The sequence below is a fragment of the Arctopsyche grandis genome, chromosome 7 (assembly GCF_051622035.1).
Source record: "Arctopsyche grandis isolate Sample6627 chromosome 7, ASM5162203v2, whole genome shotgun sequence".
In the NCBI taxonomy this organism is placed as follows: domain Eukaryota; kingdom Metazoa; phylum Arthropoda; class Insecta; order Trichoptera; family Hydropsychidae; genus Arctopsyche; species Arctopsyche grandis.
This window is the reverse complement of record NC_135361.1, coordinates 30,995,502-31,067,590: the sequence shown is the minus strand read 5'-3', so window position 1 is coordinate 31,067,590 and position 72,089 is coordinate 30,995,502. Positions and strand designations below refer to the sequence as shown.

At 32.2% G+C, this 72,089-nt stretch overlaps 4 protein-coding genes and 1 long non-coding RNA gene across 6 annotated transcripts in view; all 5 read left to right on the top strand.

Moving 5' to 3' along the window:
- The first annotated feature begins 6,147 nt into the window (after window positions 1–6,147).
- On the top strand, window positions 6,148–10,185 carry LOC143914804 (uncharacterized). The gene is made up of 3 exons (XM_077435152.1): window positions 6,148–6,351; window positions 7,418–7,515; window positions 7,637–10,185. The coding sequence occupies exons 1-3, from the start codon at window positions 6,278–6,280 to the stop codon at window positions 10,081–10,083; spliced, it is 2,619 nt and encodes an 872-aa protein (XP_077291278.1). The 5' UTR covers window positions 6,148–6,277; the 3' UTR covers window positions 10,084–10,185.
- Window positions 10,186–17,893: 7,708 nt separating this feature from the next.
- On the top strand, window positions 17,894–23,258 carry LOC143914363 (sensory neuron membrane protein 2-like). Its single transcript, XM_077434555.1, has 9 exons — window positions 17,894–18,053; window positions 19,626–19,783; window positions 19,963–20,104; window positions 20,193–20,441; window positions 20,523–20,740; window positions 21,788–21,984; window positions 22,077–22,195; window positions 22,270–22,398; window positions 22,538–23,258. The coding sequence occupies exons 1-9, from the start codon at window positions 17,940–17,942 to the stop codon at window positions 22,706–22,708; spliced, it is 1,497 nt and encodes a 498-aa protein (XP_077290681.1). The 5' UTR covers window positions 17,894–17,939; the 3' UTR covers window positions 22,709–23,258.
- Window positions 23,259–27,805: 4,547 nt separating this feature from the next.
- On the top strand, window positions 27,806–29,373 carry LOC143914901 (uncharacterized). Its single transcript, XR_013260864.1, has 3 exons — window positions 27,806–27,844; window positions 28,387–28,543; window positions 29,245–29,373. It is a non-coding gene; the product is annotated as an uncharacterized LOC143914901 (long non-coding RNA).
- A 3,331-nt stretch (window positions 29,374–32,704) lies between these two features.
- Window positions 32,705–55,477, top strand: LOC143914813 (uncharacterized). 2 transcript variants are annotated; one of them, XM_077435167.1, is made up of 6 exons: window positions 32,705–32,796; window positions 51,791–51,875; window positions 51,970–52,066; window positions 52,140–52,225; window positions 52,315–52,471; window positions 54,979–55,477. In XM_077435167.1, exons 2-6 carry the CDS (start codon window positions 51,801–51,803, stop codon window positions 55,137–55,139), a joined length of 576 nt encoding a protein of 191 aa, XP_077291293.1. In that variant the 5' UTR covers window positions 32,705–32,796; window positions 51,791–51,800; the 3' UTR covers window positions 55,140–55,477. The 2 variants fall into 2 exon arrangements, with proteins under 2 accessions (XP_077291293.1, XP_077291294.1); XM_077435168.1 differs by lacking the exon at window positions 32,705–32,796 and having other exon boundaries at window positions 51,771–51,875; window positions 54,979–55,476.
- A 15,316-nt stretch (window positions 55,478–70,793) lies between these two features.
- The window catches only part of LOC143914676 (uncharacterized), an 8,499-nt gene continuing 7,203 nt past the window's right edge, over window positions 70,794–72,089 (top strand). The window contains exon 1 of the mRNA XM_077434970.1: window positions 70,794–70,845. The gene's annotated coding sequence lies outside the window, so the exon portion shown is untranslated. The remainder of the gene's footprint in view (window positions 70,846–72,089) is intronic.

Below are 72,089 nucleotides of genomic sequence, written 5' to 3'. Positions count from 1 at the left end.
TATATTATATATAAATCTAATTATTTTAATTCAATGGTTGCCATTTTTAATACATATATAAAATTAAGGCCTGTATTTATTTGGTTAGTATATAATTTTAATTTTCTTCTTCATTTTTTTTGGGTAGCTTGTGAATGTGTGTAAAATAAAATTAAATATATTTTTATATATTTTTCATGTATGTATGTTTATATAATATAGTTATTTGATTATTATCTGACCACATGTGTCATACATATTAGTGATTACATGTAAAGACACTGTGGTATTTGTGTATTAAAATAAAAATTTAAATATGCAAATGATCATTTATATTATCTTTTACTGCCTGCTTGACTATAGCCTGTCAAAAATACTTAAAACAATACACGATTTACTGACCGTTCACTATGTATTATAGTTCACTATTATGACTTATATAATTTTCTTAAAAGTTACTGCATTTATTAAAAAAAACTGTTCATTTAAATTCTTGCCTAAAAAATGCAAATAAACTCTTGTATGTTGATTAAAACTCATTTTGACTATGATATTAAGAAATTTTTAGTAACCAAATTTTTAATTTGCTGACACATGTATGTAAATATATATGTAGATACTCGATAATCTGTCCAAATGCAAGGAAATAAGGTGTACAATAGTTATTTAGGTACATTTTTTTATCTAATATGTATGAGCTTGTGAAGATAGCGGATTTAGGTCTTAGGATCAAACACTACATAGATAGCACAACATTCCACAGTTTGGCAATTTAATGCAGATGTTAACATTATAATGCAAATACAATATAAATCGTGTATTTGTTTGTCGGTGTGGGTTTTACCCACAGTGACCCAGAGTGCGTTCGTGCTATCCCGGTATTACGAATTACAATATACATACATATATTCACTAGAGTTTTGCCCGTTGATATCTTCACTTGAGTTGATATCTTTCAATCATACAGTTTTGGTATCAATCAAAAATATAGACGTGGTATAGTTTTGAAGTAGTCGATATATTTTATATGAATTCAAAACGTCGAACAAAAAAAAATCCAGCGTAATCGGAAAAAGAACAACATTAGTGCGCAACCATGTGATGTATGAATTCACTGCTCCCAAGCACGACAGACAAACAGCGTTATATATTTTATATACATATATTATTATTATTACAGACATATAAAAAGCTATTTATATTTTATCCTTCACGAACGGACGGTTTCATCTTTTATATATTTTTACTTTATCTATGTACGTAGTAACAATAGATGAAGTTTTGTGATCATGCGAAAATTCGAACTCGAGATTTTGACTGATTCGAACTCAGAATCGATCACTGATCACGTTTTCATGATCTAGAAAAAATGTGTGTGTGTGTGTGTGTGTGTGTGTGTGTGTGTCTGTGTGGGTGTGTATTTTGGGGATATTTTTAACACCGTTAGTCCTATCGAACTGAAACTTAGTATCGGTTACTGAAATTCTTATCGACACGACGTAAATTTTTTTCAAATTTTTAAGTTGACCGGAAATGGTACCTCGCCTTAAAGGTGTCCTCTTTTTTTAAGTTTTTGAATTCAATTATCTCCCAAACCACTAATTGAATCGGAATAAATTTTTTTTAAATATAATACAAATAATAATTTTTATAACTTCATATTTTTAAAATATTTCTATCTGAACCGGAAGCAGTACTTTTACTCTAGAGAATCGAAGTTTTTTATGTTTTTTTCAGAAACCTTTTGGTTTATTGAACTGAAATTTCATATCTAGAAGTTTAAGTTTAATACCAAGTTAATTATAAAATTTAGTTAGCATCCGTCAACCGGAAGTAGCAGTTTACTCTTGTTCGATTTTTCTTCCACTATTTTTTTCGACCCCTTAAACATGTGTGTTCGTCACAAAAAAATTCAAGTATAATTCTTGTTGCAATTTGATGAAAATAAAAAAAAATCATTAAATTTTATAAACCGGAAGTGGGATTTTTTTCACTTAGAAAGGTTGAAAATGTTGTGCCCACTACTCTGTCCACACCCCTGAACGTATTAAGCTGAAAATTTATATTTCTATCCTTTATGTACTAACTTAGAGCTGGTAGGGTTTTGGTCAGAATTCGTAAACCGGAAGTAGTATTTTTTTTAAAAACAATATTTCATTATTTTTTCATTATTTTATTTTGACCTTTAAAATTGTTTTAAGCTTCTTGATATTTAATGTGTATAATTAAAATAGTGATTTTAAGTTAAAATAAAAAAAAAATTACTTAATTTAATGAACCGGAAGTGGGATTTTTTTCCTCGTGGAAAGGTCAAAAATGTTGTGCCCACTACTCTGTCCGCACCCCTGAACGTATTAAGCTGAAAATTTATATTTCTATCCTTTGTTTACTAACTTAGAGCTGGTAGGGTTCTGGTCAGAATTCGTAAACCGGAAGTAGTATTTTTTTTTAAAACAATATTTCATTATTTTTTCATTATTTTATTTTGACCTTTTAAATTGTTTTAAGCTTCTTGATATTTATTGTGTATAATAAAAATAGTGATTTTAAGTTAAAATAAAAAAAAAAATACTTAATTTAATGAACCGGAAGTGGGATTTTTTTCCTCGTGGAAAGGTCAAAAATGTTGTGCCCACTACTCTGTCCGCACCCCTGAACATATTAAGCTGAAAATTTATATTTCTATTCTTTGTGTACTAACTTAGAGCTGGTAGGGTATTGGTCAGAATTCGTAAACCGGAAGTAGTATTTTTTTTAAAAACAATATTTCATTATTTTTTCATTATTTTATTTTGACCTTTTAAATTGTTTTAAGCTTCTTGATATTTAATGTGTATAATAAAAATAGTGATTTTTAGTAAAACTAAAAAAAAATTACTTAATTTAATGAACCGGAAGTGGGATTTTTTTCCTCGTAGAAAAGTCAAAAATGTTGTGCCCACTACTCTGTCCGCACCCCTGAACGTATAAAGCTGAAAATTTATATTTCTATCCTTTGTGTCCTAACTTAGAGCTGGTAGGGTTTTGGTCAGAATTCGTAAGCCGGAAGTAGTATTTTTTTTTAAAACAATATTTCATTATTTTTTCATTATTTTATTTTGACCTTTTAAATTGTTTTAAGCTTCTTGATATTTAATGTGTATAATAAAAATAGTGATTTTAAGTAAAACTAAAAAAAAAATTACTTAATTTAATGAACCGGAAGTGGGATTTTTTCCTCGTGGAAAGGTCAAAAATGTTGTGCCCACTACTCTGTCCGCACCCCTGAACGTATTAAGCTGAAAATTTATATTTCTATCCTTTATGTACTAACTTAGAGCTGGTAGGGTTTTGGTCAGAATTTGTAAACCGGAAGTAGTATTTTTTTTAAAAACAATATTTCATTATTTTATTTTGACCTTTAAAATTATTTTTATTTTCTTGATATTTAATGAGTATAATACTGATAGTGATTTTTAGTAATGAAAAAAATTTGAACAAAATCTGACAACCGGAAGTAGATCTTTTGTTTTGTGCAAGTTTCCATACATTTGCGCTCAATTTGTATCGCTATCATAGTCATCAGTTCAATATCGAATTTTGTTTTGTAACCTTCTTATATTCATCAAATACATAGATAAAGTCATGGGTTGGTCACACCCGAATTTTTTTATTTAATATAGCATGAACACTCGCCTTTACAGATCTATTTATTTATTTATATATATTTTAGCTATCAATCAATACAATCAATATACATAAGCATTTTATGCTATGCGAATTCATACAAACATCCACAGTGACATCTATGTAGAAATTTGTGCAGAATTTTATAATCAAATTGGTGAATCTCAAGACGCTGAATAACTTAAGATTAGCAAGAGAGATAGGAAGGCGACTTCAATTTTACAAGAACCATTTCAATGAAAAACTAAAAAAATTGGCAAACTCTGATAAAAAACGATCGACCTGGAGTCACAAACCAAGGTCCGGCCAGCAGCAACCAGTGGGACTCGAACGCGTGACCACTACATTTGAATGTATATATGCTAACCACTCGTCTACGTTACTGGTTGGTGTATGAGTGAAGAATATTGTGATAAAATCAATATATTTCGATATATAAATAGTTTAAAACCTCGGGACATGCTTTAATTAATCGATAATCGTGCGTGGCGAACAGGTTGGTCATTCGCCGACTTTCGGCCAAACTTCGCATGTTAAATGATAACGGCGCGAAAACATAACCTTTATTTCGACATGTTTTACAGCGATCGTACACGAAGCGATGCAAAAATCGAAACTGGAGTATTCGACACAATGGCCAGTGGCCTGATGATATTTTGCCATCTTCCATCAAGGTCTGGCCAGCAGCGGGACTCAAGTGGGACTCGAACCCGTGACCTGTATGTGCTAATCATTAGTCTACGCGGTTGGTTATACATATGTATACTCAGGTCTCTTCTTTTGCGGAATTGAAGTTATGCGGTTTATATAATATTTAATGCAAATTCTAAAAAAAAATAATTTGGGACGATATCATCATAATGTTGCACCGTTTTTATTTTTGTTGTTTAGGTACGTTACGTACAATATCCGGTGTGTTCCGTGTTTTGTCGCAAGGAGACGTTGTCATGTGTCCGTGTCAGTGTTGAAGAAGGTAGAAGGTAAGTCCAACCGGCCTTGTTTTGTGCAAATTCGGGCCGAATAACCCGAGCGATAATTAGGTAAGGAGATTCCAAACTCTATAATCAAAATTATGGAACGCATTCCTAATTTTTCTACGTAAGCCAAGTCTTTTTTTATGCGGTATCCCATCGAATGCATCTATCGCATAAAATAAGACGTGAGTGGTACACATGTAGATATCTGATTTTATACCAAATTCATGAAATTGTCAAAATATTTGCCCATTTTATGAAATATGCAGTGGTTTTTTTTATATGTATGTATGTACATAAGTACATATGTAATTGTAGAAGGAAGGCAAAACGTTCCTGCTCTCTTTATTATGCACTTCACATGTATGCTACTATTAATATACTACCTATAGTGTTGTACCCGATGAAATATCATCGTATTGGTAATGACTAGACATAGGCGCTGTGATGCGCCAGCGCCGAAAAAAATGGGTTTCTTTTGTCAATTTCAATTGTTAACCTTTTTTTTTATTCTCTAGAGAGAAAATAAAAAGGTTCCCATTTATTTCGGCGCTGGCGCATCACAACGCTGGAGACTGGTTATGACATATTAAGTTATTAAATAAAAAAAAAAATAAAAGAATTGTATCGGACCTGTATTCGATCCGCACGCGGTCGTACTTTTTCAAATACTTTTTTAATATATTGATTTATTTAATATGAAAAAAAAATAGTAAAATCTATCTACATATGTATACACAATATAAAACACAAATAGAAAAATTAATTAATTAATTAAATAAATTTTCAATGGATGGCTCTGATGTTTCCTCTATTGCTAGAGGAAACATTGGTAGCAAACAGTACGTAAAGAAGTTTTTTCTTGATCTGTTATTATATTTGTACGTTTTGTTAGCAGTATTTAAGCTGTGACGTACATACATATGTCGTATCGAAACGACTATTAGGGTGAAAACACACAGCGCGGGATGTGGTATGTGGAACGTCGACAAGTTCTCCTACATTTCTTAAAACCGTTATCGATCACTGTCAAGCAAGGATAAATACAAGGATATAATTTGACCGGACACACCCAGGGGGGGTCTTTTTTTTTGGACGGTATGTACTGGGCATCCCATGAATTTATTCAAGGGATGCCCATTTTTTTTGCACGTTTAAAAGTATCTAAAAAAAAACCACGTACCACGTCCTGCCGTGTGTGTTTTCGCCCTTATAGTACGACGAGCGTTATCGCACATAGATACACACACAGTCTTACTCACAGACACACAGAATAGCAATATCATATATGATTATATCATATGAATACCTACTACATAAAAAATAGTAATTTTATTTGAATACCAACCTCCTTCCAAAATTTCTAATAGAACAGGCCAAATAATTTTATATGCATGCAATTATTGCAAAGTTCAAACAATTAAATTATACCTATAATGATAATTCAAAATGTTGCCAGCAAAATAAATATAACATTCTAGAAAATTTACCAACTTATGGTGCAATAGATAGTTTATCTTATCAGCTTATATCTTATTGAATTTATAAATCGATAAGCACATTGGAGTCGCTTACTGTAGCGTCGAAATTTGACTACAGCGGTTGTTTTTTGAAGAAGAAGATCATTTAGAAGAAGAAAAAGAAGAACCTAGAAGAAAATGGGTGAACCTAGTGAGCTTAGACATTCCAGGAGACATTTTCCTTTTGCAATGAGGAATACAATGCTAATGAGGTGAGGTCTCAAGTCTTTGAAAAATACAAAGATGTTCTAATCTATAATTTTTTAAACCAACGTCCTATATTTTATAAGTTGTCCGTATACTAGATTTTATTTTACATGTTTTCGTACTTTGCCGTAGTGACTTAACAAGTTACCTCGTTACTAGAGGTCGGAATCTGAAGGGGCCGGAAACGTGCCGCCTATTGTTCCATTGTTGTAAATCCTTTGTAAAAAAGGTTCGGCAAACCTTTAACAATGCATTTACAATCTTTGAACAATAAACAGCCCCTTCAAATTCCGGGCTCTACTCATTACATCATCATGGCCAGGTCATACTATAAATTTATTTGAACGCCATTTAAAGCGGTTGTGTGTGCATTTTTATTATATCTACTGGGATATATATTTAGTATATCTCACATGGTTTATCAATTGATAATACCAATTAATCGATAAGAGTTTTCTTTTACAAATTTAAAGATATTTATATGTACTCTTTTATGATCGTTCTGACAGTTTTTAATTGCGCTATTTCTTAGTTGTAGAAAATTTTGCATTTCGAAGTGTGGATGAGAAGATATTTTTGTAATTAATGGATTGCTGAAGAAGCGAAAAAGTAGAAATAAAAATGTATTGGTTTTAGACCAGGTTCCGAAAATTATAGCAACATTAATCAAAATACGTAGTAAAAATATAAAACATGGTCTGCTTTAAAAAAAACTGCCTTTGATTTACTCTATTAATATACCTTTGATAATATATGACCTTTAATTATAAAGGTTGCTAAGGATCTTTTTTTTTTCATTTATCCATTACCTTAGAAGTAAAAAAAGATTGAGGATCATTAAGTTCAAAAAGTTTTCCAAAATTATTATATATACATTGCATAAGCATACATACATACATATGTATATTTATATATATGTATATGTACATCAAATAGAAAAGAAAGTATTCTTCAACCAATTCCATGATAAAACATTGGAAAAATAATCTTTCCTGTCTAGTATTAATATTAATTTGTAGTTTTTATTCAATTTTATATCTATGTATCTATGGGGATAATTTTAAATTTCAGTGACTTCAGAAATCTTCAACATCCACATATACCAGATCCTCCAGATCCATGGGAAAGACGAGATAAACATAGAAAGGAAATAGAACGAGAAAACTTTGGTTATTTTTTTTTTTTTTGTATTTTTTTCTATAATATGAATTTAATTTTGCATTTAAACCACATTATATTTTAAGTATTTTATTAAATAAATCACTTCATTGATTACTATTTTTATTGCAGGATATTTTGACTCATACATGAATATGATCATTAATTCGTTAGACGGATACGTCGAAAAGGACAACAAATACATTGGAAAAATTGATGATAAGGAAAGAGATAAAATAGTGAAGATGGAGTTTCCTCTGAGAGCAGTTTTTGTTATATTGCAAAGGGCAGTTTACGACGGATATGAAGTCAGACCAGGCATAGATTCCATGCACAGTGAAATCACAGACTTATTTATATACAGGACGAACGAAAATGGTGAGCAACAGAAGCGATACATAAACATGCAATTGAGTACATCAAAAAAAGACGAAACAGTTAATAGCGAGTCATTATTCACAAACCAACTAACGATGCTTAGTTTAGCCAGATGTTTCATCGATTATCGGGAGAAGAAGAGAATTTTGGACTTTAACGAGTACGTCTTGTGCACCAATTCTCGCGTTGAGTCTGAGAGCTCCTGGGAAGGGATATTCAAGGTAGATCCAAAAGCTGACTGGGTATTCGACGTGAAAGACTTTAGCCAAAACTACAAGATCGATAAACGACAGCTGTCCAAAATCAAGCCCAAAGTGAGGGCTTGTTTCCAGAGGGTCTTGGCTCGTAGGCTCGTGAAATGCTTGTTCGAAAAGAAAGAAGTAAAGAACGACGTGAATAGTGTGTTTTTGAAAGACTATGTCATCGATGTTGAAAAGTCGAAGTTTAGAGAAGACTTCATACAGAACAGACACAAAGAGAACCCGCTGCCGATAGACATCAAGCCCTTCCGTGATTATATAATCATCGAAATGCAAGAACGGAATGAGAGTTTGGACCTCGAAAAGATATTCAAATCAAACATGAAGTTCATTCTGGAAGAAAATTTCGGAACAAATAAATCTCCACACTTGGGAGTGAGAGGACATATCGACGACAAGGAGTTGGATCAATTCCTCGATGAGTTTCTAATCTCCGCTAACATGCCTGATGATTACAAAATAATCAAATATTGCACTTGGATAATGAGCACTTCGGACCTTGAAATAGTGAAGGAAAGAGGAATAGAGAAAGTAATTTTTAAGGATAGGATGAAGCATCTACGTGACTGGCTGAGGTCTGATGCAAAGGAAGACATCACAACCAGTCAAGAGATAAGAGACATTCTCAAGGAGAAGAGGATAAATGTAACTAACTGGTTTCCTTCAGTGGAACCATTACATTATCTCGTCGGCAGGGATAATCAGTTGAGAGAAATTAGAAAATGCTTTGAAGAAAACAAACTAGTCGTCATCACTGGTATAGGAGGTATAGGCAAAAGCCAATTAGTCAACATGTACATAAAACAATACGGAAGGTTTATCGGCGACAATATAATATGGATATATGGAAAGGATCCTGTGAAAATAATAGAGCAATTTCGGGGTTTGGCGAGAAATGGCATGTGTGCTTTCACTGCAGATCAAGAAAAGTCCAAGACTGTCGACGAAATCATGAGAGCCGTGGTAGACTATTATAATGGAACGAAATGCCTTTTAGTATTTGATGACGCAGAACCGTTCATCTTCGATAAGATAGAAGGCCACCAAGAAAAGTATCTGCCTGATGATTTCATCAAACGCACCCAGCCAAATATATTAATCACATCTCGAAAGCGAACTTGGAATCAGATCGGGAACGGTCACATCATGAGACTGGGTCCTTACTTTGAAAAGGAAAGCAGAGAAGTCATCATAAGGAATGTCGACCTGAGACTGAATAGGAGGCAAGCTAGACTCTCAGAAGAAATCGGCAAACGCTTCGATTACTTTCCTTTGGTCATCTATCAAATGATCACGTACATAAACAGGAGATGCAGGTTAATGAGGAATGTGGACCACGATGTCAGCTTCACGATGAATCAGATGTTGGAAGAACACGAGAAGGAACCATTGAAAGTTTTAGCTTATAAAGAGTCTAATATGAATCGCGTGTTGTACAGTAGACATATTATGATGACGTTTGACCCAACTATAGAAGATATCCAAAGGAAGGAAAAGAACGGTGATTTAGCAGTCAAGTTGATTTATTTGATGGCCTTTATCGGAGACGACAACGTACCCAAAGATACGTTTTTGCCGCTTGTCGATAACAATGAAGAAGATTTGAAGGATTTAATTAATGTGGTACACGAGTACTCCATGTTGGAGCTGGTGGGCGATGATAAGATATTCATTTATCAAATTGTGAGGAAGGTGTTCAGGTTGAAGTTGAAGGCTGACGAAAAGGACAAGGAGCTGTTTGAGGAAGCAAAGAAACTCGTGTCCTGCGAAAGCAATATAAGTAAAGAACTCAAATTGATTGAGCCAATACCTGATCCTATCAAAGAACCAGAAGAAAAACCAAAAGAAAAACCAGAAGAAAAACCAGAAGAAAAGCCTGCTGGACCATCGACTGAAGCGTCTGGTGAATCAGGAGAGAAAACTTCTGAAACGCCACTATAAAGTCAAGAATTTTTTTTCAACGTTTTATAAAGTTAAGTTTTTCCAAACATTTATAGTTTGATTTTTTTTTAATTTGAATAAATAATAAATGCTTTTAATTAAAAAATATATTTTTATTATTATATAGTAATATTTCCTATTTGATCAACTATCATATATATTAGACTACCATTACATTTATATCAAATTTTATGATTCTAAATTGAAAATTGCATTTATATGTACATACATAACGAACATTGGTTTTTATATAACCAATATTTATTTTATTTTATTTAAGTTTGGACCATTGTGGCATCACAGGAATCCCTTATGCGCCACAATGGTCGAAAATATAACAGGGAGAGATAAACATACACATAAAAATCAATAGCATTATAATAATATGAGATTAAGTAAAATATCAAATAAACAGAATACATAGTAGATAATGTCATGCATCTACAGCCAGCACCAATATACATAATATAAGAACTAGCCATAAATACAAAACTTCAAAATTCCACTCATACATCACATCCAATTATAAAAATAATGATGAGCGCAGACTACCAGACATTAAATAGGTTAAAATAATCTACCCTCACTGAGGTGGAAAATATCACATTCAGGTTCAGCAGCAACGATTTCATTACAAAGTCGGATAGCTCTTGAAATAGGAGCCATCCGATAAAGAACTGTGCGAGCAGGAGGTACAACCATCAAATGATAATATATTACACGCATAATTATTAGGTACATAAAGTCCCAAATGTTTCAGCAACGATGGGCATTAGTACTACCACGTAGAAGCTGGAGAACAAAACGAATGAATGAGAAGTTTCTCCCAAGTTCAAGGTATTTATACCCAAGTATGCCTAAAAGGCTGAGAGTAGGGTAGAAATATGGCTAATACTCATGCTCTTTTCTATATAGGAAACGAAGAAATGTTTTTTCCAATTTTCCAATCACTAGAAAGTAATTTGCTTCATGCGAATTCCACACAATCCAGAAAAATTTACATTTCTCTGACACAATCACATTATACTAATGGAAGAAGATATGTATTTATTTATTTATTAAATACAGAAACATACAGTATTTTAATATTTTTATAAAACATTGACACAAAAAAAAAATTGTCTAAATTTTTATTTATTTATCCATTATTTCCATATTATCACTAGTAAAAGTATATTTCCACCAATTCAAGCAGTGAAAGTGTATCAAACAATGAATTTACAACGTTTAACTCTATAAATTTAACCCAATCTTAAGTGAATAGGGCCAACCCTTACTTAGCCTAACCTATCCTAACCCTTAAATAATAGCAACCCTAACAATCTTAAATTAATAAAACCAACCCCGAAAATGTAACTGGTTATGATTTCACTGAAACGTCAGTGAAAATATATTTTCACTTGAACTATAATTTCACTGTAACATATACAAACCAATGTTGTCACTACAAGTTGCCAAAGGTGATACCTTTAATCAAACTTTTGCATATAAGTACCAAATATCATCATAATACATAATGATTAAACACAAAACATGAGTTGAAAACACTGTATGAATGACAACCCCTGCCACTGAATTCTTCCACTGTGGAAGCTATGTATGTATGTAGATGTTTCTCTTCCCAATTCATCGAGCAAAACTTAATAGTGAATTTTAGTGCGCCTCAATTTAAGTACATATACCTTAAGTACATATTCGTTTATTTCGACTATCCACAAGAATAGTCGAAATATGATTTTTCTAAGTGAAATTTTATTTAATTCTCATATAAAGACAATTTAATATATTATCACTATTAATTCAATTCAGATTCGTGTAAATACAAGTAAATACTAGTACCGGCTTTTAGCACTTCCAATTAACCCTTTTAAACGAAATCAAAAAATAGTGTGGCCAGAACACTATCCTAATAAACATTTTTCAATAGAAAATACTCAATATGAAATAGTATTAACAGTGGAAAAAAATCCGAAATGAAAATACGTATTTTTGACTTTTGATTTAAACTGGACTACTATTTAGAGAGATTTGAAAGCTGAAAAGTACTAAAAATGAAATATAAAATACCCGACTATAGATTTCAATATTCATTTTGAACAGAAAATTGACATATTTTGAGACATCGACCGAAAAACACCAAGATACAGAAAAATCGCGCGATTTAAAAAACACATGTATCTCCGAATCTCGAGCCAATTAACATTTTTTATTACCAGATTCGTGTTTACTAGGCATAGATCTATAAGAAAAGTTATATCTCGTCTCTGAAACAAAAAAAAAATTCGTTATTTGTAGCTTTTTGCATATGCATATGTATATCTCCAAAAAACGAGCTCGTTATATACATATGTACCCGAGTACGGGAAAACCAAATCGATTGGGGCTAATATTCGAGACCGCTCTAATAAATTTATATATTTTGTGTGCCTTCGTTGCACGAGCGCACTCCAATTCAATGGTCAGAGTGACCAATTGTTATGCAATTATAATATAAACTTTAGGGGGGGTGAGTTTGAGCATTACTTCGAAACAGTTTAATTTCAATTGTTGCACTTTACCATACATATATATATATATATATATCTGCACACAATGCGAACAGAGTGCATTGCTAATTTACGATATGGGAAATGAGCGATTTGCATAGAAAATTTTGCGAAATATTTGCGCTCGTAAATTCGATTTTACGATCAATATTCCCCATTTGGCCACGTTCCCCGAGGAATTGTATGAATTTAAATTTGCATCAAATAAAATTCAGATGATCGATTTGGTTCAAAGCTCTTAAATCACAATGTCTTCCTGTGTGTGTGTGTGTGTGTGTGTGGTTTTATTTTTATTACATACATACTTAATACAGATTTAAAAAATGTTTACCTAGTAAAATGAAGAGCTGTATGCTCTTCATTTTACTAGGTAAAAATCTAATGATTTTTTTTAATTTTCATCACATTGATACAAAAATTATACTTGATTTTTTTCGTGAAGAACACATATTTAAGGGGTCGAGAAAAATAGTGGATGCAAAATCGAACAAGAGTGAACTGCCACTTCCAGTTGACGGATGCTTACCAAATTTTATATATAACTTGGTATTAAGCTTAAACTTATATATATATGAAATTTCAGTTCAATAAACCAAAAGGCTTCTGATTAAAACATAAAAAACCTCGATTCTCTAGAGTAAAAGTACTACTTCCGGTTCAGATAAAAATATTTAAAATATATAAAGTAATAAAGATTATTATTTCTATTACATGTAAAAAAATTTCAGTCCGATTCAGTTAGCGGTTTGGGAGATAATTGAATTTAAAATCTTAAAAAAAGAGGACACCTATAACGGGAGGTACCATTTCCGGTCAACTTAAAAATTTGAAAAAAATTTACGTCATATCGATAAGAGTTTTAGTAACCGATACTAAGTTTCAGTTCGATAGGACTAACGATGTTCAAAAAATCCCAAAATACACAGACACACACACATTTTTTCTAGATCATGAAAACATGATCAGTAATCGATTCTGAGTTCGAATCATTCAAAATCTCGAGTTCTAATTTTCGTATGATCACAAAACTCCATCTATTGTCACTACGTACATACATAGATAAAGTAAATAAATTAAACAAATGTGACAAAAAAAACAGTGTGACAAATGATTGCATTTATTACCTTCTCTTGGGGTAGCTAGAGCTTTTAAATATTAATTGTGGGTATTCATTAAGAGCTTTTGTATACATCATGACGATTGTCAGAAAGCTTCAACATTTGTCATATGTTTAAACTGATTGACATCCGTGTCGCATGCAGTTTAATTCCGATTTTAATATTTCTAGGGGCGGATGCCCCTTAGCCTTTTTTTATTAATAATGCATGTGTAGACCAATGGGCTTTGATATTTTTTTAGTTACTGAGGTCTGAGGTAATGTAATGGTAATAATATATTTCAAGGGTGTGAAATCCCTATGATTCATTCATCTCCTATGTATGTATTACATATATAAAGATATATAATATGTATGTCTATTTGTCCGCAATAAAAATTTGATAGAAGTTGAAAAGTTTATGCACATTTATGTATGAAGTTCAGAAATCATGTCAAAGTCGAATTTGAAATGTATATATTATACTGTAATGGCCTCCATTTGTATATTCATTTTAAAATTTCAAGTAATATTCAATTGTTTTTATCGTTTAAATATAAATTTTTCAATATAAGACCGCGCAAGTGACTTCATTTTTATTATTCTACTAGTGTTATGCCCGATGAAATATCATCGCATAGGTTATGGCTAGACACACGTATTTTGGGCATCTATTTTTTTCAATTTTAGCATTTTTATTTTGCATTTTAGCGTCTTAGGGCATTAATTAAAAATGTTTAATTACAAATAATAAAAAATCTCGATGAATTTTAATAAAATTAGATGCATATATACAATTTAAAGACAACACAACAATTAAAAAATAATAGAAAAAATCAAAAATGTTTTGGAATTAAAATTACAATGAAAAAAACATGAATATAAAAATACAAAGAACAAAAATATGAATATAAAAATATAATACCAATTAAAATTTATTAAAACTCAACATGGAGCATATTTCTACAGATTATTTTTTGAGATTCGTGCGACGATCGGTAACAATTATATTGTATTTAGTAAAATACCTTTCAGCATCCATACTATTGACGGGACACCAAATAGATTTTAGAGCTGCACAACCAAACTCTTCATATTTAATTTTTGCTGTCATCAACAATAGCAATATATCCGGCGTGGATTCACTTTTTATATTCTCTATTAATTGTCTAAAAAAGTGCTGATATCCTTTTAAACATTGAGCCTCTGTTAATACATTAAACAATGGCAGGTTTCAAAAAAACAAAACTCTTTCTTTAACATTAATATTAGATTTTGCACCTGCTACAGATGGATTGAATAGTTTACTCAATGTTTGGAAGAATAGATTTATATCATTTGGTCTTGAGTGCGAGTCTAGTTTTAAGACGCTTTTTTGAGCATCTTTTAGATACACAGCTCCAACTGTCTTCTTTTATTTACAGTAGTAGACAAAAGCAGTTGCTTGGTTTCGACAGGAAAAACACCGTCTATGGTAAACTGCAAGCTCTGTTTTATCCCCTCAATTTCTTCACATAATAAATGGGCAAAGGGATAGGAAGAACCTTCTAAATTGTCTATTAATTTTATAAATTTTATGCAAATTTCACTTTTGTTTGTTATTTTAGCATCTATTCGCATATTTTACGAATTTAGCATCTATTCCGAATTTCAGCATCAATTAAACATTAATAACAAAATTACCAAAATACGTGTCTCTAGTTATGGCATATTAAGCTATTAATAAAAAAAAATGAAATGAAATGAAATGAAATGAAATGAAAAAATGATCCGCACGCGGTCGTATATTTTTCAAATACCTTTTAAATATATTTAATTTGGTACTACTTTAGTATGCGGTCTACCTTAGCAAGCGATCGACTATTTTTACTTTATCTATGTACATACGTAGTAACAATAGATGAAGTTTTGTGATCATGCGAAAATTCGAACTCGAAATTGTGACTGATTCGAACTCAGAATCGATTACTGATCACGTTTTCATGATCTAGAAAAAAATGTGTGTGTGTGTGTCTGTGTGTCCGTGTATTTTGAGGATTTTTTGAACACCGTTAGTCCTATCGAACCGAAACTTAGTATCGGTAACTGAAATTCTTATCGACACGACGTAAATTTTTTTCGAATTTTTAAGTTGACCGGAAATGGTACCTCCCTTTTATAGGTGTCCTCTTTTTTTAAGTTTTTGAATACGATTATCTCCCAAGCCGCTAACTTAATCGGATTAAATCTTTTTTACATGTAATAGAAATAATAATTTTATAACCTTATATTTTTTAAATATTTTTATCTAAACCGGAAGTAGTACTTTTACTCTAGAGAATAGAGGTTTTTTTATGTTTTTCTCAGAAAAATTTTGGTTTATTGAACTTAAATTTCATATCTAGAAGTTTAAGCGTAATACCAAGTTATGTAAAAAATTTAGTAAGCATCCCTCAACCGGAAGTGGCAGTTTACTCCTGTTCGATTTTTCTTCCACTATTTTTTTCGACCCTTTATACACGTGTGATCTTCACGAAAAAAATCAAGTATAATTCTTCTATTAGTGTGATGAAAATAAAAAAAAATCACAAAATTTAATAAACCGGAAGTGGGATTTTTATCTCCTAGAAAGGTCAAAAATGTTGTCGCCTGGATCCTGTCCACACCCCTAAACGTATTAAGCTGAAAATTTATATTTGTGTTGTTTATGTACTAACTTAGATTTGGTAACGTTTTGGTCAGAATTTGTAAACCGGAAGTAGTATTTTTTTTTTAAACAATATTTCATTATTTTTTAATTATTTTATTTTGACCTTTTAAATTATTTTAAGCGTCTTGATATTTATTGTGTATAATAATTATACTGATTTTAAATAATAAAAAAAATTTGAAAAAAACCGACAACCGGAAGTAGAACTTTTGTGTTGTGCAAGTTTCCATATATTTGCGCTCAATTTGTATCGCTATCATAGTTATTAGTTCAATATCGAATTTTGTTTTGTAACCTTCTTATACATAGATAATACACAGATAAAGTCATGGGTTGGTCACACCCGAATTTTTTTTATTTGTATCGTAGCAACGAAATTTTTATCACAAATTTTGTTTTTTCCTGCTGCCTCATAATGTTGTCGAAGCATTTCTATCAAAATATCGTCAGCAGATACATATGTATCTCTTAACCAAATCTTAAATGAATAAGGCCAACCTTAACTTAACCTAACCTATCCGTATGTTTTTTTGTGAAAATATTGATAAAATAAAAAGATACCTTAGCAGCCAGCACCTATTTATTTAAGGGTCAGGATAGGTTAGGTTAAGTTAAGGTTGGCCCTATTCATTTAAGATTAGGTTGTTAGGGTCGGTATTATTCAGTTTCAGTGTCACACGCGAGAACTGAGACAGTGAAATCGCATATTAAAGTAAAAAAGTGAAGATAGATCGCATACTAAAGTAGATATGTGAAGGTAGACCTTATACTAAAATAGCACGTTTAATTAAATATTTATATTTAATCGCTTAATATGAAAAAAAAATGGTAAAAACTACCTACCTACTTACATACATATAAACAATCTTCTTCTCTAATATACATATAATTTCGAAAGAGACTTTGTATGTAACTATGTATGTATGTATGTAACTATTGTTGGTTCGTAAATTCGTGACGTCATCGAACAAATGAATATTAAAATAAATTTAAATAAAATAAAAGTATTCAAATAAATTTAATAAAATGTTTACTATTATTTTAGCCATGTTTAAGCGGTTTATATTACAAATACCGACCGAAGCCGAATAAAACCATTAGTAAACAAAATAAAACACCAATAGAAAAATTAGCAAACAGTTTATGTATGTATATAGAAGTTTTTTCTTGATTATGTTCGTATTATATTCATACATTTCGTTGGCAGTGTTTTAACCGTGACGTACATACATACATATGTCGAATCGAAACGACTATTACATATAATACGAAATGTATTTATTTATTATTCTACCATATAATCTGTACTGTATGTATGTATTTGTGTATTACGTTTTACGAATTGCGATTGATTAACTATACATATATCTAAATCTCTATCGTTAATATACATATGTATTAATAGAAGAATACAACAAACAAAAAGATTAATAATAATTGATGATAGTACATAATCAGTCAAAATAACATTATTGCTTCATTACAGCTTCGGTCCTAGTTGTGGAACGTTCTCTTATACATAAAAATGGGTAACATTTGCAAAATCGTTTTACTAATCTTGGGCCTGGTTCTGGCAGTTCTGGGCATTGTCTTGGGATGGGCAGTATTTCCAGTCCTCGTAGAAAAGAACATCGTTAAGGTTTGTTTTTAACATTTTTAATAACTTTTAAAAGAACTTGTCGACTTTAAAATGTATTACTCCATATATATGTAGGTATTTCAAAATAACTTGCTTGTTTCAAATAAACCATATATGATGTATTTCTACACCCATTAGAGATATAATTTTAAGATATACATATAATATAATATGAGATATAATTTTAAGATATATAAGAGATATAATTTCAAATTTGAGATATAATTTTTCATATTTTTCCTACACCCCGAAAATAAATTTAAAGAAATATACTTTCACGAACAGACTTGTTATTATTGAAAAATCAAAGTGAGGACCACTCTTTTGTATAGGTTGGGTCAGAAATAGTCGAAATATTTGTATGCATCTCGAAAATGAGCAGTTTGATTAAAGCTATGACTCGAAATTAATTTTGGTTTCTGCACAGTGACATCTATACATATCTTGTGATACTAATTAAATTGAAAAAAGTCTATATTTTTCGTTAAATTGTGATATATTCAAGAGGTAGCATCAAGGCTTGGCACTAAATACATATAATAAAATAATCGAATCGGTTTCTACAAACGCATAGAGATTAATAGTGGTTATTATTCAATTGCTAAGTAAAAGCATATTGTATAAGGTAGCATTATGTCACAAAGTCATTTTATGGAAGATAATGTACCTCATATGAGTTCAACACATTATCCATCACTTTATATCAGCATAATATCTTTGAAATTCGTTGAATTTTTCTTGGTGGAACCAAAACATTCGAGAATTTCATGATTTATTTTCATAAATGTCGAAAAAGTGTAAATTTTGCAAGAAAGTGATTTATGAAATGAAAATATGACTTTCTTTTATAATGCTATTCCATGTACATGGGCTGTTTTTATTTAACTTCTCAATGAAAGTGATCATTTTCATGTTACCAATCGTCTTATTATTTCCAACACATTCTACATATGTAATTTTGATTTTTAAATGTTTTTTATTGTTAGTAAATTATGTTCACAATACATCTTATATCTATTTTAATAGCTACTGATCTACTGATCATTTTCTATTTTACAATTTTAATTTAATTTTGTTAGTAATCATAGTATTATATTATTCTAATGTTAATGTACAGCATAATAGGAAAAAGAGCTCAAAAACCTATTTACAATTCTTACACATCTCTAATGGTATGTTCACCAACTGTTTATAATCCTTTCATGATAATTTATCTTAGTGATTACAAATTATTATCCTTCTCGTAAGTATAGTATGTATAGGAATTTTATTTGTTATGAATTAAGATATCGTATCTCAGATTTATATTTACATGCAAATTACAAACTGCTTTAAATCAACAATATCTTTTCATGTGACATGTTATTTTCTTATTATAAAAAACATGATACAATGTAAGGTTTTTTAATTAATTTTATCGCTATCGCACACTTTATCAATTACATTAATAGGTATTATAAGAAAATATTCAAAATCTTATCCAATTGTTAATTAAAAAGTGGCGTGTTCCCAGCGATGATGAATTGCTGTGAAAAATGAAATTATATCTAAGAAAAAATCAAATGATTTCAGAGCGTCGTATTAGAGAAAGGATCTGAGGCTTTTGAACGATGGGAAGAGGTTCCGTTTCCTGTGGACTTTAAAGTATACATCTTCAATATTACAAATGGGCCAGAAGTCATTGCCGGAGGAAAGCCGAACCTTACAGAAGTTGGACCTTACATATATAAGTATGATGAATAAACTGGGTGTTGTTTTTTTTTTTAGTTTAGGAATGAAGCAAATTTAAACCATTCTTTACTTTTGTAAAGAACAATGAAATTTTGTAATATAAAAATATTTTAAATTTCGGAAAACAGTTTAGAAAACAGAAAGGGTTGAAATTTGAAGTTTGTCTACTGATTTACAGGCAATATAGATATAAAGTTAACATTACTGATGAAAATGGTACTCTGGGATATCATCAATATGAACGATATGAATTTGACGAGGAAAAATCAGACCCATTGAAGGAAACTGACCCAATCGAAGTTCTCAATGTGCCATTTAATGTATTATATTTACTTTCCATAAAAATGAAATCATATATTATGTGTTTATATAACCAGATGGTGATTAAAAAAACCAACAAATTTCCAGGCAATCCTTCAAGTAGCCGCCACCAAAGGGAGTGCTGAATTGTTGGGTCTTAGTTTGTTTCTAAAAAACATTTTTATGAACAATATAGATATTGTTATATCAACAACGATTGAGAATTTGCTGTTCAAAGGTATAAAAATTTGCGAAGGTGGAAGCCCTAAGATTCCCTGTGACAAAATTTTGGCAGAAAAAACCAAAACTATGAGAATAGACGTAGATGGTTCCATCTACATATCCATGTTTAATCATGTACGTACAAATACATGTATTGTTTGTTTGAAACTTTTCATTGAAATCGTCCGTTAATAATCTAGCTATTTTTTGGTTTAGAAAAATATGTCTCACGATGGTAGATACTTGGTGCAAGACGGTACCAGGGAGATACAAGAGTTAGGAAGGATCATGGAGTGGGAAGGTTCATCCACTCTTGGTTTGTGGCCTGATGCAAATTCAACGTGCAATATGATTAATGGCACCGACTCCACCATATATTCACCGTTCGTGGACAAAGCGAAAACTCTTGACATTTTCAACTCTGACATATGCAGGTTAGTGGCTAAGACCATCAGTTATAATCATAATTTGCAGCTGCTCATTATCCACTGTCGGATGAAAGCCTCTCCGATATGTTTCCATTCTTCCTCGTTCTAAACACCACCACACATTTACATTAGCCAACAGCATAGCTCGGTCGTAAAGCTTCTGCTTAGCACCGAGAGGCGCCGGGTTCGATCCAATGAGCTAACCTCGATTGAAAAGAATTTTTCTGAGTATATCTGTAGTGCTGCTGGTCAGACTTGGATATTTGTGACTCCAGGTCGATCGTTTCCTATCAGAGTTTGCCGATTTATCTGATTTCATTGTTGAAACGGTTCCCGATTAAAATTGGCTAAAATCCTTCCTATCTACAATGTCACCACTATTTGAGTACGATTAATGTACGATCAAATTTATGTACAATTCATAGATGTCTCGTTAATTTGCGAGTTTTCAGTGACTCATAATTCAACGACTTGTATAATAAAAATGCTGCATCACTTCATTCGCTCCAATACGTACTTCGCTTCCAGTCTCTCTTCTCGTTGCATCAAGTATACTTCGATAATTTTCTGAATGCATTCAATTCAATGCAATGAATTAAATACACTCCATTGTAATTTCATTTATCTCTTTATTTATTCTTCCCTGTGCCAATTATATTATAGCTAAATGTCTCAGGAAGGACGTATCAGGAGCGGTTTATTACTATATCTTTTCATTATATTGAAAATGTGACGGCTGGTTAGGCTTGATCTGATATGCAAACCTACAGTTTTTAATTATTTAGATCTACCAAATTTGGTATACTATTTTATAATATTCCAATTACCTTATAGTACTTTAAAAAGTTTTGTTTTTTTACATCTTGTGTTCCAAATTTCACTCCCCGAGCAATTCGGCTATACAAATTCTAAATGAAATACTATCTTTATCAATATTTGAGTATATACACATAGTTTAAAGCCTCTAAATAAACTCGTACTAGTATTTGAATGATCATTAAGTGTGCTGGAAATGCTTAAATTAAATAAGATATTTTTAAACATTTGTTTCAGATCAGTGAGGACCCGTTATAAAGAGGATATATCGTACAAAGGTATTCAAGGCTTTCGATACGTCTCCGGTGAGGAAATGTTTGCAGCTCCTTCAGAAGAAAATGAGAATATGTGCTTCTGTTTGAATACCACCATTGGAAATACACAGCCAAACGGTTGTCTCAAGAAAGGAACTATTGAGCTATTTTCATGCCTTGGTATAAATAAACATATCTACATATAACTGAAATAGTTCTGAAAGCAAAAAACCAAATTCATTAGTTTTTATGTATATATTTTATAATTCAAGATTCACATATCGTTCTATCTTACCCACATTTTCTGTACGCGGATGAAGATTACCAAACAGGAGTCACCGGTCTTTCACCAGATGAAGATTTACATCAGATTTTCTTGGATATAGAACCGGTTAGTATATTTTTGGTTTCAATTGTTTATTTCCTTTCTTAATTATGGTATTATATAAAAATTAAAAATTTTAGAATACTGGTACACCATTACGTGGTGGAAAAAGAGCACAATTTAATATGTTTTTAAGAAATCTGAGACACATTAGTACAACTTCAAAGCTAACAAGCAACACTTTACTTCCGTTTCTATGGGTGGATGAGGTAAATATAATTTTAATGATAATAAAATACTATATTGAAAATGTTTGCTGTAAATACAAATTCCTGCCAAGAAAACAATTTCAGTAAAGTAGTTTTTAGTTATGAGACATTTAAAAACTCATGTCATTTTTTTTTTCAGGGTATCGAATTGCCTGATGAATTTGTTGATTATTTAAATGATAGTCTATTTAGCGTTTTGCTAATTTTAGAAATAGTAAAATGGGTTTTAATCGGTGTTGGCTTGCTAATAGGGATTACTTTTACAACTGTTTTAATATGCGGCCGAAAGAAAAAAGGCGAATTTGTATAGATGTCGCCAATTTATTGAAACTCATTTTTATACTCTATGGAGAATATCTTGTAAATATAAATGTATACAGTTATTTTTGTACATAAAATATCTATTATATAATGTAAATTAATCTAGTTCTTATTATTAGTTGTGTAATCATTTAAGTTAATGTATTTTTAATAGAGATATATATTTTTAAGGACATTGTATCATCTGAAAAGCTTAAACCTTGAAAAATATGTATATTTTACATAATTAATTTTAAACTGCCCTCGGTATTTGAAATATTAAATATATGCATATTTTAATCTTATATAATATATGATAATTTTAAATTTATACTTTAAATGTAATATGTGTAATAGGTTAATCAATAATATCTGTGTAAAAAATAATAAATAATAAATGTTACTATGAATGTACAAAATATCAATAGATAACAAACCGGAGGATATTAAACCACAAACGGAAAATCCAATACTAACAATGTAAAATAAGAATATCAAATGATATTTATAAATGACATATTTCAATGTGTAATAATGTGCATACACACATAAATATATTAAATGCGTAAAACATGTGTAAATGATTATTAATACTCGTTAAAATTATTTCATACATTATGATCATAGTAAATCCACATTACAATATACTAGCAGATTTTCCTAACGATATTATTTTTGTAACTTGGTGCCGTCTGGATAATTGAGGTTTTACTGCAATTTTCAATCACCATTTTGATGATTTTGAGGTAGCGTATTTCTGGTTTTTTTTTGGTCAAATTAATATTTCAAAGTTAGGTCAATAAAGGCTACAAAATCGTCAGCACAAATTTGTATTTTGAATACAAATTTTAAATGAATGCAACAGATTCCCGAATTTTTAAGTGAAATAATAAATGCAAAGATATCGTTACCGCTTTTGAATGCTCTTTAAATAATTGATAGATTTAATTCAACAGCAAATTATAAATATATGAAGATAGGAGATAGAATATTCCAGTTACCGCCGCGCCGCAACAGCTGAGATATATTTCAGTAACTTTAAATGGTCAAAAGTTATTTAAGATCTTCAATTGCTTAGGATAGACTAAATATTTTTAATTGAGAGCAAAGTAACACAATTTTATGATTTAGATTTAGAATTATTGATGACTTTGCTTCCTTGAAGGCAAGGATAATGCATTTTTCAATATAAAAAACTTCGGTAATTATACTTCTCCATTTGCATCGTATTAAAAACGAATAAATACTAACAATTATTATTTTTGTTTAGTTATTCATAGCTTATATACATTCATGTAAATATTATGCTAAAAAAATTGCATTTACATTTGTCCAACCGGAATAAAAATTTTATTTTAGATTACTATTTCTATTTGATTACTTTTTTATTCTCTTTATTGCTGCATCTTAAGAGAATTCTATTGAAATTTGCACTTTATTTTAACATATTATATAATAATAATAACTTTTATTTTAGACGATAGGGAGAATAGTGCAATTTCCAACGCCCATATAGATAATAAATATAATATTATTGAAAAATACATGAATAAATATATAAATAATAATAATTAATTAATCAATTTAATGTCTATTTAAGGCGGTCGGTGGAGTAGTTCCATCCATCGAACATACAGTGAAGAATTCAAATGAGAAGATGCAGCGGCAAGAAGACAATTAGATGATAAAAATATGCGAAGACGTAGAGAGGCCGCTATCATCCTGAGAATGGCCTCAAAGTGAGGCACATGCCCTTCCACAAACATTTGCGACGTGCTGCAGCCCCTAGGTAGCCTGAAGATAGGGTTGCCAGATGGTATCCAAAAGGAGGACATGTCCTCCTTTTCCATGTTTTGTCCTCCCGTCCTCCCTTACCTACTGTAAGTCCTCCTTTTTGATAAAAATTGGACGGGACTTATTTATGATGATTTAGTTTCATGCATTGAGTTCTTGAGCATCAGAGGTGTAGAGATTGACGATGTTAAGCTACACGATCAATTTTGTAACTTGATTTCATTTCTTAAATCAAAATCAGATAAAGTAGAAGCATATTATGATTTGAAGTTGCACGAGCAGTGGACAATCTACTTCAAAAGTGTTAAAAACATTGAATGTTTCTCAGAACTGCTCAAGATCTGCGAGTTTTATTTTTGTATAAGCGCACATAACGCAAAGATGGAAAGAGTTTTTTCACTGATAAATACTCAATGGAGCAAATAGAGGAATAGACTAAGTGTGCAGTCAGTTAAATCTTTAATTCTTACTCAATGCAACTTCATAAACATGATATGTGAAGATTTTTATAACGATTTGTTAAAAAACCAAGAACTTCTTCCCAAAATTGGCAGCTCAGTTAAATATGATTAAAATAAAGTAAAATAATATAAAAAATTCGTTTAATTTCTGAATGTCCTCCTTTTTTACAGAAAATCCTCCTTTTTAGACCCATCTGCCCTCCTTTATCAAATTATCATCTGGCAACCCTACCTGAAGAGAGCACAGTAGCAGTTGTTTTATTGTACCTTTATCTTCCTCATCGTCTCCCGCTTGTATCTGGTCCATAGTTCTCCAGTATAGAGGCTGGTACAAAATGACATAAATATTTGTCTCTTAACCTGTACATTGGCACTCCAATGTAAAACCGTATTGCCAGCATATTTGCCCTTAAAAAAATAGCTTTTCTTTGTCTTTCGATCCTCTGTCAGCAGGTGTCCCAGGTATTTGACTTCCCTAACGGTTTCAAAGTTTATGGAAAGTAATTTTCTAGTTAGCTGGAAAAAATGTAGGGGCATACAATCGAAGAGTTTTTCCCGGGCACCAATAGCTCTCTGCGTACAATTTATAATAATAAATGTTTAAGAAAAGTTTCTAAAAATATAGTTCACTCTTTCCAAAGTTGGGCCCGATTCGACCATGTTGGTGGCGCCTACTTGACTTCCTTCTCGTCCGTCATAAATAGTCGTATTTACAACAATACCGTCGTTTCTCTCCAACCGCTTTTTATTTACTCCACAGCTAAAATTTACTCCACAGCTGTGCTATTTTCATTTTTTTATTTCCCTGTATCAACCGTAACTAGAACTAGACAAATGACATTTTTCTAGCGAAAAGAATGATTTTTTTCTGAGTGTATGCAATCAATAACTCAAAAATCTTTATTTTTACTTGTGACGTTTTTCTTTCGGATTAACGATATCCCTACGCCACTGGAAGAAGCGAAGATGCGTACGAGTCGCATTCAGTGGGTGATCGTCGTTGGTTTCGTGCTATCACTGTGCTGCTTTCCAGGTATACTGTTTATATTGCAATCGAATCTAATATGTACATATATTCAAATTCAGTGCTCTGGATGTTGGAAATATCCTCCATCTTCGTCGACAGATCGGTCGTACGCACCACATTCTGCGATTGGGACCACAACTTGGCAAAAATTCACAATTATAATTTTACTAGTGAGATTATAAAGCAGTGGCTTTGCAGAACCAAACCATAACAGAAGAATGGAACAAAGCGACGATAATTTTAATCCACAAAAAATGAGATAGAAGTGACATCTAGAACTACCGACCCATTAGTTTACTTTCAGCGATTTACAAGCTCTTCGCAAAGATAATCACAGAAAGGTTGAAGAATATCCTCGGTGAAAACCAATCTATACCTATAGAACAGGCAGGGTTTACGGAAAATTTCAGCACAATGGACCATCTAATGGAGCTAATCGAGCGCGCCAACGAATATCCTCGAGTTTGCAAGCGAGACGGCATGTAATCCACCTCACAGAGTACAGCGGTCGGACTACATGCCATCTCGCTTGCACCAACACATTTCGCGTTACAACCGTATACACAACGAAAGCATTTAAATTGCAATTACCGCTTGAGTTAGTACGTTTAGATAAAAAAGAAAAATATTGAGATAGAAAACCAATCCTTATAAACGTGGTGAAATAAAAAAATTGCCAAATAAATGAAAAATAGCACGGAAAAGAAATCCGTGTATTTTATTATTTATCCGTGTATTATATATTTTTGACTTTTAAAATTCGCGAGACAATTAATTATAAGTATACAATCAACAGGAAAAACATCTGACTATTGATTCTAATACTCACTTTGAGCACAGCAATACTAGATTTTGAGTTAAAGACCGCAAAAGCCAAAAAACTATAAAAATCGCGCATTTTTTTAAACGCTCATATCTCGTAAACGATCACCAACCAACAAAAATCATTATCATATTCGAATCCAGTGGGTCAAAATTAGTAAAGCTTGGTTAGTCTCCGCTCTGGTATTTTTTTTGTTGCTCAGTGTAATTACATATAGTATTGATCCGGATTATAATAGTTCAGGATCCTGAAAATATGGTTTTGTTAGCATCTTACAGAGCTATGAAGATCTGTGAAAAGGGATTTTAGGGATGTGAAAAGCTATCAATTAATAGCATATGACACTAGCAACATCGTTTGGTTTTGACCTACACAAGTGGTATATTTTCCCGGTTTAAATGGCATCGGTTGATAAGCTGACCGTGACAGGATGCACCGTTTCATCTGAATTTTCTAATCACACAGTGTCGTTTATACAGGGTCCACTATGGATTTTTGCAAGATTTTAGTCGGCTAATGGCATCACGAGATAATATAAAATTTTAATTAAAAAAAAAATAGGACGAGTCCAATATTTTAACTAAAATTTTTGATTTTTCTTTCAGATAATTCAGAATGGTCGTCTTGAACAAGTGGTTTTGCTGCCTCAGCCCGAGGATTGGCACTCTGCTTATCGGCTTGCTCGGTTTGGTAAGCTCCGCCTAAAGACACTGCACAAAAGTGTAAAACAATGATGCATAGACGTCATAAATTAAATAATTATCTATTTATTTATTTTTTAGGTGGGAAATATTTGTGATCTCGTTTATTTTATTTGTGATTTTCCGTATTTAATAAGTTTATTACAACTCATTCCTTTCCACAATGATACTTTCGATCAGGGTATTCATTATTTCGTTTTTATCAACTTAAATTTTGATCTACACAATAAACTTTTTATGTGTGCATTTTTCAGTTATGCGGTCAATGTCGAGCTGTCTCATCGGTGTCGAGATAATTGGTATTCTTATGAACTTTGCTCTTCTATGTGCGGTCAATTCGGTTAGCAATGCATACTTTCTTTTATTTAAGAGTACATATATATATATACATATATATATATATATATATATATATATATATATATATATATATATATATATATATATATATATATATATATATATATATATATATATATATATATATATATATATATATATATATATATATATAACATTGTTGCGTAGGGGTGGGTGGAGGATCCAAATGAAAGGCCAAAGTCGTGTCACAGCATTTATTGATGATTAGGGAGATACACGCCCTGGCAGTGCTCCGTCCAGAATGTCTTGATATCGCCTAAGTACCCGTTTATAAAGGACATGTCGCTCCCTACATCTTCGACGTCCGGTTACTTTCCTATTGTTTAGGCACGTACCCGGATGTGCATTCCCACGGCACCCAGTCCCACGCTATCGCTGTCAGTTCTGAGAAGGGACCGGGTGCCGTTACTAAGCCAATTCGGTCGTCATTGTTTAGCCTACTTGCACTTAGCCTGGAGATAATCCGCGAAATAATATATATAAATACATGTTTTGTTCCAGGATAGTAAATTGATGCTGCTTCCATGGTTGATTATTAAAGGTCTCGGAATTACTGTTGCTTCTTTGATTTTCTTGTTAGCAGGCATTGGATGCTTATTCATTAGGAATTTCGTAATTTTAGGCGGTTTGCTTTTAATTCTGGGTTTTCTTATATGCGGTACGTTTCCCTTTTGAATATTTATGTGTAATATAATTTTTTATTTTATGTAACGCTTTGGCTGTCAAATGCTAATATATCATTTAGCCCAAGATTGCCGAATGAATTGTCGATGACATTGTAATTGCAAAATAGTTAACTTCAAAATAATCTAAGCATATAAACGAGTTTCCCTATTCATACTGGCACAGCACAGACCGGCAACTGCACGTAAACAGCAGTACGAAAAGTATTCTTTGGTACATTCATATCTGATGTGGCGTAGATGTAACAGCAGTAGCAGACAAAATCTATTGATACTATACAGTGGTACATGTCACAGTAACGTATCAAGCCAAACCGATTTTCTTCGGCCTCTGGAAATATTCACGCACAACGTGACGTCATAGTGGCGAGTGCACGCGTACTTACTTCATATTGTGACAATAGTGACTCGACGATACGCCGCTTGCAATATTGGGATGTACCGACGCGCTCTGTAATGTATATGTAAGTCGATTTTGCCTTGCACTCAGCCAAAACTTGCCTGAACGTACGCTGCTGAATAGTTTGAAGTAGTCTTTTCCGTGCACTAGATTTTTATCTTGATTGTGTTACAACAAATCAACGATCTTTCGACAATCTTGGACAGGCTAAAATGCCTCGCAACTGAAATTTTTTATGTGAAAGATTTTTGTTTTAATTATTTAATCTAATTCCAGGTATATATTTGTACATTTGGCTGTGCGTACTCAGTTTATATCGGCAATTCTGCAAGGAAGAATTGATGAATTTAAGCCGTAACAAAGAAGAAGCATGAATTATGGTCACGAATAGAATAGACATGTGCCTGTTTACTACAAATTACAAAATGTTTAAATATATGAAAACATATGTGCATATTTTTGTGCCTTAATGCTACATACATATGTATTTACTTAATGTAATGTACATACATATGTATGTACGTCGCCCCCTTAAGATTTTGTCATTAGATTAAAAGAATGTATTTAATTTTAAAAATGTATATTTATCGAAATATATCAAACATTTTGAAATAAAATTAGAAAAAAAAACAGGATTATTTTTTATATTATAAATGTCACATATTGAGAATTTTGCAATAAATACATATAATTATTATAAAATGAATTAGTCCACTTAAAACACAATTTATTTTAATTTTTATTAATGTATGTTTCAAATATTTTTTTCTTTATCTCAAAAAATAAATCTGTCTAGAGCAGTAACCTACATATTACATTATTAACAACTTAAATATTAATTATAAAATATATAAAAAACTAAAAACGAATTTTCTAAAGAAGACATACATACATATGTACTTTGGCGTTAGCAAAGTCTGTTATTATTTTATCAAAATTTATATTACTTGATAATTCACTTTCTTTTGATAATATGCCTAGATTTTATAATCACTCTTGACCGCTGGTTAATCTCAAATCATGTTTAATTATTTTTAATATCCTAAAATTAATTTCTGCTGAAGCCACTGGCGTAGGCATTGTGATGAATATTCATGAAAACGTTACATTTATAGATATACATATGTATATAGGTAGATAAATTCGAAAACTGCAGATTTAGTTATGGAACGATGATGAATTTAAATGAGATACGTAGAACTATTTCACTTTTCTTAACTTTGTTCTGCTGCTGATGTGTTGACCGTCACTTGCGGGGTTTAGATAAATGACTGACTAATGTGATCGTATCGTGATCTATGTAAGTGATTTCTTATCTTTTAGGTTGGGCAAATTCCGGCATTCCTTTAGTTAGGTGAAGTCCGGGACAATAAAGCTCTGACCGCACTATGCGACAACCGAACGATCCGACACTTCACAACAGTGTGCGACAATATTAGGTAAACCGCACTTGAACGATAGCGATGCGACACTACGCAGTAAATTATGTCAATCATTCGTTCGCGGAGCAAGATTGACGAAACGGACGTTATTATAGTATCTTTGATATGCGAGGAAGAAGAATAATCGATAAAAACCAAAAGATTATGGATACATGCTATTTCAAAGTCACGATATGAAGAAGGAGATTAATTGTCGCAAGGCAACCCCCACTCAACGACACTTGCGTCACGTCGCAAACGACACCTTGCGTCAAAGTTGGTCGAAAAGTCAAATTTGACGCAAGGTGTCGTTCTACGTCATGCGACTGTCGCGCAGTGCGTCATGTCTCATACAATTCCATACAAACAATATTTGGTCGCGCACTGTTGTGAAGTGTCGGAACGTTCGGTTGTCGCATAGTGCGGTCAGAGTTTAAGGGTAACTGAAACGACGGCATTGTTGTAAACGGTTCGGTCAGGCCCCAGACCAGCTTTTTTGCCGCCCTGGGCAAAATTATTTTTGCCGCCCCTTATATATTATTATTTTAAAACAAAATCTTCTATTTTCAAATTTCCCCCTCCTTGACCATTTTCTGGATCCGCTAGTACGTGTGACAAGCCTGTCGCGCCTTCTCAAGGATTTAAATAAATGGTTCGGTGATTATTGGTCACAAAGCGCTCGTCCAAAAGTCACTAAAATCTATATAACAGAACATCTGGCAGCCAAATAGTCCATCATACTAACGATAACTACCATACTAACGAGAACTAGAGTGCATAGTATTCCGTATTCGCGATTTTCATGGCAAAACTTGACTTTTGGGCGATCGCAATGTGCGTAATAATCCAATTATCTATTTATCGATAGAATTAAAAACATATTTAACCTGTGGTTGCTTATTAGGAACTGGATACGAAAAATATTGTAAGTAAATACGGCCCCAATGCGTACGAGTCGCATTCGGCAGGTGATCGTCGTTGGTTACGTGTCGTTGTTGTGCTGTTTGCCAGGTATTTAATGTTCATATTGAAACCTAATTAAATCAAATGCAGGTCCAGCAATTTTTTTTTTGGGGGAGGGGGCGATTTCCAAATAAAAAAACGGGTCTACGTGACGAGCCAGAATGTTAAATTACAGAAAACACAAATATCGGAAGGCAAAGATCGAAAATCGAAAGATCTTAAGTCGAAAGATCAAAAAAAAGGGTGCATGGTAAACGGTACATACTCACTTAATTTGCGCGAGCAGGGTACAACAGGAACAAGAGGAACAGGCTTTTCCTCATGTATTCTGCGCGCGCACATTAAGAGGGCTACACCCGAAACCTTAATTTTGTTACCGTTCGTTTCTTCGATATATATATTGAGTGTATGTATATATTGAGTGAATGCGACAATATATATCAATATATATATTGAGTGAATGCGACAGTTGCCCTTCGACCAGATAAAACGTATTTTAAATTGACAAAATCGAGGTTTCGTATTCTCCTATTTTCTCCTCCAAAACTGTACCAATTTAAAAAAAAAAATCATCATCGGTATGAGAAAGATACTTTCTGTGCATCTATCGGCGTATTTATTTTTAAATCGACCGTTAAATAAGCACGCTGGACTCGTTTCGTGGGTGTAAAAAAGAGGCGATTTTATAGATGTTTGGCGGCTCCTAGCACCTATAAAAAATAATTAATCAAAAAAATAAAACGATAGATGCACCCCAATGGTGGATATCCATAGCATAGTAAAAAATAATTTATCTAGTGCCATAATTGAGGAAGGGAGAAGTATAGTACGTTTGTATGGACAAGGCGCTGCTGTCCAGCCCTCTTAATACGGGAGGAAAAGCCTGTTCCTCTTGTTCCTGTTGTATCCTGCTCGCGCAAATTAAGTGAGTATGTACTTTTTACGATGCACCCATTTTTTTTTTGATCTTTCGACTTAAGATCTTTCGATTTTCGATCTTTGCCTTCCGATATTTGCGTTTTCTGTAATTTAACATTCCGGCTCGTCGCGGAGACCGCACTCATATATATTAAATATACATAGTACCGTTTACCATGCACCCTTTTTTATCTTTCGATCTTTGCCTTCCGATATTTACTTTTTCGGGCTTTTCACTTTCAGTCCCGTTAGGTAGACCCCGACAACTCGAGTGCTAAATATTCAGCATTCGTGATTTTCATGGCAAAAATTGTCTTGGGCGATCGCAATGTGACTAATAATCTAATTACCTAAATAAATATACAAAATATATTCCACGCAGATGGTTGTAAGCTGCGCGCTTTCGGCCAGATTTCCCCCGAACCCCCTCCAGTAATCGGAATCGTCGGAAGAAGCGAAATGCGCACGAGTCGCATTCGGCGGGTGATCGCTGTTGGTTGTGTGTCGTTGCTGTACTGTTCGCCAGGTATATACTGTTTATATTGCAATCTAATCACATATATTCCAATCCTGTGCTCTGGATGTTGGAAGTATCCTCCATCTTCGTCGACAGATCGGTCGAACGCACCACGTTTTGCGACCGCGACCACGACCACATTTTGCCAAAAATTCACAAGCCGTTGTATTTGTTTTGTCCATTCACATGCTTGTATATATGCATCCATACATATGCTCTACAGACTTGTGCGCCCGCACACTTTCATAATTTTAAACTTTGCTGTTTGATAAGTAATTAAATGTATATATATATATATATATATATATATATATATATATATATATATATATATATATATACATATATTAAAACTATTTCTATTATTTATATTCAAATCCGACTTTTAGGCGGATTACCTATCTCAGTAGGCCAACTAACTATCTATAAGTAGGTAGTTTTAATTTAATATAGCCCTATATATGTACCTCCTTAAATTTCTGACTATTTTTTATATAAAAAATGCGCTGCCTGCGACTTTTATTTTACAAAGCGTTTTCCTTATAATTTTTTTATAATTCTGTTTTGCACAATAAAAAAAATATATTGTTGCATTTTTACCGACTTGTAATTTGTGTAGATAAAAATATTGATCCACTTTTATCTATGTATTATAATTCCATAACCATTAAGTACATATATAGGTAAGAGTGGAACAATATTTTTATCTATAATACATAAATTATGTCGGTAAAAGTTCAACAAAATGTATAAGGAAAACGCTGTTTTGTAAAAGAAAATCGCATGCAGCGCATTTTTTATTTAAAAAATAGTCTGAAATGTAAGATGCCGTGTCTCTGCTTTTATGTAGATTTTTTGTATGAATTATGACATGATTGATTTATCAATTACGAATTAAATCATTTTTGCCAACATATCGATGGCTTAGTGCATATATATTGTATGTCCATTTTTTAATTTTAAGCTTGGAGATGCTGTAATAATTCAGGTTTTTCCTTCTAAAGTAATTTATGTATATCACATAAATTACCTTGAAAGGAAAAACCTGGACTATTCCTGTATCTACAAGCTTAAAATACAAATTCAAAAATGGACATACATTAAGCTATCGATATATGTATATAAAAAAATTAGATTTGCTAATAAACCTTATCTCTTACATAATTTTTTTGCAACTTGGGCTACCACTGTCCACTATTTATTACAAAGTTTAGAAATTAGCTTTAAATTCAAGCTTTGATAAAAATCAAAGTTATAAAAAATACCTACAGATTGGATCTTATTTTGATGAAAAACAGTCTAAAATTGCGTTACGTACTGAGAACGGTACCGTCACTTTACAACTTATGTATATTTTGATACGGATTCAATGAAAAATTAATGTACGTATTATAAATAAATTTGTGAAGTAATGCTTCGATTCATAAAATAAGCCATGACGAATTGTACCGAGGAAAAACTAATTTAAAATATTTGTATATGTATAATAATACGTGCATATAATATTATTTACACAAATTCACAATAGAAAAAGTAATTGTTAATCTGTATTATGATAATTTTTTTGACCCGGCTCTGTATATTCATACAAAAATATAAATAGTCAGCGATAATACAAACACACTCTACCATAGGTCAAAATGGTTAAACCCACAGGAAAATAAATTTACAATTTATATCATAATATTTGCAATTAAAATGCCAAACCGCAAAATTCTGTATTATTTACATAGTATTTGATCATTACATTTCAAAGCCAACCTTGTAATCTTCATATTAGATGGAAAAATGTATCTAAATACTTCTTATATGTGCATCTGATACTACAATATTGTTAGTGAAACAAATTATTATAGTATTTTTTCAAACATAAATGTTTTTTTAAAAAAAAAAACAATACAAATAGAGTTCACTGGTCGAATGACCTATTTGATAAAGTCGATAGATACTGTGTCAGTAGACATAGTTATCGATATGTATGAAAATATGGAAGAGGAGATAAAATGAGATTATTTAAATACAAATGTATTTGATAATGTAATGATGTACGACTTCAGTGCCGGATATCCGGCAAGTCAAAAGTGAATTTTGTATAAATGAGAAACTTGTACGTTGATTGGTAAATAGTTGCATTCAATCTAATGCGTTCAGAGAATTATGATATGATGTATTCCTGGTATGACAAAGAGATATCCGAGTTGAAGTATACATGTGAGAGATATGATTGAAACTTGCAAGGTATCTGAGAGAGTGTTAACGGACAAAGTATAGTAAATAAGTGAGGCTATACAGACTTTTGTATTCCTTAACCCTTTGCCCTTGCCAATAAATACAGATATTCCTCGACTTACGACGGAGATACGTTCCTGAACCTCGGTCGTAAGTCGAGGAATATATTTATATTTTTTTTCGGTGATTTTACTTACTTTTATTAATACAGTAAGTAATTCAAATGAATTCATATTTAAATTTAAAAAAAATTAAACATCTACATCATCCGTACTTATTAATTATAATTTATACATCCTCATCACTTATCACATAAGTACAATCAATTTCTACATCTTCAGTTTGAGATACAGTCGTATGAGTTTTTTTGAAAAATGTGTCTAATTTTATTTGAACGGTATCCTGTTTTTTTTCTCTATATATTTCTTGGTAGCATGCGAGATTTTCTTGAATCCTGCGGTTCACATTTGAAAATCTTTCACTGTCTGGGTCCATCATTTCAAACATTTGTATTCCTTGATTAATTAAATTTAAAGCAGCAGCCATTTCTTTCAATACAAATTTTTTCAGCGCTTCCGCAGATGTGACTGATTCATTTTCATCAATATCCTCTTCTGCAACCATTTGAGTTTCAAGATCTAATAATTCTGCATTGGTTAGATCTTCTGAATCATTTTCAAGAATTTGGTTGATGTCTTCGTTATCTACGTCAAATTGTAGACGATTATCCTCGACATTTTTTTCTTTTTCGTATATGCAAAGAGAAACGAGTTCAAATCGATTGGTGAATTTTTTCCATATTCCGTACATACATGCTGAAGTAACTTCTTAAGCCGTTAAAGGGTCCATCTCTTATCTATATTTCTTATAGCATGAAGGATATTATAATTTTTCCAAAATTCTTGAAAAGTTTTTCCTTCTTCTATTGCTTCAATGCCTTGCGCAAATGTAATTTTTATTAAATAATGAGCTTTAAGAGACGCAATGGAATTCGTTTTTCAATCTTGTCATCGATCCAAATCACTAGTAATTTTTCCATTTGTTGAATGGGTCCGAGTCTTTTTTTATTTATTATTTTAGATTTGATTGACAAGGACCCTTTAACGGCTTTACGATTTTTTTCTTTATCTTTTAAAATAGTGGAAACCGTTGAATGTGACAATTTCAAATTATTTGCCAAGTCCATCACTTTTTTACCACTATCATATTGCTTTATCACTTCAAGTTTCATTTCTAAGTTGTATCACCTTTCTCTTTTTTTTAACAAGAGTTTCTTTATCAGTCATTATCACGTTTCTTTATCACACATTATAAATGTTCTTATAAATAAAAATTTGAGCACTAATCAACACGGAATTGAGAAAATAAACATCCTAAAACAATAACGAACAGCTATGTAACAAACAGTAACGACCGTATGAGTTTGTTACCGTCGTGCGACTGGTGACGAATCCCAAAAGAATGAGTCATAACTTAATTCTTAAAACTACTGCGATGTTTCATTTCTTCCGAAAGAGAAGGTAATCAGTTTTTGAAAAATAATTAATTAATAAAAAATATATTATTTTTTTTCGGTCGTAAGTGCGAACCGTCGTAAGTCGAGGACTACCTGTATAGCGAACAAACCCTGTACGCGGCGGCACATGTTTCGCGAATTTGGCAATCGAGTTTTCGACCTTAAATACAGATTTTAATATTTACTCAAGTAACCAGATATGTTAATTAACACATGAAGTATTATTTTAAACAATAAAATACATCATATATCTCGTAGTTTTGGCTTCATTGTCAAATAATCATTCTTCATACAATTGAGATGTATCGTCGCCATTGTTCAATAGACGTGACGTCACATAAACGAGGTTTCAGTATGGTTCCACAAAAGACTAATTTTGACTGGTATATATTAATTTTAAGCAAATTGAATAGATGGCATTCAACTCTCAGTAATATATTCAACCAATTTTGAACCTTAAAACAGTTGAAATAGGCGCATATAAGGCTCAAAAACCCGTGCAAAGTTCAGAAATTCTGACAGCCGCGCTACAGACTTGTCGCGCAAAGCTTCCATAGAAGACGGCCGCTGGCAAACGGTTAATAACTACTCCATTGTTCAATCTAGTCTAAACTTTGTTTACTTTGAAGAACATACGTATGTATAGGTACATACTTACATATTATATATGGAAATAATATAAAAAAAGCATAATTTCAAAGATTTTACATGTCTTATCATTAAATGGTGATAGACATTAGGGATAGCTCAGATTTCTGTTATTTAGATTTGGATATTTTTAATATCCATGTCGATCGTTTCCTAACAGGGTTTGACAATGGGTACGGCTTAACTGCACAATCAGAAAAATATTTGTGCATTAAAAATTTGCATTATTTTCGGTGCATTAAACAATATCGTATTGTGCATCGAATAAAATGTTTTGGCATTATAAATCGACCATTAAAAAATATGATTAAATATGAAAAAATAGATTTTAGCATTAGAATGGATACAAAAAGTGGCAACGTTGCAGTCTTCCGCTATTGACAATTGTCAACTGTCAAAAGTGTTTACTTTTGTTTCTAATAGTGAAATTTTATGATATATACCAGGAAGGCTTGACAGGAAGACCCCAATGCGCCTTCCTGGACAATTAATTACAAACAATGTAGCAATTTATTATTACATGAATCATTGTATTTCCAGAAGCTGAAGAACACAAAATAACAATTAATTAATTAATTAATTACAGAATTAATCCTATGGATTTAGATTTTTGTACATAATTTTTACAAATTATACACACAATAAATACAGAAGATTTGTGACAACAGGAAAGATGATTTTTTGCCGATTTTGAGGAACCGTTTCAACTATGAAACGGTTCCTCAAAATCGTAAATCTAACCAGCAGTATAGCGGATCGAACCCACTGATCACATGGTGCTAAACATACACGCTACCACTAAGCCAAACTGCTGGCTAAATGTAATCTTAAATAAATAAAACCAATCCTAACTTAACCTAACCTAACCAAACCATAAATAAATAAAACCTAATCAGACGTTGGTCCGTATTTTGTATTCGCAACGTTGCCGAATTAAAGTTCATCTGTCATTTTAATGCACATTTCATCCACTTTTTAAGTAGCGAATATTTTGTTCAATGGTCAAAGCAAACTTTCTAATGCAATCTGTATCCGTCATTTAGAAATGCACACATTTTGTTTTTAACCTTTCCACCGCGTACGACTACTATACATGTCCTAGCGAACATGCCCTCAGCGCGCGAGACACGCATAGATGTCTTGGAAGTTCCAACCTGTATAAGAGCCGTCTATTGTGTTAAAATTTTATAACTTGGTTGAAAATATTACTAAATGTATACTTTACCAAATTCAATAGATGGCAGTAGTCAAAAAAAATAAATATAGGTTGTAAAATTCAAAAAAATATTACAACCTATATTTATAGTCGAAAACGCGATAACAAAATCAGCAAAAAAAGCAGCCGCGTACAGGGCATGTTCGCTAAATTTGGTGACGCGGGCAAAGGGTTAATGTACAAAATTTATTTTATAAAATGGACGTTTAAATTGTTCCCTTTGACAATTTATCAAATTTGAAAATTATCATTGTGAAAAGTTTCATCGCAAAACTGGGTATAATATATTAATTTATATTTGAATTTGGATCATATTTGAATATGTATGCACAACTTGTAATGGCACTATGGTAAAAATTGATAAAAAAAAACAATAATCAAAGTATAGAAAGCCGGGATGTGGAGTCGGAGTCGTTAAAAATCGAGCGACTCCCATTTCATATTTATTTATTTTTTATTATTTTTGTTGAATTAGTAACGAGCGTGAGTGATTCACCAATATCTAATGTTTCTGTATTTGTCTTTTTGTTTTCTCATGTTTAGGTCGAATTTAGGAGAGGGCCGATATTTGACAAATCCGTTACAATGAATGTGTACATTTTAATTGTTTCATATATTTATTTGTGAATTATCAATACAAAATATTAAACGAAAAAAGTTTAACTAACATCATAAATTAAATGAAATTTTATTTTTATTTTAATAAACATATACTACAGCTAGATAATACATAAGTAACACATTTTATTATATATATATAAACATACATTAAATTAAATTAAATTATTTTTTTGGTCGCTTTCCTCATGTCTGAGAGTCGTGACTTTCCTGTCTTCTACATATCTTTTATACTGCGGCCCGTCATGGTTCTCCAGCCCTCTCGACCTGGTCCTGGACCTGGTCACTCCATCTTCTTGGGGATCGTCCGATTAAACTTAAAATTAAATTAAATCATTAACTTAAGATTAATTCTTAAAATATGTACATAGGTTGTATTATAGTTAAATTAATTTTGACATTTATAAATTCGGAGTCGGAGTCCTAATCTAGAGTCGTGTTTTTTTTTTAACAACTTCACAGCCGGATAGAAATTTAATTCTGATGAAATATGGATATGAAAAAATAATAAAATAATGCTTTCAACCACATGTAGCGGTTAAGAATATTAAAAAATATATTAGAATAATATATAAATATACCAAAAATATTGCTAAATAGTGGTGGTGAATTTTAGATGTTTTCTTAAAAGGATAAAATTTTTGTCAAAACGCCATTTAATGTCGAATTAACATTTCTAAAATAGCTCGCACGACAGAATCGGCGTTCGCCCGGCAAATCAAACATCAAACGGGTCGCCAGTAACAAAAATAAAATTTGACGTTTCAGTGAAATCATAACCGGTTACATTTTCACTGGGTATAGTTCAGTGAAATACATTTCACTGGCCCCTTTCAGTGAAATTATAATTTTTAACATTTGGATGCTAGCGTGTCGCTCCGTTCCTGTCCATTCCCACTCTTCTCATGGTCCACACATCGTAATATCCATCCAAACACATCGTACTATCTTAGCAGCCAACACTTATTTATTTAAGGGTTAGATTAGGTTAGGTTAAGTTAGGGTTGGCCCTATTCATTTAAGATTAGATTTGTTTGTTTGTTCTTATTTACATTTGACGTTTGATTTGCAGGGCGAACACTAAATCTGTCGTGCGAGCTATTTTAGAGAGGGGCACTCTTTTTTTATTTGCAGGGCAAAATGTTTTAGAGATGGGCATTCGCATATAATGTCTATTATTTAATGAAATAGGGCTATTTTGCCGGACCGATAAGTGCTACCCATTTCTAAATACGCAATAGATCTCTAGACAAGGCTGGACTTGCAAACTTGTTTATTGTATATTGAGAATATTGCGTTTTTTTTTCATATTGTGCTTATGTATGTACATATAAGATATAACAAGCTTGTTTTTGTAAAATACTTTTATCTTTCAGTTCATTGCTCACACTGCGTTTCTCCGTATTCGATGTGTTTTGATGTTCTGTGTATGACAAACGTGGCCTATTGCAATAATAAACAATCTTGGATGATTTTGAATCGTCATGTTTTATTCAAACCCGCCAGTTTATCGGAGACGGGTCTTGTTTGTTTAACTATTTGGTTGCTGATGCGTTTTTAAAGCCCCTCATCGATTTTTTTTTGGTATTATCTGTTTAAATATGTATATCTATATTAAAACTGCGTTCAATCTTGATCTTTTTTCTAAAGCTGCGTTCAATTAGGACACAACCCGGCACCAACCGACAAACATATGTGATATTTTTGCTTGCAAATATGATGTATACAAATTCTTCTTCAATCTGGTTTGCTCAATGTTGATCGTCAAGGTCATTTCTATTATCTGGAATACAGTGGACGATCCACTTCCAATCCCCCCCGATCTTGTGCCAAGTTTAAAGTAGCGTTTATGGACGATTATTTAATTTGGTTTCACCTTCTTATGGGAGGCGATCCTGTCATTTGCCTTTCTTCTAGTATTCCAGTGACTACCAATTTCTCTGGACTATCCACATTCTTCCTAGAAATATGGCCAAAGTAGGAAATAATCCTTTTTTACATAACTCCTTTACGTTTCACTTACGATAACAATTCAGGAAAAAGCTTGCTTCTTATCCGATCGTTTTCATACTTTGCCATATTGCTCATTTTGGTCATCAATATAAGTAAATGGATCCTCCGCCATTACGATAGAGATAAAATATCGTTTAAGAAGCGTTTCAAGATCGAAAATTTTTAATCTGGGTGACGTCTCGTAGTCATTAATTTTATACATAGATGGCGGTAGTAAAATAAAATTATTGGTATTTTTATTCAAAATAATAATTTTATATGCAAATTATAGAAGAGGTATGTTTTTAAAAAACTTATTTTTTATTCTACATTTTTTGGAGAGTCTTTCTGAAACTAAAAGCTCTTTGAGGATAGAGATGACGGATTATCGTTTTTTTTTCATTATACATATGTAGGACGGTTTTTCCATATTTTTCTCAGGCTAATCATCGTTTATGCCATTCCTATTATTCTGTAGATTTCTGATTAGCATTCTTCTTATTGTATTATTTTATTGTACATAGATATATATATACCAGGAACAGAGAAATGTTATAATAATAGAAGTGGCTTTAGGCGTTATATTGTTGTCAAGTCACGATTGTCCACAGACATTCCCAAATAATTTTAGAATCGGTCGTATTTGATGCTTGGTGCTCGACGTATGTGCGAAAAAAACTTCTTTGTTTGTTTATATTAGTCGCAAGATGGGCAAGTGCATCGTTAAAAATTGCACAATACCTTCAAAACCACAATAAACAATATGGGATACATTTTTATAATTAAATTGATCTGATTGTATTCCGTGCGTTGTAGCTTAGTTGTGGAGAGGAGTGTACCGCGTAATATTGACAGATTTAATTATGGTTGTGGCTATTTGCAGGTACTATATGTATTTATGGTTGTGGCTATTTGCAGGTACTATATCTGCGACAGGCGCAAAACTTTCTGCGCATGCGTATAAACTGTCACTGTCAGCGTGCTTACTGTTAAAATTTTGTTTTAAACCTCTTAAAATTTAGTTCGAACTCGTAAAGTGACGTAGAGTAAAAAATATAATCCAAATTAGTTAATATTATCAATTGTTAGATACTTATTATCATATACAACGTATAATACAAGCCGCGAACTAGCTAAATGATATAAATCTACAATACAATATAAAATTAAACAAATCTAGCATACATTAAATGTAAAAAATTATAATCGGATTCACGCGCATGCGCAGAAGGCTTTGCGCCTTCCGCAGATATAGTACCTGCAAATAGCCAATAATTAGCAGATATACATAGTACCTGCAAATAGCCAATAATTCGCAGATATAGAACCTGCAAATATCCACAACCTTTATTTATTCGTGAAGGCCTTTCTATTATTATAACATTTCTCTGACCAGGAGTACTTGACAGGAAGACCCCAATGCGCCTTCCTGGACAATTAATTACAAACGATGCAGCATTTTTATTATATAAATCACTGTATTTACAGAAGCAGAAGAACACGAAATTTACAATTAATTAATTAATCCATTGACATCTATGGATTTTTTGGTTACTTTAAAAATTGTAAACAAATGCATATGTATGTTGGAATTTTATAACGAATGCACGATCAATAACCGATCGATATCCAGTATCGAAATTGGATCCGACGAGGCGATGACTAATGGAGTTATGAGTTTCAGGGATTACCCGCACGAGTAGAGAGTCGGTTCAGTGTTGCCAGGTACGGTGTTTAGTTGCACAAAAAAAAATACAGCTTTAAAATGCGAGGTGGGGGAACACTGCAGTTATTGACCATTTTTATTCAAATATATGTAATATATTAACAAAAATAATCGAATTCCAATGTAATATATTTTAATCAGTCTGGTTACTTCCAGACACCCCAAATGCCGAGCCACTGGACAGGATACGATGATATTTGGCTGATATTAATTTCACCGCTAATTGTTGTTTAAAATACAAAATTGAAAATCAACTAGAATGTAAAATCGAATAAAAAATATAAAAAAGTAGTAAGTACATATGTTAATATTATAGTATCCTACCATAAAAATAAACCACACAAACTAGTGACGAGAAAACAAACAAAAATTCACGCGTTCATATATGTATGCCTTAGGGAAAAATTTCGGCGAGTGCGAAAAGTATTTCAGTTGAACTTTCAATGGTGTGTATATGGCGATAGGTGGGGATGGGCGTTTGGGACAATAGTATTTCACTCAAATTTTCTACTTGCGCGTACGAGAATTTGTGGGGACGGGCGAGAATTCAAACCGGTTTCTGGGCGGATCGTAGTGGCGAATTGTCCATAGTGGGTTTCGACAATAGCCAAATTTTCCCGTGCGGGTACCGCTTTCGAGCAACCTTTCCGGTCACCGAATCCCTAACATTTAAACGAATTCAGTGAAAACCGCGATAGATATATAAAATACAATATAAAGTTACTTTTTCCATTAAAATAGGAAAATTTAGGACTTGAACGTTATTTCCGTGGACATTTTGTCGCGAGTACATTTTGCCAGTGCACCAATTCTCGGGTACATTTTGTCGTTGAACCTTTTGGAAGTGAACCAATTGTCGCGTAACCGTTTAGCTTACAGTAGAGACAATTTTGATTTTGATTTCTGGTATATATTTACATATATAATGCTGTGGTAAGTGGAAAGTCCAATTACTGAAAAACGCATTCTGGAATTGTATTATAGTTGTATATGAATTTCCCGGTAGACAAAGAACCTACTTTTCGTTCTACCTAATTAGGAAAAATATATCTTAACCCTTTGACTGCTACAACAACGATAAATCGTTGTTTTGAAATCGGCGAAGATTGCTACGACGATCGTTGTTGACGTCATTAATTGTCGTATTTCAATACTTTCTTTGAGCCACCAGCGCATCAGTGGCACGAAACATTTTTTTTATATACGTATTTATATTTATTTTTCAATCAAGCTTTATAAATATTTATCAATTTTTTAAATAAAAGCTCATCAATTTCGGGTTCATCATCAAAGTAAATTTCGGGTTCGTTGTCAATGTCATATAAGGAGTTATTACTTGGGAATTGATTATTATCGATAAATTCATTTTCAGAATCAGTAGAGCTGCTGATTTGTCGAGTTCCTCGGCGAGGAGCTATTATTTCGCTTTCATCACTTTCACTGTCCGAAATCATTTTGCAGAGTTAAAATAAATGGCAAAAAACAATAGAAATCCGCTTTCAATTATATAGGTCACGAGACGTCACGAATTCATGCAATCAATCAAATGCAACTGAAATGCATACAAAATGTTTATGACACATGTTGAAAAATTATTTGATTATTAGAAACTTCGCATCCTTGTGTGTCTCGCTCATACGTACACAATTAAAACCAAGAAAGAAAGAGAGAGAGACCGCTACCTGTTTCGAATATATCGCATGTTGTAAGGATACATCGATATCTAAAAATAGATTATTGAAAAGAATAAAGCCTCGGAAAAGAATCGTCAAAACTTATTTAGTGTATATATGTAGGTATCTCTTTCGCACGCACGCATGTAAAAGCAAGACAGAAAGAGAGAGCAAGAGTTCACGACTGCTTCTTAAAAATGTATATAAAGTATTATAAAAATTACGAGTGTTCGGCGAAGTAAGTATGTAAAAAAAAATATTATATTTATTTTTTTTTCAAAATAATTACAAATGTTAGCATTTTTCGCTTGGACATTGAAAAACCTCGTAGCAGCCAAAGGGTTAAAAAACAACAGAGATTTTGCTAGCAGGCAGCAATAAGGAAAAATATTCGAATATATATGTAGTACAAATATTTCTGCAAAGCTGTTCTGTTTTAAAATGCAATATATATACCTACTATTTATATAAAATAAAATTTATATAATTACTAATACATATTAAAAAAAAATAATTTAATCGGATTATTAATTTAATTTAATTTAAAAATTAATTTAATTCGGGAAAATTATTTGAAATCGGGTTTATTTTATTTTTAAAAAAATCATTTCTACCATAGTACAGGTTGTTCCAAAAGTTTTTTCACATTTGTTTTTAGCAAAAATTGGCAAATAAATATACACGAGATTAGTTCGTTTAATAGCATATGACATTAACCTACACAAATAGTACATTTTCCTTGTTTAACCCTTGCTGATAAGTCCATGAGCCTGAAATGCGTTGTAATTTTGTATAAACAAGAATATTTCCTGCTAAGCCTTTCCAGGTAGCATTGAAAAAAAAAATGCATTGAACATGGGTCGTGTAATCCGTGCAATTGCTTTGTCTGCGCTTATAAAGACTCGTTTACAGCGGAATTTCTGAATTTATTACCGTAGCAGAATTACCTGATGTAAATCCCTAACTGCCGAGTATTTTAGATTGTGGCTTGGTCTGAGTATTCTAGATTGTTGCACATGGAAACGATCAGATTGAACCGAATAGGTGATTACTGGAAGCAGCATCACTCATTTAATGGTGCGTACGCACCAAGCCAACGAAGGCCAACTTTTTGAAATTTGAAAAACAGTGCGTATCTTCGTAAGTCGAGGACTACCTGTTTATGATTGTTGATGAACTAATTTTAGCTCAATCTCGAAAATTTATTTAAATTGTGTATGTTCTGTTTTAACTTTCAATATTTAATTTGAATTTTAATATAATAATTATAATTTTATTTCGATATTTGAATTTAATTTTAATATAATAATAATAATTTTAATTTTGATATTTAATTTAATTTTTATTTCGATATTTTGTATGCTACTGGTTTCAAAAGGTTGACCCGTGGGGTCTTTCGTTGACTTGGTGCGTACGCACCATTATATATCGGCATTTTCCCAATACAAGTTACGCGATCGATTTTTATTAATTTTAATAGCATTACACTTTGCCAACAATGAAGAAGACGAAACTGGTTTCGGAATAATACATTAATTAATAGACTTCTTTTGTTTATTCTATATTGTTGCAAGATATATGTATTAGAGAGTCTAAAACAGATAAATGTAATAATAATAGAAGGGCCCTTACGAATAAATAATTGTTGTCAATATTATGCGGTACGTCTCTATAAATACCCTACAACGCACGGAATACAATCGGATCAATTTACTTTACGATTGTTTATTGTGTGTTTTTTAATGCATTGTGCAATTTTTACCGATACACTTGCCCATCTTGCGAGTAATATAAACAAAAAGAGAAGTTTTTATCGCACATACGTCGAGCACCAAGCATCAAACACGACTGATGCTAGAATTATTTAGGACTAGTGTTGTGCCCGTTGATTTCAACGGGTGGTTTCGAAAACGAATTGAAACTACGAAGTTATATGTAGTATAATGCAAGGTAATTTATAGGCGTACGCGCACGTAATATGGTGACACGACAACTCGTTCACAAAATTTCCGTAAACCGATGATGCGCTCCAGGCATTACGTATACGGCCATCTCTTTCTCACCCCGTGTGTTCACCAAGATCTCGTCTCCAGCGGCCTGGGGACTTCTCCCCAAGGGCCTCCGTCGCCCTGGGGCCTTTGCCCCTCGCGCCCACGATGACTCCAGTGGCTCCAGAGCCTACGTTACTCTCGATTACTCGGCTGTGATTGGTTCCCCATATTGGTTGATCGTCCGAAACATACATACATACATATTTAACGACAGTCAGTTTTTATATATGTATATTATTATATTGTCTGTGACAACAATATGACGCCTAAAGCCACTTCAATTAATATAAAATTTCTCTGGTCTAAACACACCTTTACAAAACTCGAAATCCTCGGCGGTAGCTATCTAGGGTTTGTTTGGATTAGCTACAATTTTTATACATGATTTCTATTGGATTTGTAAATAATTCTAGTTGGAAATGTTGGCGAAATTTTCAGCGTGGCGGGCTTTCAACGGAAATGACGTCAGCACTCAAAGGGTTATATGGCGTCCGTTGATAAGTTAACCGCGACAATCTTCCACTTCAAATGATGCTGCGTACGGACCAAACCAACGACGATTTTGGTCCAACGATTTAACCAGCAGGATAAAACCAGTAGCGTACAAAATATCGAAATAAAAATTAAATTTAAAAATTGAAATTAAATATCAAAATTAAAAATATTATTATTATATTAAAATTAAATTCAAATATCAAAATAAAATTATAATCAATATATTAAAATTAAAATAAAATATTGAAAGTTTAAACAGAACATGCCCAATTTAAATAAATTTTCGAGATTGACCTAAAATTAGATCATCAACAATCACATACAGATAATCCTCGACTTTTGTTTGTCGAAGATGTTTTGACTTACGTAGATACGCACTAAGATCGAAAAAAAAATCAAAGAATTATTATTTTTACTTCCCCGTAATGCGCAGTTACTGAGCATATATCATGTGTTAGTATGGGTGACCGAGTGATGGTTTCAACCCGAGACGTTGTCGGTTTTATCAAAGGAAATTTTTTTGTCTTCAATTGTTTCTCTCGTCGAAATAAATCAATTAATTAAATTATTTCAGAGGTAAATTTTATCGGATAATGTCTTCAATTGTTTCTCTCGTCGAAATAAATCAAATAATTAAATCCATCTCACAGGTAAAATTTATCGGATAATGTGTGATTATTAATTTTATTTCGACGAAAGAAAAAAAAACCCTTTGACAAATCACCGACATTTTTTTTGTTAAATATTTCATCGACGGCGAAACACATTGGTGTATCGTGACGACTTATAAGAAACAATAACAAGGTTTTTTTCGCTCGTAATTATAATATTTCTCTGGTTGTAATGCATAATATAAGCATTTTCTATCAAAATGTACGAGGCCTTAAATCTAAACTGGATGAATTAGGTTCTAACTCGGCTATTCAATGTGCTGACATCCTGGTACTAACGGAAACCTGCCTTGACGACTCTGTGCATGATTCTTTTTAATTTACATTAATGACATCTCAAAAATAATTAAGTATTCAGACTATCTTTTATTCGCCGATGACCTTAAGCTTTTTATGACAGTTAAGTCTCATAGTGACGCAGCCCTTCTCCAATTGGACTTGGATGCGCTGTCAAGTTGGTCTGTCGATAATAAATTATTTTTTAGCATTCAAAAATGCTGTGTTCTCAATGTGACAAGATCTTCAAATCGCTTGATTTATCCATATCGCCTAAGTGGTGTTGAATTAAAGTTTGTAGATGAATATTGTGATTTGGGGGTCTTGTTCTCGAATAATTTTCAATTTAAACGACACATAGACAATATTTGTTTGCGTGCAACAAAAATGCTGGGATTCTTACTAAGAGTTAGCAAACCTTTCCAGAGTACGTTGGTGCTTAAAATTCTTTATGAATCTTTAGTACGTAGTATTCTAGAATTTTCATCTATTATATGGAATCCTACCCATATAACTCATTCATTGAAGATTGAGAGAATCCAAAAACGGTTTCTCAGATATCTTTATTTGAAACAGTGTGGTTATTATCCTTGGCTATATCCTAGTGCATTCCTATTAGGGGCGTTAGGTTTCAACTCATTGGAGTCTCGTCGGAATATGTTACTGGGAAGACACTTTTTTAAGCTGTTGAATGGGATAATACACAATCCTCAGGTTCTTAAGGAATTTAGGTTTAATGCACCTTGTAAATTCAGGGACTTGAGAAATCGTGATTTGTTTGTTCCTCCTGTGGCTCGCACAAATATGTTGTCAACGGCTCCTATATCTAGAGCGATATATCTGCTTAACAGGATTTCTGGTGAAATTGACCTCTTCAATATAAAATATACTAATCTGGTTGAGTGGTTGTTGAGGAATGCCAGTGGTTGATTTTGCCTATTATAAATATTAATGATTGTTATTACTTTATCTATGTTTTTTCTTTATTTTATGATTTTAATGATGTTGTGTTAATATTGCTATTATTATAAGTTATTATTACTGTTATCATGTTATTATTACTGAATGACCGGCCACAGCGACGCGTTGGAGATCTCTGTAATGTCACTGTGGCTTATATGTTAAATAAATAAATAAAAAATAAAAAAAATATCGTCGTAATTCAAAACATTGTTGTAATTCAAAACATCAACGATGATCTAATTTTACCTCAATCTCGCTCGTTAGCTTAATTTTGATATTTAATTTCAATTTTTTTATTTAATTTTTATTTCGATATTTTGTACGCTACTGGTTTTAAAAGTTGGCCCAAAATCGTCGTTCGTTTGGTGCGTACGGACCATGAAGCAAACATGATTCACAATTTCATATGAATCATTTCATATCACACAGTTTCGTTTAAACGCCTCGGTATTATATTACACGTATGACGAACGATCAATAATGTTTGCAATTGCAAACTATACGATGTATGTAGTATGTATTATGTAAATTGTTGCAATCGCACGAATTTTGTTTTATTATATTTGTATGAAATAGCGTTGTATAGAAAAATTCGATGCATAGTGCGAGTTAAGTATAGCGATGATTCATGCTTTGATATAAATATACAAATATATACAATCTCGTGCTGCGAAAAAAATCCGCAAACTGTGTAACAGAGTATTATTTATCGGCCCGGCAAAATAGCCCTGTTTCCAAACAAATTAGGTATTTATCACGACATAATATGCAGATGACCATCTCTAAAATATTTCCCCCTGCAAATAAAAAGAGTGCCCCTCACTAAAATAGCTCGCACGACAGAATTGGGGTCCGCTCGGCAAATCAAACGTCAAATGGGTTGCCACTAACAAAAATAACACGTTTTATGAATTAAAATGAACAAAAATAAATAAAATACGGATAACTAAGAATAAATTCGGTAATGAAGACATTCATTTATATTCAACAATGAATTGAAGAATTTTATGTAGTGACATTTCTTCTTTCGATTATGATTGAGATATTTACTTTCGTGAAGCAAATCCATCCCTGATTTACATATACATATGTATATACAGGGCTTGTTTTTGAAAAAAAGGTGCCGAAACTCACTATATATTCAAATTATATTATATATAATATTCGTTAAAAAAGTATTAAAAAATTCGAGAAAAAAGGTGCCGGAACGCCGTTCCACCGCGTTACATGCGAAAAAAAATCCCTGTGTATATATATTTTTTTTATTACATCAGGAAAGCCTTACAGGTGAATCCCAATGCGCCTTCCTGGCCAATTACAAACAATACAGCATTTTTATTATACAAGTCGCTGAATTACGAGACACTGAAAACTCGCAAATTAAAGAGACATCTATGGTACATAAAATTTATTGTACATTAATCAAATAGTGGTGTCAAATCGGGAACCGTTTCAACAATGAAATCAGGGAAAATTGGCAAACTCTGATAGGAAACGATCGACCTGTAGTCATAAATATCCAAGTCTAACCAGCAGCACTACAGATATACTCGGATAAATTCTTTTCAATCGAGGTCAGATCATGTGATCGTACCCGGCACCTCTCAGTGTGAGGCAGAAGCTTAACGACCGAGCTATGCTGCTGGCTAATATATACATACGGTGTCACGACAAATCGCTCATGGACATTACATTCACAGATAAATCACTCACGCGATATTACGCTTACTGAATTATTAAAATAGCGTACAAAAACGTTACTTTTTTACCCAAAAATTATTCTACAACTCAATTAAACGTATCGTGACGAATTAACACACTTTCCTATCACAGATCAATAAATAAAATATATACCTACATATATACAAACCAGTTTATTCTCAAATTACAGAGTTTATTATAAGATTTTTTTTTAATTCATGGAAACGTCAGTGAAAATATATTTTCACTGTGACATATGTATGCATGTCATAATAAAGTATTTCTCCTGATCAGGGCTGTAGAGAGAAAATCCGGGCCCCGGTGCAAATTTGAAAATCCGAGCCCGGATAAATACAGGGATAACACTCCAGGGGGTGGTTTTGGGGTGGTGTGTGCTGGGCGTGCCGTGAATATGTGAATACATGCTGTGATACTATGAATATACCTAATCTTTTTATTTAGCTAGTTAATATGTATTTATTTTTCAATTAAAGAGTTCATTTTTAATATACCAATCGTATGATTGCAAGTGGCTGTTTACATAGTAGTGTTGCGTAGGGGTGGGTGGAGGATCCAAGTCAAAGGCCAAAGTTGTTTCACAGTATTTATTGGTGATTAAGGAGATACACGCACTGGCAGTGCTCCGTCCAGAGTGTCTTGATATCGCCTAAGTACCGCCTTATAACGGATAGGTCGCTCAGGGCATCTTCGACGTCCCGGATATGTATTCCCACGCTATCGGTCACTTCTGAGAAGGGACCAATAGCGGTCAATTCGGTGGCCATTGTTTAGCCTACTTGCACTTAGTCTGCAGATAATCCTTGAAACCAATTATAACGGTCACACAGTCTCTGGGATGCTACTCGGCCTAATCCGATTAGCATCAGTAGTAATAAATGGCCAGGAGCATAGCTCGGTGGTCGGGTAAATGCCAACCACCGAGAGGTTCCCAAATTCAAGTCCTGGGTGGACCTTGATTGAAAATAATTTATTCGAAAGTATGTCTGTAGTGCTGCTGGTCAAACTTGGATATTTGTTACACCAGGTCAATCGTTTTTAATCAGAGTTTGCCAATTTATCTGACTTCATTGTTGAAACGGCTTGTCATCAAATTGGCAATATCAACCTGTAATGGCATCATGGGAAAATATATATTTTTAATTAAAAAAAAAAAATAGGAATAATACAGTCCAATATTTTAAGTAAAATTTTTGATTTTTCCTTTCAGATAATTCAAAATGGTCGTCTTGGACAAATGGTGTTGTTGCCTCAGCCTGAGGACTGGCACTCTGGTTATCGGCTGGCTCGGTTTGGTAAGCTCCGGCAAAGACACACACAAAAGTATAAAATAATCTATACACCACACACGATATGAATTAAATAAATTTCTATTTATTTATTTTTTAGATGGGAAGTATTTCTGATCTCGTTTATTTAATTTGTGATTTTCCGGATATGGGTATAACACCACCCGATTCTATCAACAAAGAAACTTTCGATCATGGTATTCATTATTTCGTTTTTGTCAACTTAATTTTTGATTTACACAATAACCTTTTTATGTGTGCATTTTTCAGTTATGCGGTCAATGTCGAGCTCTTTCATCGGTACCGAGATCATTGGTATTCTTATGAACATTGCTCTCCTATATGCGGTCAATTCGGTTAGCGATGCATACTTTCTTTTACATAAGAGTACTATATATACAATGTATATAAAATTTAATATATATAAAAATATGTTTTGTTCCAGAATAAAAAGTTGATGTTACTTCCATGGTTGATTACTAAAGGTCTCGGCATTTCTGTTGCTTCTTTGTTTTTCTTCTTAGGAGGCATTGCGTGCTTCTTCGTTGAGAATATGACAGGATTAGGTTCTTTGCTTTTAACTGTGGGTGTTCTTACATGCGGTACGTTTCCATTTTGAATCTTCATGTGAAATATAATTTGTTATTTAATTTAACCCTTTGGCTGTCAAATGATAACATATCATTTAGCCCAAGGTTGTCGAATGTATTGTCGATGACATTGTAATTGCGAAATGTTGAATTTCAAAATAATATAGCCTTGAATGAGTTTTCCCAAGGTAAACACTGCACGTAAACAGCAGTACGAAACGTATTCTTCGGTACATTTTATATGAACACATTCATTCTGATGTGGCGTAGGTGTAACAGCAGTAGCAGACAAAATCTATTCATACTATACAGCAGTACATGTCACTGTAACGTAACAATCAAAACCGATTTTCTTCGGCCTCTGGACATACTCACGCACAAAGTGACGTCATAGTGGCGAGTGTTGTGACAAGCTTGCAATATTGCGCCATATCATCGCGCTCTGCAACATATATGTAAGCCGATTTTGCCTTGAACTCAGCTAAAACGTGTATGAACGTGCGCTGCTGTATAGTATTAAATTGTCTTTCCTGTTGTGCCGGTCTGTTGCCTTGCAGTGTTGGATAATATGAATAGACTTAATTGTAATTTTTAAACCAGAACTAGAGGATGTGAAAAGATTTGATAAAATCATTAGCCTATTTTTCGTGAAAAATTGACAAGTTTGTAAATTGCGTTCAATCAATCTATTTACACTCGTTATTACAGATCGCTCCAATGCGACGAGTGTACTATACAGATCAAGAAACACATCAATTTATATACATAATTCGAAATTATACATAACATCTATGGTCAAATGGTTACACGACAATTGGTTCACTTCCAAAAGGTTCAACGACAAAATGTACCCGACAATTGGTGTATGACAAATGCGTTTTTCAGTAATTGGACTTTCCACTTACCACATCATTATATATATCAAAATCAAAATTGCCTATACTGTAAGCTAAACGGTTACACGACAATTGGTTCACTTCCAAAAGGTTCAACGACAAAATGTACCCGAGAATTGGTGCACTGGCAAAATGTACTCGCGAAAAAATCTGACAAAATGTCCACGGAAATAACGTTCAAGCGAAAAAATGTTCAAAAGTCCTAAATTTTCCTATTTTAATGGAAAAAGTAACGTATATGTATATATATATATATATATATATATATATATATATATATATATATATATATATATATATATATATATATATATATATATATATATATATATATATATATATATATATATATATATATATATATATATATATATATATATATATATATATATATATATATATATATATATATATATATATATATATATATATATATATATATATATATATATATATATATATATATATATATATATATATATATATATATATATATATATATATATATATATATATATATATATATATATATATATATATATATATATATATATATATATATATATATATATATATATATATATATATATATATATATATATATATATATATATATATATATATATATATATATATATATATATATATATATATATATATATATATATATATATATATATATATATATATATATATTTATATATATATATATATATATATTTATATATATATATATATATATATATATATATATATATATATATATATATATATATATATAAGAATATATATAAGAATATATATATATATATATATATATATATATATATATATATTCAATTCCACCGCCACATCCCATCGTGGTCCTGAATAGCGTCATCTATTCCACCCACATATATATATATATATATATATATATATATATATATATATATATATATATATATATATTATATATATATATATATATATATATATATATATATATATATATATATATATATATATATATATATATATATATATATATATATATATATATATATATATATATATATATATATATATATATATATATATATATATATATGTATATATATATGTATATATCGCGGATTAGGGGTTCTCAACCGCATCCAATATTTTCATATTTAAATTGAAAAAATTACTTTTTAAGCGTATGAACTGCGGATGACATTGTTTTAGTTTATATGTCAGGGCTTCTCAAACGTCTCCAAAATTTTCTTAATTTCAAATGAATGATTTTGGTGGTTTGACGACTGACCGCTCGGAGTACAGGTCTAACTTCTACTGGCAGTCAGATCTCTGTCCCTTTCATCCCTCACCCCACAATCAGTCATAACAAACTCTTTCTCAGCCATAGCCCATGCATCAGCCTTTCGTTCAATTCCAACCCTACATACATAATGTTCGAAAAATTAAGGGCTCTAATGTAATAAAAATGGGTACTATTTGTCGGGTGTCTAGATTTGTGTCTTGATTGTACTATAAAAAATCAACGATCTTTCGACAATCTTGGACAGGCTAAAATGCCTCGCAACTGAAGGGTTAATTTTGAGTTATGTGAAAGATTTTTGTTTTAATTATTTCATCTAATTCCAGGTATATATTTGTACATTTGGCTGTGCGTACTCAGTTTATATCAGCGATTGAGCGAGGAAGAAATTATGAATTTACGCCATAACAACGAAGAAGCAGGAGTTATGGCCACGAATAGAATAGACATGTCCCCGCCTGCTTACAGCAAATTGCAAAATGTTTAAATATATGAAAACATGTGTGCTTATTTTTGTGCCTTAATGCTACATGTGTATTTAATGTGCATTGTCATATCTGCCAATTGTCAAAATTTTTTAACTTGTTTATACCATATATTCCAATTCCAATCTTCCCCTTATGTAATAAATGGTTTAATTATGTAATTTTTAATTATAATAATTATTATATAAAGAAAGTGAAATTAATTCTAATTACATGTTATTATATATTGTCTTTATAAAATGGCCTTACCTGTATTAGCATATTTTTATATAATGAAATATAATGGCCTCGAATATGTATGTGAATTTTTCTTAAAAATAAAGAATATGATGAATGTTTTCTTTTTTTTTATTGAATTTTATTAATTTTAGGATTTAACCTCACCAGACCAATGAAAATAGGAGAAATATTTCACTGACGGCTGAAAAAAAATTGAAATGTAGTACATAATGGTAATTGGACTATTCGTCACATTGGGGTGGTCACAAAGACAATTTTTGTCATGAAAATCGCGAATACACAATATTTGGCACTCAAGTTCTCGTTACTATGATGGACTTTTCGGTTGCCAGATGTTCCGTTATAGAGATTTTAGTGACTTTGTGACGAGTAATTTGTGACCAGTAATCACCGAACCGTACATAATATGTGGGTTTGGTGCAAACGATCGACAAGCGCCATACAGACTGGACAACAGATTAACTGGATGGCTGCTTTAAACGCAATTCTCGACTTCACGAATGATAGATTGCACATCAGATGACGAGTAACCTTTCGATGAGCACAGATGCAATTATTAAAATTGAGTTGGATCTTTCTGGCGAGTTTAATAAGGCAAAATTCAGAACTAAAGTATCAGGAGCACAGAACGTATACAGGGTAGGTGTATGTCGGGACTTCGGGTAGATTTCGCTTAGTGTAAGTGCGAGCAGTGCGCACGCATAAGGTACACGTGTCGTAAATCTGTGGTTCAGTCTGTCTGGCGATTTTCGATCGTTTGCACCGCATCGATAATATGTATATTAGCACATTTATTGGCTTTTTTTTTATCACTGATAAGATTGAAAAGTTTTTTCACACAAATAGTTAGTCAGAAATAAGAGCAAACATTTTATGAGTGTAATTCTTGAAATAAAATGTATATTTTTTTAAATTTATTTTTTTATAATCCATATGCAAGATTGGACATGAGTTTCACGTATTTGGACATGAGTTTCAATGAATAGACTAGACAAAGCTTTATCGATTCAATCAGACATACATACATAGTTTTTGCTTTTTAGATAATAAAATGATTGTCTTGGGCAAGTGCTGTTGCTACTTCGAACTGCGGACCGGAACTTTAATTATCGGTTGGTTAGGTTTGGTGAGCTCCGATTAATACATCATCTTTGAGTGTAAAATTTATGAATTGAATGATTAAAATATTTTATTTACATATGATTTTAGATTGGAAGTATCATTAATCTAGTCAGTCTTATTTTTGAATATTCAGATTTAAGGACATATAAATTCGAGGACAAAGTCAATAAAGAGGTTTTCAATGAAGGTATTTATTATTTTTACTTTTTACTAGGTTTTACCCGGCTTCGCTCGGTTTATTTGTAAAATAAACCGCTTAAACATGGCCAATCTAAATAGTAAACATTTCATTTAATTTATTTGAATAGTTTTATTTATTTATTTATATTTATTTGATATTCGTTTGTTTTTTTATTAAATTGAACGTCACGGATTTTAAAAACCAAACAAACATACATACATATAAAGTCTTTTTCGAAATTATATATTAGATATTAAAGGAGATTTTATGTATTGTTTACTTTTTGACGTATAACTATGCTATTCCTCAGCGAACGGGAAGAGTAGTAGTAGTAGTAGTTTATTCTTCACATATCGGTTATTCTTTATCTTAAAATGAATAAATAAAACAATCCGCCAGTCTTATGAATATACTCAACGCCATGAGGGCTTATTGTCTCGTTCGCTGATTGGACGATGGGTGCTGGTCACCCATTGGTTGACGGGCATTGATCGTTCAATCGTCACGTTACAGTACAATATGTATGTATATAACATGGTGATACGACATCTCGTTCATGGATGTTTCGCTCAACGACAACTCGCTCACGGCTTCGTACAGTTCCATCTCGTTCACGGATATCTCGCTCACTGACGCAACGAACACGGACGGTTCGTTCACGGCCGTTGGTACACAGACCTGTCGTTCGCAAAGGCAATTCTTGAAAAAAAAAATAGCTTTGTGGCGGCTCGCTTATACGACATGGTCGAGTTTGGTTGCCTTCCTGCGAGTGGGGACCAACCCGGCTGGGTTCGGAGAGCTGCTACTAACTCTGTCTTCAGCTGTCATATAATAAACACGTGCATTAACATGCCAGTCGTCTCATTCGTTCATCCTCCATACTGGTGACCCCGACGTGATAATTTTTTTAAAGCACCTGTCATCGACGTTGTGGCTGGACTCCAGTTGATAGGTAGGTAGTTGTGTCTGCTCGCTTATTGTCACCCGCGGGCCGCGACACGTGTTTATTATATGACAGCTGAAGACAGAGTGAGTAGCAGCTCTCCGAACCCAGCCGGGTTGGTCCCCACTCGCAGGAAGGCAACCAAACTCGACCATGTCGTATAAGCGAGCCGCCACAGCTTTTTAAACCAATTTTATAGGTAACCACATTCACATCTCCAGTTCTATAATTTTTGTTGTAAATTGTGCCTTTTAAATAATTATTTAATAACGAGTCCACAATGTTACAATGCGTTTAGGTATATCAAAAAATAGCGGTAAGAATTAAAAAATATATTTAATGTGACATTTTCGTCACATTAAAAACTATATGATAGTTTCATTAAATGGTAAAAGATGGGATCGAATTTATCAAATAGTGTAATTTTGGGAGATTTCGAAAAAAAAGCTATGCTAAAAATGGTGGACTAAATTTTAATGCGAGTTATACGGTTACACGACAATTGGATCAACGACAAAATGTACCCGACAATTAGTGCACTGACGAAATGTACCCGCGACAAAATGTTCACACGGCAAAATGTCCACGAAAATAACGTTCAAGCGACAAAATGTTCAAAAGTCCTAAATTTTCCTATTTTAATGGAAAAAGTAACTTTTTATTGTATATATATATATATATATATATATATATATATATATATATATATATATATATATATATATATATATATATATATATATATATATATATATATTTATATATATATATATATATATATATATATATATATATATATATATATATATATATATATATATATTTATATATATATACATATATATATATATATATATATATATATATATATATATATATATATATATATATATATATATATATATATATATATATATATATATATATATATATATATATATATATATATATATATATATAGCCGAGCCGTATGTGTGGTTGGTCAAACTGAGACCGGATGCGTGTTGTTATGGTCACTTGTTGGAGAACAAGCCCGAAGACATGTGTTAATAAATACATAGTTCTGACTTAATCTGCGTTTCACTTGGAATCCTTCACATCCGGATCCTATATTTGCGGGCTTTGTCCGGGATGCCTGAAGACATTCCAGTGACAGCCAGGAGCGGTCAGACGACGACGCGGAGTTTTGACAGTTGAGGTTAGGACGCGCGATGACGCGTACGAGCATAAAGACGACGCCGATGACGTCACGCCACGCTACGATGATGATGATATCCACGACGAGAAAGACGACGCCAGTGGCAACGACGACGAGGGAGATACCACAGTTCAATTTCCGAGATCTGGAGGTTGGTTTCGGTCTGCCGAAATATAACGGCAGAAATAGCCCTATTGCAGTGTGGATTGAGCGCCTCGAAGACAACGCGCAAATCCTCGGCTGGACGGAGACACAACAGTTGGTGTATGGGCGGATGCTGTGTGAGGGGACTGCCAAAAATTTCTTAGACTCGGAAACGGGCATAATCACGTGGGCGATACTAAAAGAACGATTGACCAGAGAGTTTGGCCATCAGGTGAATAGTGCAGACGTGCACAGGGAGCTAAGATTGGAGAAAAGGGGAAGATCGGAAGATAGCTTAAGCTATATCTACAGGATGAAAGGGATCGCAGCCAAGTGTAGCTTTATTGAGGAGGAAGCGATTATCACGTATATAATTGGTGGACTTGGGTTTGACAAGTATGAAAAAATGATGCTGAGCGGGGCTGGATCTATTAAGAAGCTGAAGACGCGAGTTACGCAGTGCGAGAAAATTAGAGAGGATGACGAACCCAGGGTGACGGGGCCCGTGAGAAACCGTGAAAATCGAGAAAGACAGAGCTCACGATGCTACAATTGTGCTGGACGGGTTCATTTAGCAGCCGACTGTAGGTTTAAGAAGAGAGGAACTCGTTGTTTCAATTGTAACGAGTTTGGGCACATATCAGCTCAATGTAACAGCACCAAAACAAAGACTGTCTTGACAATACAAGAAGAAATAAGAAAAGAAGTCAGTATCCCGTGTGCCGCCCTGTTGGGTAGCCCCATCACAGAATCCGTTCTTATGTGCATTGACGGCAACAAAGTGAAATTTGTTAATAAACCGTGTGTTTTGATGGAGGTTAACTTAGAACGGAGTCTGCCGAGGAGAAAAAAAGAGCAAGAGATGAGGGATCGTAAGGAAGTGTGGCAACAGACATGTAAAAGACAATTTAAATGTCACAAAAGACCTTTGCAGCAACGGGCTTCACGAGAGATTTCTGCTCAAGCAGAACTCATTGTTTCCAATAATGAAGAGGACGATGCGAACATGGCTGATGCAGGTGTGAACCTGGCTGATGGAAGTGTGAACAGTGATGGTTTGGACAGAAAGAGACTTTTGGATTACGGAGACATACCATCTTGAAATACAGATGAACCACCCGATGATCAATTTGGAAAAGGATCTAAGGATTATAGTCATTTGAAGAATTCTGAAGATGAGAATAAAGAAAAGGAGGAACATAAAGACAAAGAGAAAGATATGGCTAAATCACAAGAAGGATTAAGAGACCCAGTCAAAATTTCAACACCGAAGGACACTATTCACTTTCAAGCTTGGTCGTAGTCGGATTGATGTTAATTCAATGGAAAAGAAAATAGAACCATGGATTGAGAAAACACTTACTGGATGTATCAGTGAGCCAGAACCAATATGTGTTGACTTCATTTATGGTAAATTACTAGCAGAAAATCTGTGGGGTGACGGCCAGTTCGTCGGACGGTCACGGAGAATCGCCACAGGCATTGGATAGAATTTAAGTTGTACCGATGGAAGTGAAGTGTGCGTTTGTGAATTAGAGAATAAGTGAAATACCTGGAGGGTTTTTAGTTAAGCCTTACTTGTAATTTGATGATTGAAAAGTGTAATGTTTTATTGCTTATTCTAGTATTTTTTGGGAAGTGCTTTGTATATTGAATCATGTTTTAATGTGGTTACATGCTTAGAAGAATATAAGATAACTGTATTGAAATTTAATTCTAGTAATGTTTTAAAATGTGATTGTTTCCGATGTAAAGATTTAACTTGTCATTGTAAAGGTATTGATTTTAATGTTTTGTATTGCTTGTAATAATTTTAAATTGTAATTGTGATACCTTCCTGTTTTGTATTGCTTGAAATAATTTTAAATTGTAATTGTGATGATTTATGTGTAACTTTGATTGTGATGATTTATGTGTAACTTTATTGAAGATTGAATTGTGTTGAAATGAAAAAATTGATTTGTAGTGAAATGTGTAACGATTAATTTGTTATAATTGTAATTGTTATGTAAATTGTAAAATGATTGATGTATAAGTGTATTGAAATGTAGTTGTGATGATGATTGTAATTGTGATTTAAATTGTAATTGTGACAATTGAAAGCATGTTTAGAAGAATATAAGATGATTTTATGGAATGGAAGATTAAACATTGTTGAGGATGATAGAGGAAATGTTTTAAAATAATGTAAGATGATACATTGTATAGAGTGGAAGATGAAATGTAAAAGAATGTGAGATGAAATGCTGTAAAAATATAAAAGACGAAGAATGTCATCCGAGGGCGAATGACAGTCAGGAATGACCGAATGTAGAATTGATTTTTAAACTAGCCGAGCCGTATGTGTGCTTGGTCAAACTAAGACCGGATGCGTGTTGTTATGGTCACTTGTTGGAGAACAAGCCCGAAGACATGTGTTAATAAATACATAGTTCTGACTTAATCTGCGTTTCATATATATATATATATATATATATATATATATATATATATATATATATATATATATATATATATATATATATATATATATATATATATATATATATATCTATTGATCTATTGATGTATATGATACTTTTTATCGTGTAGATCGCAGATGTTATTAAATTAGTATAAATTACAGGTGTTCTCAACCGTATCCAACATATTCTTATTTAAATTGAAAAATTACATTTTGAGTGAATGTCATTGAATATCATATTAAGGTGTCATTGAATTAGTTTAAATGTTAGGGGTTCTTAACCGTATCCAATATTTTCTTATTTAAATTGAAAAAAATGCTTTTTAAGCGTATGAACTGCAGATTACATTGAATTAGAATTAGAATTATATGTCAGGGCTTCTTAACCGTCTCCAAAATTTTCTTAATTTCAAATGAATAATTTATTTTTTATCGTATACGTCGCGGAACAACCTTCCATCGTTCACTTACAAGTACCGCGATCGAGCTATTTTATATTTGTGAACAAAGCGTCTGTGAACGAAATATCGGTGAATGAAATATCTGTGAAAGAAATGGTTGTGAATGACAGGTCTATGTACCAATGGTCGTGAACGAACTATCGTGAGCGAGTCGAGTGAATAAACCGCCCGTAATCGAATCGTCAGTGAGCGAGATATTGGTGAACGAAAAGTCGGCGAGATGTCAGATAACCATATAATATTTGCTAATGGTTGCGAAACCAAAAATTGCTAAAAATCTGAAATTGAAACAATCGGTTCAAATGTCTGTCAAACGGATAGTGGTTGCATCTTGCATCTTACTGAAAGTTTCACAGAGGTTGTTTAAAGAACGATATTTGCAAATAGAAGTGTCACTTTATGTAGAATGACACCGTTCCGTGACCAAAAATTTCAAACGTTCATACCTTTTCAGTTGTCTCACCAGGATTTAGCTTACTTGTCGGTACAGAGATTATTGGCATTTTAACGGATACTGTTCTCCTATATGGCACCTATTCAGTTAGTAATACATTCTTCTGTTAATGGATATTTTGACGTCAATTTATGTACATTAACATTGATAATATGCAAATGTTTTGTTGCAGAAAAAAAAGCTGATGTTGCTCCCTTGGTTGGTTACTAATGGTCTTGGCATTATTTTCATTACATTGAGTATCTTGATGGGAAGTATTGTATGCTTCTTAATTAAAGACATGGCAAGCTATGGGTTTAGTCTTTTATTTATGGGTATTTTTGTATGTGGTACGTATATTATTTACGATTACGAGGGTCATTATTTTTGTGAGAATCGAATATTTTGTGACAATTATTTGTAACTCTAAATCCTTGTCGTTATATTATTATAGAATACTAGTAGTTCTCGAAATTCATGTTGAGTTTGTAGCTGTAACAGTGTGAAACAATAGTCAGATATATTTTTCTTTTAATTGTAATTACTTTATCTATGGACATAGTAACAATAGATGAAGTTTTGTGATCACGCGAGAATTGAACTCGAGATTTTGACGGATTCGAACTTGGAATCAATCACTGATCACGTTTTCACTATCTTGAAAAAATGTCTGTTGCTTTAAATAATTTTTGGTATGTTTTAATACATGTATAATTATTTAGTGAATTTTAAACGTAAAATTTTTTTTTTTCATTTTCCGTTATTTATTTTTACTAATTTTTCACATAACCACGTTGATGAGGAATGGTTTTCAATCTAAATATTTTTTTATTTTATCTGAACTAAATGATTTTTAATTTCAATATTAAATGTTAGAGACTCATAGTCTAGAATGCTCATCGTTAGAAAGTCAACATGAGCGAGTGAAATGGAGTGATGCGATCTTCATTCTTCATATCGCTCTTGCATCCTCCCATACAACAACTTTTTTCACTCAATTTAAAATCATATACCGGTCGAATTAGTACGTTTCGATAAAACAAAAAGTATTGACATAAAAAAACCAATCCTTATAAACGTGGCTAATTGAAAAATTAGCCAAATTAACTCTTAATATATCGGAAAAAGTATATTATTGACTTAAAAAATTTGCTAGATAACACTGAGCAACAAAAAAAAAATACCAGAGCGGAGACTAGCCAATCTTTACTAAGTTTGACCCACTGAATTCGAATATGATATTGATTTTTGTTGGAGGGCGATCGTTTACGAGATATGAGCGTTTAAAAAAATCCGCGATTTTTACAGTTTTTTGGCTTTTGCGGTCTTTAACTCAAAATTTAGGATTGTTACGCTCAAAGTGAGTATTGGAATCAATAGTCAGATATTTTTCCTATTAATCGTTATATTTCATTGCTTTAAAATACTTATAATTAATTGTCTAGCGAATTTTAAAAGTCAAAAATATATATTTTTTTAAGGATTTTTTTTCCGTGCTATTTTTCATTTATTTGGTACTTACGATTACAATTCAGGAAAAAGTTTGCCTCTTATCCGATCATTTTCATACTTTGCCATATTGCTCATTTTGGTCATCAATATAAGTAAATGGAGCCTCCGCCATTACGATAGAGATAAAATATCGTATAAGAAGCATTTCAGGTCCGAAGATTTTTAATCTCGGTGACAGTTGGTAGTCATTAATTTTATACATAGATGGCGGTAGTAAAAAAAAAATATTGGTGTTTTTATTAAAAATAATAATTTTATATATGTACAAATTATACAAGTGGTATGTTTTTAAAAAACTTTTTTTTACATATTAGTTTTTTTTATCCCTTTCTTCTTATAATTAAATTGTTCTGATTGTATTCCGTGCGTTTTAGCGTAGTTATAGAGACGTACCGCGTAATATTGACAACATTTATTTATTCGTTAGGGCTCTTCTATTATTATAACATTTCTCTGAAACGAGAGCAAGCATTCAAAAACCATTGTCATATTCAAATTCAGTGAGTCAAACTTATTAGTCTCCGCTCCATTCATTTTTTTGTTTCTCATTGTAATCAACAAGATGCATGAAAAATAACTTAATATGTACAAAAGTAAACCTCTAACTGAAATTAGCTGATAAGAAATCAAGACATATTCCCTACCGGGTTACATTCGAAAGCGTCAACATATGTATGTATGTATGTACATACGTTGTTGCGTCAATAACGATTCTCACTTTAAAAAAATGACCTTCGTATTGTAATATTTACGCGAAATATAATATATTTCGTGGTGTTTTATTAAAATTTAAGTTTTTAAACAGTTTGTGTGTTGATTGTTTTATTCAATTCTAGGAATATACATTTACATTTGGCTGTGTGTGTTCAGTTTTTATCAAAAGCTTAAAGAATACTGTGTGAATACGGATCGTCGTGATGGAGATGTTCAAGAAGTATTGGAAATGTACCCACCTGCTTACAGTAGGTTGCAAAATATACCTGTAGCGAGTGCGGATTTTTTTCCCCTCCTCTTTCGGCCAGAGCCCCTCTGGCCGAAAGAGGAGGGGAAAAAAATCCGCACTCCCATACTCGATATTACAGATATAAAAGATAAATGACAAAAAAGATATAAGAGCCTTTAGCTTGCAATTTTACCGATTTAAAATTCAGCACACCTCCAATTAACCCTTTTAAACGAAAACAAAAGATAGTGTGGCCAGAACACACTATCTCAATAAACATGTTTCAATAGAAAATACTCAATATAAAATAGTATTAACAATTTAAAAAAAATGCCAAGTGAAAATACGTACTTTTGACTTTTGATTTGAACTGGACGACTACTCAGAGAGATTTGAAAGCTGAAAAGTACTACAAATAAAATACCCAACTATAGATTCCAACATTCATTTTGAACAGCAAATTGACAGATTTTGAGACATCGACCGAATAACACCAAGATATAGAAAAATCGCGCGATTTAAAAAACACATTGTATATCTCCGAATCTCGAGCCAATCAACATTTTTTATTACCAGATTCGTATTCACTGATCTATAAGAAAAGTCATATCTCATCTCTGAACCAAAAAAAGTCGTCATTTGTCGAACAGTGTTATTTAACTTTTATATAAAGAAACTAAAAGATACTTTACATTATTAATAAAATTTTATATTATCCTTATGAAACAGCATTATTTGTAATGCTGTTAATTATTCTTCGAAATAAATTGAATTATGTAGCCTAAATAAAGAATTTGTTGAATTGTTTTTAATGTTTTCAATGAAATATAATCCTTTCAAGAAAACTCATGTATTTCACTAGTTCTACGTTTTATAGGCTTCATCATATTCAATCATCAATTTTAATAATTGAATGAAAGCCTTTCTAAACAATCTCGTCTCGAGATTTCTCGAGAATTCACACGAAATTTCGATTAATTTTATTTTGAAATATTTTATTATGAAATTTCGAGATTCTCATTTCTCGAGAATATTTTATTATCAAAATTCGAGATTCTCGTTTCTCGAGAAATCGTTTATTAGAATCTCGAAAATATCGGGAATATTTTAAAATTGTCACTACATGATTTTATTCAATAAACTGATTATACATATACTTGTTAACTCGTAAATAATTTTGTGTGAAATTTTGAGTATGAATATTATATTATTTATTTATTTATTTAAAGTTTGGACCGTTGTAGCATTACAGGAATTCCTAATGCGCCACAGTGGTCAAAAATATAACAGAAAAGACAAGAAACAAAATAATCAATTAGACATAACAAAAACAAAACATATATATACAAAAACAACTAAAAATAATAATATATGTATGCATGTAGCATAGGGCTGCCATAAGTGTCGGAGCACCGACGGGGACAACCCCCTAAAAAAAAAAAAAAAAACAAACAAAACAAAACATTTTTATCGATATTCATAGCTGTATTATAAAAAAATATACAACATTTCAACAAGTAATTGGAACTAAACAAAAATTGAATTGAAAGAAAAATTTTAAGATTGATAATAGGTTTTTTTTGTGGAAGCGTCTGTACCAAAGCTAAAATAAATAAATATAGATAATTGGACGATTCAAATAAATTTAACTAAATGAAACCTTACATTAACATTGTATTTCATGTACAGTAGCCTATTCTTCTATCGCCTTCACTCTTCTCTGATTTCCGTGACTTCATTATCATCGCACTTCTTTGCCCAATCATATTTTTCCGATGTTTTCGTTTTTTGAAGTAACTCTTTTTCCCCTTTTATATAATTATAGAATTCAATGCATGACATTTTATAATTTAAAGTACATTGAATTATGCTTTGTACTGTGTCAATAGAAAGCGAATTGCGCTCATCTGTCCATTGAGTTTTAATTAATGAGAACACACGTTCAACATGTGCATTGTGCGGTGGGATGGCGAACAAGTATTGGCACATTTTCAGTAGATTAGCTTTTCTTTCTGTCTCTTCAGTTTTTTTGAAATAGTATAACCATTTATCATGCACATCTTTCGTTTTCCATTCTTCGGCTTTTTTATTTTCGATAAATGACTTCATATACTTTACTTCCTCATAGATTGAATCCGTGAACAATATTCCCATTTCACTTAAATAAGCAATAGTTTTTTCAACATGTTCCCATTCGGGTACTTCATGGAGAAGCATCCATGAAAAAACATCATATTTCGCCAGTGGAACTGACCACTTTGCCAAATAATTAATTCCAACGTTGTAAAAATTCTCTACGTCTTTTTCAAATGCTTCTACTTGTGTCGTCGTAATGTCCATGTGTTTTTTTAGTTTATTGTATGCCTGGGTTGCTTGATTACCTAGATATTTACTATTATTGAAAATTATTATATATCTATGTATTGAAAAACTTACATCAAAATATCAGTCCTCTTCGATCAGAAACAAACAGAACAAACGGATATTATCAGCAACAGTAAACGAAGTGCGCGCGCTTCGTACTTGTCAGTGTCATTGTCCATATTAGATATTAAGTGGGTACAATTTTTGACGTGTAAACGTCTTTCCTTTTAGGACCACAGTATAGAGAGTGCATCCTGAGATTTCTTGGTTCAAAAGGTCTTGTTCGATAGTTATTAAAAAATAATTGAATAATTTTTTTAAATGTCTAAATTTTGAAATTGACGGGGACAAATGCAGTGGCGGCTCGTGATAATTTTTAGTAGCGGGGCTGCACTGAAAAGATGTCTAAAAAATGTCACCATAATTATTCTATCATGTCATAACAGGACAAAATAAGCACAATTTTTGGCGTACGACCACTTACATGTGGATTTAAGTATTATTGAAAAAAAAACTAGCAACATTCACCACCCATTAAAGGGGTGCGTCCAAACGCGATGAAGATTTCGAAAAATACGCTGGTACTCCAGTAAGATTGCTAAAAAGAATTCGTTCTTGCTGGTTTCGCGACGCGGATTAAAAAAAAACCCAAAACCTTTCAAAAACTTAACCCCCTAATTCGTAACGAAAAACATTAACCTGTTGACAATGCATCGATACATCGGTTGTTTCATCTGCCATAACAGCTAGATAAGTTGCTTTTTTTATTTCAGCACTTATTTGTTCCCTACACACGTTCAAAATACAATCTAAAAGTTCATTTTGAATAGTTTTTGATGTCTCTTTAAAAACCGAAGAAGTTTGAAAATGTTATTTAAAGAATCGTCGAAATTTTGTGAATATTCTAGAAGCCCCCGAAAAACTCCTGGATTTTTTGAATTATCTGTTTCATCGTGTCCCTTCATTGGCATTTCAAATTTACCGCAAAATTTAACGCAATCAATAATTTTAAATAAAACATCCCGATTTTTTTTGACGTTTTCGTTATGCTTATCAATTTCCCGCCGACAAGCTTCCCAAAATCGTGAGATTACACACATTTTTTAAGTGTTCGACACTTCCCTCGTGTTTTTAAATTTATCGTTTAAATGTTTTAAGTCAATAACTCCTGTTTTCGTCCAAGATGCTTCGCCTGGCGACTCGCCTCCAAACAAAAGACACGGATAACAAAATAACGCGTTTTTTTCTGTACATCTCGTTAACCAATTGTATTTTTTATAAATGTCTGGATTAAATTTTCGCGAGTAACTAAAATATCTACTAGTTGCAGGCTGTGAAATAATTAAATTGGGCGTGAGGCAGCCTAATGCTTTTATAGCGACTTTTTCGGTAAGTTCTAGTCGCGAAAAGTGCAAATTTTGTAAATATTTTACTTAATTCTTTTGTTGTTCCATTTTTAAAAGAAAAAAAATCTTAATATATTTAAATAAAAATTACGAGAAAAAGTTAAACAGATTTGAAAAAAGTTTGCTGTTATCAAAATGAAAACGACTCACCGAAGATTTGATGAGGGCTCGTACACAACCAATTAAGAGTAACGAAAACGAATAAAGCTGTGATCGTGCGATTCAACTAATCAAATGTAAGATCAAGCGCGTGAAATCTTAAACAAACTGACAGATGAATGTCGTTTAACAGGCGAAGGCTGCCGACTGAACGCTCCAGCTCTAGCCCAAAACGGCCCAGCCCGACGGGCTCCAGCCCAAAACGGCAGAGTGAGTGAAAGAGAAAGAGCTATCTGCACTTGCAAATAGCTCTTTCTCTTTCTCGTTCCGAAACTCCGGGCTGCGCAGCGTTCAGCGCGGCGCTGTAACACTTTACAGCCAGTACAGCAACATTTTAATTCATCTGTCACCATACAAGTTAGTGGGGTCTTCGAAACGGTCAACATTACTTACAATATCACCCTTTTGGATATGGGTGATATTGTAAGTAATATTTACTCTGTCGAAGGCCCCAATAGTTCGTCCATCCAACTAATAAAAAAAATATCATTAATAAATAAAATATTAAATGTATTATTAAACATATATCTTAGAATTTTATAGGAGGGGCTGCAGCCCGGCAGCCCATTAGGACGAGCCGCCACTGGACAAATGACTCTCGGACTGGGACACCGGGACACAGACCTCGAAACTGGGACATGTCCCTGTCAACGGGGACGTATGGCAGCCCTAATGTAGCATGAAGTTTTTCCTAACAGGCAAATGTGTTTGATTTATTATTTATGTATTTGTTTCATACGGTTCGTATGGTTCGTATTGGTTGGTTCGTATTTTAATATGCATAGATGGTCGGTAATTTAGGGTTTCCAATTATTGGACTTCATCAACTATTCGAATATCCAATAGTAAAATTCGAAATATTCGAATAGTTTTAAACAATAGAAAACAGTGTGAAATATTAATTCAAAATAATAAAATTAAAAATTAAATAATAATTAAAATTAAATAATAAAATTTCGTCATACATAAACATTATTTTAATTTTAAAAATAATAATGTATTAAATGTTTCAAAATTTAATCTCGCCCTTAATTTTGTTTTTATTTTTCCTGCTGTGGAGACCACTCTTTCAGTAGCAGTTGACGTTGGCTTAATTGTTAATAAAGTTTTTAGAATAATATCTAAAGCTTCGGTTCGTTTTTTAAAGTTATTCAGTACTTTAACCCTTTGGATTATTTTGGAATTTGAAAAACGTACTTTTATAACGTTCACGCGCGTTCAATCAATTCATTTAACTTGAGAAAAAATACCTGGATCGATAACGTGTCCCTACGAACTCCAAAACAGAACTGAAATTCAAAACAACATAATTGAAACGAAATATTTCTGCGTATCCATACAAATTGCAAACCTGCTTCGCACTGTATTTTTGTTACCGTTTCAAATAAACAATGCAATAAGTTCTCTTTCGTAAAATAAGTTAGCGAGGAATTCCAATGTCGAGTTCCACGAATCCATTGCACTGAGGTGATAAAATGATTCCGAGTCGACGACTGATACGTCTTTCACACAATACACTGTTATGTTATACATTTTGAGTTAAAAATAATATTGTATTATGTTAAAAAAATTCTTAATTTGTAAAATATTTTATTAAAATTTCATTAAAAAATTTCACGAATATTATTCGAATAATTTCTCAAATATTCGAATAACGAATAGTTCAAAATAGGCCGAATATATTCGAATATCGAATATTTGAATATTTGGATTGGAAACTATAGTCGGTATTTTAATTATTTTTGCGGTATGTCCAGTATTTTAATTTTTTTTATCAGTATGTTATCTTTTGGTCACAAACAGCGGGCAAAGCCGGGTAGCAACAATAGGAATTTTATAAAATTCTTTGTAACATATTGTTATTTTTACTATTTTAAATTACTATTCCATATTATTATTTTCTTTTATTTTTTTTTCTTTTCATGCCTTCTTTTATAATACATTTTTTTAGTATAATTTTTTTACTAACCTCTTTTTAATTATTTTGATGCCAAATTAGCAAATCGGTAAATGTGAAATATTTTATCTTTATTATCGATCTCGATAATAAAGATAAGATTCGGAACTTATTGAATCTTGCCTTATTAAACTCGCATTTTACAAGGCCTCTTATTGCCCTTTACTGTGTTATCCGTCAGGTACGTCGTTTGTATTATTATTTATTATTCTGCATCACCATCATCAATCCAACTCTTCAAGACAAATAAAGTAACCACTAACTGTGTGTTTGTGGCCCGTGAAATGCCTGTCAAATTTTTAACTCTGGGTTTGGCCTGGATTTTGATTGTAAACTATAGTCGTGAATTGCCAACTTATCGAAATCAATCTTAATTAATTTTGATATCATTTTATTTACATACTTGCAACTCCAAATATTTTTTAATTTAAACAATTCAACAATGTGATTTTTTAATAGAAATTTGAGTGAAATTTATTTTTAATGATTTTCATCGTCGTACATAAGGTTTTTTTTGGTTGTGTGTCATGTTTATAAGAGAGGTTGATTGGTCTACGGTGTACAAGATTAAGACTTTCAACACTTAATAAAATTAAATACACTATAAGTCATACATACGTCATTAATATCTTTTGATAGATACATAGTTATCTGATTATTACCAACTTGTTGATATGATTGTAAACTCATTTAAAGCAAAATTGGTTTTGTTGATATCACATCTGCCGATCAAGTCTCTCGTGCATTTCCCACATATGAAGAAAATGCTAGGTAAAAATGAATGATACGTGTCATTATTTATTAAGCACCTTCAAGTGCTTCAAAAACAGTTTGATGAGCGATTTCTGCAGTTTACAAATATCGAGCCAATTGTCTCCTTCTGTATCAATCCTTTTACTTGCCAAATAAATGCAATGGAAATAGTCGCACGTATTGCAGATCTTGTTCAAGGGAAGGCAGAAGAACTAGAGTTAGAAATTTTGGACCATAAGAATGATATTTTGCTAAAATTCTTAACATCAGAGGACTTCTGGAATACAGTGGACAGAGAAAAGTTCCCATTTTTGAAAAAAGCGGCATATACAAAAACTAAATCGGTTTTTTCGGTTCTTAATATTTATGCGAATCATTGTTTTCAAAAATGAATTTAATAAAATCAAGATATAGATTTCGACTCACCGATGAGCATCTTTATGATTGTTTGTTAACAGGATTATCGTCATACTCTCACATTTATGAGGCACTGGCCAATGAAATGCAATGCCAAATATCACACTGACAGATTGATATTATATTTTTTTATAAAATGTTTTCTTTGTATGTGTGTTTTTTGTTTACTATGTATTACATTTTGTATGTACGTTTCTTTGTGTGAATGTAATTTGAAAAATAATATTATTATTTTAAAATTATTTTTGCTTATTA

Bases quoted from the DNA above. Each gene is read 5' to 3' on its own strand.
- LOC143914804 (XM_077435152.1), top strand. From the start codon at position 6,278: ATGGGTGAACCTAGTGAGCTTAGACATTCCAGGAGACATTTTCCTTTT. The intron at 6,352-7,417 runs GTGAGGTCTCAA...TTTAAATTTCAG, and splicing joins AGGAATACAATGCTAATGAG to TGACTTCAGAAATCTTCAAC. The intron at 7,516-7,636 runs GTTATTTTTTTT...TTTTTATTGCAG, and splicing joins AATAGAACGAGAAAACTTTG to GATATTTTGACTCATACATG.
- LOC143914363 (XM_077434555.1), top strand. From the start codon at position 17,940: ATGGGTAACATTTGCAAAATCGTTTTACTAATCTTGGGCCTGGTTCTG. The intron at 22,196-22,269 runs GTTAGTATATTT...TAAAAATTTTAG, and splicing joins TTTTCTTGGATATAGAACCG to AATACTGGTACACCATTACG. The intron at 22,399-22,537 runs GTAAATATAATT...TTTTTTTTTCAG, and splicing joins CGTTTCTATGGGTGGATGAG to GGTATCGAATTGCCTGATGA.
- LOC143914813 (XM_077435167.1), top strand. From the start codon at position 51,801: ATGGTCGTCTTGGACAAATGGTGTTGTTGCCTCAGCCTGAGGACTGGC. The intron at 51,876-51,969 runs GTAAGCTCCGGC...TTTATTTTTTAG, and splicing joins TTATCGGCTGGCTCGGTTTG to ATGGGAAGTATTTCTGATCT. The intron at 52,226-52,314 runs GTTAGCGATGCA...GTTTTGTTCCAG, and splicing joins TCCTATATGCGGTCAATTCG to AATAAAAAGTTGATGTTACT.